The sequence below is a fragment of the Papaver somniferum genome, unplaced genomic scaffold (assembly GCF_003573695.1).
Source record: "Papaver somniferum cultivar HN1 unplaced genomic scaffold, ASM357369v1 unplaced-scaffold_15, whole genome shotgun sequence".
Classification (NCBI taxonomy): domain Eukaryota; kingdom Viridiplantae; phylum Streptophyta; class Magnoliopsida; order Ranunculales; family Papaveraceae; genus Papaver; species Papaver somniferum.
In genome coordinates this window covers 3,457,156-3,529,244 of record NW_020624376.1, presented here as the reverse complement: position 1 = coordinate 3,529,244, position 72,089 = coordinate 3,457,156, and the positions used below count along the sequence as shown (strand labels likewise).

Sequence of the window (72,089 nt, the reverse complement as noted above, 5' to 3'; positions counted from 1 at the left end):
TGTCACATCTAATTTTCTTAGGCAACCTGAAATCTATGCATGTCCCGCATGTGGTAGTTTAGACCACCCTGTCGAGAATTGTCATATTTTGCATAATTTTAGGCAATCTAGAGAAAATCCAAGGTATGAAATGCCCATAAATTGTGAGAATGGTAGTCATTGGGACCATAATCAATCCTTTGAGGGTTGAGATCAATATTTTGTAAACCCTAATGACCATGCACACATGTACCATTCACCACAATTTGAACATGAAGAATTTGTACTCCCATGAATTTAGACTCCACCACAGAAGCTTTAAGACTCTGCAAGCAAGACTATGATAGATCTACATCACGAATTCATGCACATTTAGATCAGATTTTGCTTCACCTACAAAAGGAGGAAATTCATGAGGAAATGTATGTTGTCCCTAATGAAGTGTCTAGTCCCATTCATGTAAATGATGTTGAATACGAACCTAATTTAGAGGAACATGAATCGACTAATGACACCACACTAATGAGGACCAATATGCATGCTACCATGATTATGATGATTATGATGATATGTTAGAACATGAAAATATTGTGGAACCTGTTGGTTCAATAACAATGGCTTCTCGCCCTCGACCTTCATGCATGTTGTTTTTTCTAATACTCATTGTAATTCATATGATTTTGATATTGACATGGGATTCGTACAATTATTCTGTGAAGATGAGCATGACATAGGAATAGTTGAATCTTCTGTAGACACTAATGCTAATATGCATGAAAATATATTTGATGTGTCTGATTCTCTACCTAGGTCACATTGTGATATTTCTCCTGATTTGCCGATGCATGAGAATAAATTTGTTGATGATGTTGATGACTCTGATTGTGATCTTGCCAATTTGTTTGATGATTGTGAGCATGTTGTGACACGTGTAGAAGACTTAGGAGATGTTGATGTGATTAATAATGATGTGCCTATCGTCCTACATAAGTCACAATCTGATGGCCTTCCACCCAACCTAGATTTGGTTTGTATCCATATTATCAAACCGACTTTTCTGAGAGTCCCTAATCTAGGTTTGGAACTGTGTGCTTCCAAAGTCCTCTTGGACTATTTTGCTTCTAAGTATAATACATCTGAGGAACCACAGTTGGAATTAGCATGTTTTCCCGTCCCTAGCAAAGTTCATTTCGAGCTAGACCTTGTGCATGATGAACCCCCAAAACTGCGAGATTTTGTTTCCAAAATTTTATCCGTTGAAAAATCCAGGTTTGGGGGTAGCTCATTTTGTTTCACAGCTTCACTTGCATGCCTATCATATTATTATTGTGTGAAGCTGTTGAAACCTCTACACTTTGTCTTTTGGGTTGATCCTCAACTCTTTAGATTGTTAGTGTATGGTGAACTTTTTTTTTTTTTTGTATATAATCCAGTAGATAAAATTTCTTAAAAACCCTTTTGTTCCTTTTGTATATATTTTGCTAATCCAATATGATCTCGGCTGACATATGTTGGATTCTTGCCTTGAATAACGGAGTTCTAATATTGCTTTCGCCAAAATCGGGTATTCTCTTTCCTTTTTCTCTACTCAACATGATCCTCTTCATATGTTGTATTATAATTTTGTTCATATTTTGAAACATTGAGGACAATGTTTAGTTTAGGTTTGGGGGTGAAAAGTAGATACTTTGATAATTTGCCATAATTGAAAACGAACTCCTTCTTCTTTTGAAAAATTCCAAAAAAAAAAAAATTGAAAAACCAAAATAAAAAATTAAAAATAAAAAAATTAAAAAAATCATAAAAATGGAGCTCATTTACCTTGAAATGTTGACTCTTGTGCAAATATGTAATTATTAGGAGTCTTAGTCTAGATATTTAGGCACCCTGATTCTAGCACAATTCACATAGTGATAAGAAATTTGCACGCGCACGATCTACCAATACATGTATGGCCTCGATCTTCAAGGTGTTTGATAGGAAGTTACGATTGCCAATCACTTTAGAATACTGAACGAAACTTGACTAGCTTGTTCTTTGGTTGGTTGGGATAGAAGGTGGAGGTTACATTAAGAAAGACAACCATCGAATTTAACTGGGTGCATCAAAAAGGGCTACCTCTTGCAAAGTGTCATGTAATCTTTTGTTTCCTTTTGTATATGTATCAAAAGTGTTTCCTTATGTTAAAAAAAAAAAAAAATATCAGAAAAATACAAAAAAAAAAAAAAAAAATCAAGTATTTAATTCATCATCTCTTGTTCCAAAATAAAAAGAGAGTAGTCAATGTAAATAAGAGTCATGTAAATAGTCATTTTGTTGTTTCATTGTAATAAGCAAGGAGGGTGTATGCCGTTGATGTACAACGCGAGTAATTGTGAAATACCTCCAACTCATTCACAATTCTCGTAAAGTCCGACAGCTAGCTAGATTTCGACCTTGGTTCTTAGCCTGAGAAACTATCTCTTGGTGATTAGTAGTCATAACTTCAGATCTTTCTTTACACATGTGTAGATACACTTTACACTCTTATCACATGTCCTATTTTTGTTATCAGTGCTAGGATTGTGCCTTTGATAGCTAGATTGACATCTCCATTTTGCTGTGAGCTTAAACTGACTTGCACATGTCACATTTGATGGAATCTGAGCTTATATTTTGACCTAGAACTTTGTAGGTACGTTCTAAGCAAACCTTCACGAGACTTCAACTCGTCCACTAGGGACACTTAGTGGTTTAAAAGGCTTAGTGCATACGCTAAATGCATTCGAGAGACCAGCGACAGTGGTATAGTTAGGATTTCCTTAGTTTTGTTTTACTTGAGGACAAGTAAAATTCAGGTTTGGGGGTATTTGATGAGTGCCAAATATTGTATATATTTATCCCTTTTTGTTGGCATTTAACTCATCTTTTGTGCAGTAATTCTACATTTTATCCCATATTCTGTATTTTCATTGTTTTCAAGAATAAATATTTTTCTTACTTAATTTTGCATTTTTAGGTAATAAATAAAGTCTGGATAACTTGCGGAGCGGAAAAGAGCTGAAGAGTGGTGAAAAGCCGGAAGAAATTACGCAAGGAAGCCGCAAAGAATGGAGCGCACGTCCAAAAAGCTAGGAATGGGCTCAAGAAGGAAGAATTGTTCTTGAAGAAGATATGGGCTTGGCATACCCAAGGCCCAAAACCCTTACCCAAACCCATTTTCTATATCCATACCCGCCTCCATTCTCAACCGTTAGATCGGATCCATCTCATCATCCAATGGTCGATCCTTCGTAGAGCATCAAAATCTGAAGTCTCTGCAAAACACCATAGTACCTAAATTCCAAGCCTTCAGATTAGATCACATTTAGATCCTACGGTCGCTTCTTTGCATGCGCATCAAATAGCGATACTTCCGCTAAACACTACAACACCTAACCTCGATCTTCGCCGTTAACTTCGTTGTATCAAGACATCCGACGGTCGCTACCAGACTCTTCAGGGGTAGACATCCGATTCACCTACCAGCTTCGCATCCAGTGACTCAGATTCTCCAACATCGAATCTTGATATCCCGCCTAACACCCAAGTATCGAACACCTATACCCTTCAGCCAAACGCACCTTACCCAAATTCTCATCTTCCTCCTTCGAGCAGTCGAGCTCTGCTCCTGCCAACTCCACCACCATCACCTGCCACAACCACCACTTCCACCAACTGCCAACAAACATCATCATCATCACTCACAAATCCCTCTAACGTGCCCATCATTTCCTATTCACTGATTTCCCCTAGTCTAGGGTTTTGAAAATTAGGGAAAAAGAATTGTTGGACATGGAAGAGAAATTAGGTGAAGCTAGAGACAAACTGACACATGGGAATGGAGTAGGAGAACAAGAGGAAGGATGGGTCAGTGTGTATTGAAGAGAAATCGCATCAAAGAAGTTAAAATCCGAAACCCTAATTTCTCTGCCAAATTAGGTATTTGGGAAATTGTCCCCAATTTTCAATTGAAAAAAGCATGGAGAAGAACAGAGATGATAGGGGTATGGTTGAATTAAATGAATTAGGTGAGAAACCCTAATTATGTACTGTTTGATTTTGGGGATTTTTGGGAAAGAACCCTAATTTTGTAATTTGGGGGAAAACCCAAATTGGGTCTGTGGGTATAAATAGAAGGGACTGGTGTGATGTAAAGGCTTATCTTTGGACTAGCCAGTGTATCCCCATGAGGGCTGGACTAGCCAGTTCCTCTTGGGTAGATTTTTCTTCCCTGTTTTGTATTTGTAGATTTAATTTTAATTTTCAATTTTAATTCCAAATTCAGTTTTAGTTTATCTTGTTTCAATTCATGTTTTGCTATCCATGTTTTGCTATCCATGTTTTTCCATGTTCTGTGTATTGTTCAGTTTCTCCATTTGATGTAATATTCTGTACTGTTTCTGTTATGTATGTTCTGAATCCCAAATGCTAGGACTAGATGAAATCATGAACCAGCTGAGATAGTCTTCATCGTGTGCAGCTCATGTTCAGTGTTGCTAAGCCCTTAGACTAGTTGTGCTTTAATCAGACAATTAGCACTTTGGTAATTTTCTTAGCTGTGAGTAGAATATCCCCTAGGTTAATGGTGGATTCAACATCCTAGTGTTCTTTCATCACTCTTGTTTACTGTCTCCCTTCATTGCTGTTTTCTCAATAGTTCACTGATAGTTTAATGTTTAGTTTTGTGTTTAATGTTAGTTCACTTTTAGTGTCAACTGTTAGTTCACTGTAGTGTTTAAGGTTTAGTTCCTCAAATGTTAAGTTTGTTCATTGTGAAGTGATGGAATGTTAGGCTAGAAGCCTTAGAGCATTGTGTTGATTGAGCAATGGGGAGAAACTAGTGCTCACTAGTGACTGTGAGCAAACTAGTTCTCTTCCCACTCTAGTTGAATGCCTAGGCTCCCAACTTTGCCTTTCATTTTTTGTTCTTGCTCACCTTCACCATCTCCACTGCCCTTGGCTAAAAACAGTCTTGGTTTGTTCCATTTCCTCCATTGTTTCCTTGTTACTTTTGTTTTTCTCCACTGCCATCTCTCCTTCCCTGGCCTTGCTGCCAGTTCTGCTCAGCTTCCTTGGCCACTGCCCTGCAACCCTGCCAGCAATCCTGTTGCTGCTCCCAGCTCCTGTTGCCTTCACTTCTCCAGCCTTGCTGTGCTCCTGCCAGGCCCAGCCTTGTTTGCTGCTACTGCTCCAAACCCAGTTCATCACAAGCCCAGTTCAATACAGCCCAGGTTCAAACCATATCCAAAGCCTAGTGCACTTCAAGACCAACTGAGCCCAAGCTCAGTTCACTTCATTATCAAACAAGCCTATAATCCAAAGGTACCCTAAGCCCAAAGCCCAAAAGGCTTCATAGTTAACCAACAACAATTTAGGAGCCCAAAACAGCTACACACTCCAAAACACACCCAGTCTCTGTGGATCGACCCGTACTTGCACGAGCTACAACCGACGACCGTGCACTTGCGGTATTACTGTAGGCCCTTTTTCATTTCGCTTAATTTTCACACTCCTCCGGGCCCACCAAGTTTTTGGCGCCGTTGCCGGGGACTCGGGTTGTGTTTTTCTTGTTGTTTTATTAGCTATTTTTGCATTTCACTGCATAGCATTTGCATCTGCATCTGCTTCACTTCATTTGCTGTTGGACCTGCTGTTCTGAACCTGTTTTTCCTCTGCTGGGACGCCACCAAGGAAAAGAACCAAAGCCCAACTGGGTTTTTGCAACAATATCAGAGCAGCTGGGCTGTGCTTAAAAGGTAACCCATTTAAGAGAACCCGAATTGTGGGCTTCCATTTTTAATTGTGGGCTTGTAATATTAAAGCCAATTTTTGGGCTTTTTATTTTCTGTTGGGTTTGTAATTAATTTTTGTGGGCTTGTTTGTTTAATTTGTGGGCCTGTATTTAATTTTTGTGAGCTTGTTTAATTTGGACTTGTATTTTGTATTCTGGGTTTTTAAACCCAGCTGAGCTTGTAACCGATCACGCTAGGTTAACTTGTTAGTGGGCCGAGTACCCAAATTCTAGGCCGAGATTTTGGACTCAGTTTCACCAAACGTTTTCAAACCAGCTGAGCCAAAGCAAACACAAAACCAACAGTGGGCTTGCTCCCATTCAAAAACCAAATTTTATTTTCTTTTAAAATAAATAAATAAATAAATAAATATTTTCTCTCCCATTCAAAAACCAAAATTTTTACTTGCTCCCAAATTTTAAAACCAAATTTTATTTTGCTCCCACATTAACAACCAAATTTTTTTTTTCTTTTATCCCACCAAAACCAAATTTTTCCCAAAAATCCAAACCCTTTAAAAACCAAATTCTGAGCTTTGTACATTCTTTACTTAGCTTTTGAGCCAATCATGAATAGATCTTTTTCTACAGTTGGGGAGTACAACAAATCCCTTAGAGAACTTGCGTGTGGACATACTTCACGTTATGAACCTCCCATAGACCATGATGTCAATAGTCATAGGAATTATTATGGACATTTTCAAAGTCCCGAGCCTCAATACTTGAACCCTAATGACTATTCACACATGCATCATTCGCCACAACGTGAAAATGAACATTTTGCTAGTGCCTCACTCACACAATCATCTCTTGTGGATCAATTAGACGCTCGAATCGCAGCTTTAGAAATGCAATCACATGAGGAATCTGTCACATCTAATTTTCTTAGGCAACCTGAAATCTATGCATGTCCCGCATGTGGTAGTTTAGACCACCCTGTTGAGAATTGTCATAGTTTGCATGATTTTAGGCAATCTAGAGAAAATCCAAGGTATAAAATGCCCATAAATTGTGAGGATGGTAGTCATTGGGACCATAATCAATCCTTTGAGGGTTGCGATCAATATTTTGTAAACCCTAATGACCATGCACACATGTACCATTCACCACAATTTGAACATGAAGAATTTTGTACTCCCATGAATTTAGACTCCACCACAGAAGCTTTCAGACTCAGTGAACAAAACTTCGATAGATCTACATCACGAATTCAGGCATATTTAGATCAGATTTTGCTTCACCTACAAAAGGAGGAAATTCATGATGAAATGTATGTTGTCCCTAATGAAGTGTCTAGTCCCATTCATGTAAATGATGTTGAATACGAACCTAATTTAGAGGAACATGAATCGACTAATGACACCACCACTGTTAATGAGGACCAATATGCATGCTACCATGATGATGATTATGATGATTATGATGATATGTTAGAAGAACATGAAAATATTGTGGAACCTGTTGGTTCAATAACATATGGCTTCTCGCCCTCGACCTTCATGCATGTTGTTTTTTCTAATACTCATTGTAATTCATATGATTTTGATATTGACATGGGATTCGTACAATTATTCTGTGAAGATGAGCATGACATAGGAATAGTTGAATCTTCTGTAGACACTAATGCTAATATGCATGAAAATATATTTGATGTGTCTGATTCTCTACCTAGGTCACATTGTGATATTTCTCCTGATTTGCCGATGCATGAGAATAAATTTGTTGATGATGTTGATGACTCTGATTGTGATCTTGCCAATTTGTTTGATGATTGTGAGCATGTTGTGACACGTGTAGAAGACTTAGGAGATGTTGATGTGATTAATAATGATGTGCCTATCGTCCTACATAAGTCACAATCTGATGGCCTTCCACCCAACCTAGATTTGGTTTGTACCCATATTGTCAAACCGACTTTTCTGAGAGTCCCTAATCTAGGTTTGGAACTGTGTGCTTCCCAAGTCCTCTTGGACTATTTTGCTTCTAAGTATAATATCTGAGGAACCACAGTTGGAATTAGCATGTTTGCCCGTCCCTAGCAAAGTTCATTTCGAGCTAGACCTTGTGCATGATGAACCCCCAAAACTGCGAGATTTTGTTTCCAAAATTTTATCCGTTGAAAAATCCAGGTTTGGGGGTAGCTCATTTTGTTTCACAGCTTCACTTGCATGCCTATCATATTATTATTGTGTGAAGCTGTTGAAACCTCTACACTTTGTCTTTTGGGTTGATCCTCAACTCTTTAGATTGTTAGTGTATGGTGAACTTTTTTTTTTTTTTTGTATATAATCCAGTAGATAAAATTTCTTAAAAACCCTTTTGTTCCTTTTGTATATATTTTGCTAATCCAATATGATCTCGGCTGACATATGTTGGATTCTTGCCTTGAATAACGGAGTTCTAATATTGCTTTCGCCAAATCGGGTATTCTCTTTCCTTTTTCTCTACTCAACATGATCCTCTTCATATGTTGTATTATAATTTTGTTCATATTTTGAAACATTGAGGACAATGTTTAGTTTAGGTTTGGGGGTGAAAAGTAGATACTTTGATAATTGCCATAATTGAAAACGAACTCCTTCTTCTTTTGAAAAATTCCAAAAAAAAAAATTGAAAAATCAAAATAAAAAATTAAAAAATTAAAAATTAAAAAATCATAAAAATGGAGCTCATTTACCTTGAAATGTTGACTCTTGTGCAAATATGTAATTACTAGGAGTCTTAGTCTAGATATTTAGGCACCCTGATTCTAGCACAATTCACATAGTGATAAGAAATTTGCACGCGCACGATCTACCAATACATGTATGGCCTCGATCTTCAAGGTGTTTGATAGGAAGTTACGATTGCCAATCACTTTAGAATACTGAACGAAACTTGACTAGCTTGTTCTTTGGTTGGTTGGGATAGAAGGTGGAGGTTACATTAAGAAAGACAACCATCGAATTTAACTGGGTGCATCAAAAAGGGCTACCTCTTGCAAAGTGTCATGTAATCTTTTGTTTCCTTTTGTATATGTATCAAAAGTGTTTCCTTATGTTAAAAAAAAAAAAAAATCAGAAAAAAAAACAAAAAAAAAAAAAAAAATCAAGTATTTATCAATTCCATCTCTCTTGTTCCAAAAATAAAAGAGAGTAGTCAATGTAAATAAGAGTCATGTAAATAGTCATTTTGTTGTTTCATTGTAATAAGCAAGGAGGGTGTATGCCGTTGATGTACAACGCGAGTAATTGTGAAATACCTCCAACTCATTCACAATTCTCGTAAAGTCCGGACAGCTAGCTAGATTTCGACCTTGGTTCTTAGCCTGAGAAACTATCTCTTGGTGATTAGTAGTCATAACTTCAGATCTTTCTTTACACATGTGTAGATACACTTTACACTCTTATCACATGTCCTATTTTTGTTATCAGTGCTAGGATTGTGCCTTTGATAGCTAGATTGACATCTCCATTTTGCTGTGAGCTTAAACTGACTTGCACATGTCACATTTGATGGAATCTGAGCTTATATTTTGACCTAGAACTTTGTAGGTACGTTCTAAGCAAACCTTCACGAGACTTCAACTCGTCCACTAGGGACACTTAGTGGTTTAAAAGGCTTAGTGCATACGCTAAATGCATTCGAGAGACCAGCGACAGTGGTATAGTTAGGATTTCCTTAGTTTTTTTTACTTGAGGACAAGTAAAATTCAGGTTTGGGGGTATTTGATGAGTGCCAAATATTGTATATATTTATCCCTTTTTGTTGGCATTTAACTCATCTTTTGTGCAGTAATTCTACATTTTATCCCATATTCTGTATTTTCATTGTTTTCAAGAATAAATATTTTTCTTACTTAATTTTGCATTTTTAGGTAATAAATAAAGTCTGGATAACTTGCGGAGCGGAAAAGAGCTGAAGAGTGGTGAAAAGCCGGAAGAAATTACGCAAGGAAGCCGCAAAGAATGGAGCGCACGTCCAAAAAGCTAGGAATGGGCTCAAGAAGGAAGAATTGTTCTTGAAGAAGATATGGGCTTGGCATACCCAAGGCCCAAAACCCTTACCCAAACCCATTTTCTATATCCATACCCGCCTCCATTCTCAACCGTTAGATCGGATCCATCTCATCATCCAATGGTCGATCCTTCGTAGAGCATCAAAATCTGAAGTCTCTGCAAAACACCATAGTACCTAAATTCCAAGCCTTCAGATTAGATCACATTTAGATCCTACGGTCGCTTCTTTGCCTGCGCATCAAATAGCGATACTTCCGCTAAACACTACAACCCTAACCTCGATCTTCGCCGTTAACTTCGTTGTATCAAGACATCCGACGGTCGCTACCAGACTCTTCAGGGGTAGCCATCCGATTCACCTACCAGCTTCGCATCCAGTGACTCAGATTCGCCAACATCGAATCTTGATATCCCGCCTAACACCCAAGTATCGAACACCTATACCCTTCAGCCAAACGCACCTTACCCAAATTCTCATCTTCCTCCTTCGAGCAGTCGAGCTCTGCTCCTGCCAACTCCACCACCATCACCTGCCACAACCACCACTTCCACCAACTGCCAACAAACATCATCATCATCACTCACAAATCCCTCTAACGTGCCCATCATTTCCTATTCACTGATTTCCCCTAGTCTAGGGTTTTGAAAATTAGGGAAAAAGAATTGATGGACATGGAAGAGAAATTAGAGTGAAGCTAGAGACAAACTGACACATGGGAATGGAGTAGGAGAACAAGAGGAAGGATGGGTCAGTGTGTATTGAAGAGAAATCGCATCAAAGAAGGTAAAATCCGAAACCCTAATTTCTCTGCCAAATTAGGTATTTGGGAAATTGTCCCCAATTTTCAATTGAAAAAAGCATGGAGAAGAACAGAGATGATAGGGGTATGGTTGAATTAAATGAATTAGGTGAGAAACCCTAATTATGTACTGTTTGATTTTGGGGATTTTTGGGAAAGAACCCTAATTTTGTAATTTGGGGGAAAACCCAAATTGGGTCTGTGGGTATAAATAGAAGGGACTGGTGTGATGTAAAGGCTTATCTTTGGACTAGCCAGTGTATCCCCATGAGGGCTGGACTAGCCAGTTCCTCTTGGGTAGATTTTTCTTCCCTGTTTTGTATTTGTAGATTTAATTTTAATTTTCAATTTTAATTCCAAATTCAGTTTTAGTTTATCTTGTTTCAATTCATGTTTTGCTATCCATGTTTTGCTATCCATGTTTTTCCATGTTCTGTGTATTGTTCAGTTTCTCCATTTGATGTAATGTTCTGTACTGTTTCTGTTATGTATGTTCTGAATCCCAAATGCTAGGACTAGATGAAATCATGAACCAGCTGAGATAGTCTTCATCGTGTGCAGCTCATGTTCAGTGTTGCTAAGCCCTTAGACTAGTTGTGCTTTAATCAGACAATTAGCACTTTGGTAATTTTCTTAGCTGTGAGTAGAATATCCCCTAGGTTAATGGTGGATTCAACATCCTAGTGTTCTTTCATCACTCTTGTTTACTGTCTCCCTTCATTGTTGTTTCTCAATAGTTCACTGATAGTTTAATGTTTAGTTTTGTGTTTAATGTTAGTTCACTTTTAGTGTCAACTGTTAGTTCACTGTAGTGTTTAAGGTTTAGTTCCTCAAATGTTAAGTTTGTTCATTGTGAAGTGATGGAATGTTAGGCTAGAAGCCTTAGAGCATTGTGTTGATTGAGCAATGGGGAGAAACTAGTGCTCACTAGTGACTGTGAGCAAACTAGTTCTCTTCCCACTCTAGTTGTATGCCTAGGCTCCCAACTTTGCCTTTCATTTTTTGTTCTTGCTCACCTTCACCATCTCCACTGCCCTTGGCTAAAAACAGTCTTGGTTTGTTCCATTTCCTCCATTGTTTCCTTGTTACTTTTGTTTTTCTCCACTGCCATCTCTCCTTCCCTGGCCTTGCTGCCAGTTCTGCTCAGCTGCCTTGGCCACTGCCCTGCAACCCTGCCAGCAATCCTGTTGCTGCTCCCAGCTCCTGTTTCCTTCACTTCTCCAGCCTTGCTGTGCTCCTGCCAGGCCCAGCCTTGTTTGCTGCTACTGCTCCAAACCCAGTTCATCACAAGCCCAGTTCAATACAGCCCAGGTTCAAACCATATCCAAAGCCTAGTGCACTTCAAGACCAACTGAGCCCAAGCTCAGTTCACTTCATTATCAAACAAGCCTATAATCCAAAGGTACCCTAAGCCCAAAGCCCAAAAGGCTTCATAGTTAACCAACAACAATTTAGGAGCCCAAAACAGCTACACACTCCAAAACACACCCAGTCTCTGTGGATCGACCCGTACTTGCACGAGCTACAACCGACGACCGTGCACTTGCGGTATTACTGTAGGCCCGTTTTCATTTCGCTTAATTTTCACATCCTCCGGGCCCACCAAGTTTTTGGCGCCGTTGCCGGGGACGGGTTGTGTTTTTCTTGTGTTTTATTAGCTATTTTTGCATTTCACTGCATAGCATTTGCATCTGCATCTGCTTCACTTCATTTGTTGTTGGACCTGCTGTTCTGAACCTGTTTTTCCTCTGCTGGGACGCCACCAAGGAAAAGAACCAAAGCCCAACTGGGTTTTTGCAACAATATCAGAGCAGCTGGGCTGTGCTTAAAAGGTAACCCATTTAAGAGAACCCGAATTGTGGGCTTCCATTTTTAATTGTGGGCTTGTAATATTAAAGCCAATTTTTGGGCTTTTTATTTTCTGTTGGGTTTGTAATTAATTTTTGTGGGCTTGTTTGTTTAATTTGTGGGCTGTATTTAATTTTTGTGAGCTTGTTTAATTTGGACTTGTATTTTGTATTCTGGGTTTTTAAACCCAGCTGAGCTTGTAACCGATCACGCTAGGTTAACTCGTTAGTGGGCCGAGTACCCAAATTCTAGGCCGAGATTTTGGACTCAGTTTCACCAAACGTTTTCAAACCAGCTGAGCCAAAGCAAACACAAAACCAACAGTGGGCTTGCTCCCATTCAAAAACCAAATTTTTTTCTTTTTTAAAAAAAAAAAAAAAAAAAAAAACAAAATTTTGCTCCTAATTTCAAAAACCAAAACTTTTCTCCCATTCAAAAACCAAACTTTACTTGCTCCCATTTTAACAACCAAATTTTTTCTTCTTTAACCCATTAAAACCAAACTTGCTCCCAAAATTTTAAAAAAAACCAAAAAAATGTCTCCCACCAAAACCAAATTTTTCCCAAAAATCCAAACCCTTTAAAAACCAAATTCTGAGCTTTGTACATTCTTTACTTAGCTTTTGAGCCAATCATGAATAGATCTTTTTCTACAGTTGGGGGGTACAACAAATCCCTTAGAGAACTTGCATATGGACAAACTTCACGTTATGAACCTTCCACGGACCATGATGTCAATAGTCATAGGAATTATTATGGACATTTTCAAAGTCCCGAGCCGCAATACATGAACCCTAATGACTATTCATACATGCATCATTCATCGCAACGTGAAAATGAACATTCTGCTAGAGCCTCACTCACACAATCATCACTTATGGATCAAATAGAAGCTCGAATCACAGCTTTAGAAATGCAATCACATGAGGAATCTGTCACATCTAATTTTCTTAGGCAACCTGAAATCTATGCATGTCCCGCATGTGGTAGTTTAGACCACCCTGTCGAGAATTGTCATATTTTGCATAATTTTAGGCAATCTAGAGAAAATCCAAGGTATGAAATGCCCATAAATTGTGAGAATGGTAGTCATTGGGACCATAATCAATCCTTTGAGGGTTGAGATCAATATTTTGTAAACCCTAATGACCATGCACACATGTACCATTCACCACAATTTGAACATGAAGAATTTTGTACTCCCATGAATTTAGACTCCACCACAGAAGCTTTAAGACTCTGCAAGCAAGACTATGATAGATCTACATCACGAATTCATGCACATTTAGATCAGATTTTGCTTCACCTACAAAAGGAGGAAATTCATGAGGAAATGTATGTTGTCCCTAATGAAGTGTCTAGTCCCATTCATGTAAATGATGTTGAATACGAACCTAATTTAGAGGAACATGAATCGACTAATGACACCACCACTGTTAATGAGGACCAATATGCATGCTACCATGATGATGATTATGATGATATGTTAGAAGAACATGAAAATATTGTGGAACCTGTTGGTTCAATAACATATGGCTTCTCGCCCTCGACCTTCATGCATGTTGTTTTTTCTAATACTCATTGTAATTCATATGATTTTGATATTGACATGGGATTCGTACAATTATTCTGTGAAGATGAGCATGACATAGGAATAGTTGAATCTTCTGTAGACACTAATGCTAATATGCATGAAAATATATTTGATGTGTCTGATTCTCTACCTAGGTCACATTGTGATATTTCTCCTGATTTGCCGATGCATGAGAATAAATTTGTTGATGATGTTGATGACTCTGATTGTGATCTTGCCAATTTGTTTGATGATTGTGAGCATGTTGTGACACGTGTAGAAGACTTAGGAGATGTTGATGTGATTAATAATGATGTGCCTATCGTCCTACATAAGTCACAATCTGATGGCCTTCCACCCAACCTAGATTTGGTTTGTACCCATATTGTCAAACCGACTTTTCTGAGAGTCCCTAATCTAGGTTTGGAACTGTGTGCTTCCCAAGTCCTCTTGGACTATTTTGCTTCTAAGTATAATACATCTGAGGAACCACAGTTGGAATTAGCATGTTTGCCCGTCCCTAGCAAAGTTCATTTCGAGCTAGACCTTGTGCATGATGAACCCCCAAAACTGCGAGATTTTGTTTCCAAAATTTTATCCGTTGAAAAATCCAGGTTTGGGGGTAGCTCATTTTGTTTCACAGCTTCACTTGCATGCCTATCATATTATTATTGTGTGAAGCTGTTGAAACCTCTACACTTTGTCTTTTGGGTTGATCCTCAACTCTTTAGATTGTTAGTGTATGGTGAACTTTTTTTTTTTTTTTTGTATATAATCCAGTAGATAAAATTTCTTAAAAACCCTTTTGTTCCTTTTGTATATATTTTGCTAATCCAATATGATCTCGGCTGACATATGTTGGATTCTTGCCTTGAATAACGGAGTTCTAATATTGCTTTCGCCAAAATCGGGTATTCTCTTTCCTTTTTCTCTACTCAACATGATCCTCTTCATATGTTGTATTATAATTTTGTTCATATTTTGAAACATTGAGGACAATGTTTAGTTTAGGTTTGGGGGTGAAAAGTAGATACTTTGATAATTTACCATAATTGAAAACGAACTCCTTCTTCTTTTGAAAAATTCCAAAAAAAAAATAAATTGAAAAATCAAAATAAAAAATTAAAAAATTAAAAAATTAAAAAATCATAAAAATGGAGCTCATTTACCTTGAAATGTTGACTCTTGTGAAAATATGTAATTATTAGGAGTCTTAGTCTAGATATTTAGGCACCCTGATTCTAGCACAATTCACATAGTGATAAGAAATTTGCACGCACACGATCTACCAATACATGTATGGCCTCGATCTTCAAGGTGTTTGATAGGAAGTTACGATTGCCAATCACTTTAGAATACTGAACGAAACTTGACTAGCTTGTTCTTTGGTTGGTTGGGATAGAAGGTGGAGGTTACATTAAGAAAGACAACCATCGAATTTAACTGGGTGCATCAAAAAGGGCTACCTCTTGCAAAGTGTCATGTAATCTTTTGTTTCCTTTTGTATATGTATCAAAAGTGTTTCCTTATGTTAAAAAAAAAAAAAAAAATATCAGAAAAATACAAAAAAAAATAAAAAAAATCAAGTATTTTTCAATTCCATCATCTCTTGTTCCAAAAATAAAAAGAGAGTAGTCAATGTAAATAAGAGTCATGTAAATAGTCATTTTGTTGTTTCATTGTAATAAGTAAGGAGGGTGTATGCCGTTGATGTACAACGCGAGTAATTGTGAAATACCTCCAACTCATTCACAATTCTCGTAAAGTCCGGACAGCTAGCTAGATTTCGACCTTGGTTCTTAGCCTGAGAAACTATCTCTTGGTGATTAGTAGTCATAACTTCAGATCTTTCTTTACACATGTGTAGATACACTTTACACTCTTATCACATGTCCTATTTTTGTTATCAGTGCTAGGATTGTGCCTTTGATAGCTAGATTGACATCTCCATTTTGCTGTGAGCTTAAACTGACTTGCACATGTCACATTTGATGGAATCTGAGCTTATATTTTGACCTAGAACTTTGTAGGTACGTTCTAAGCAAACCTTCACGAGACTTCAACTCGTCCACTAGGGACACTTAGTGGTTTAAAAGGCTTAGTGCATACGCTAAATGCATTCGAGAGACCAGCGACAGTGGTATAGTTAGGATTTCCTTAGTTTTGTTTTACTTGAGGACAAGTAAAATTCAGGTTTGGGGGTATTTGATGAATGCCAAATATTGTATATATTTATCCCTTTTTGTTGGCATTTAACTCATCTTTTGTGCAGTAATTCTACATTTTATCCCATATTCTGTATTTTCATTGTTTTCAAGAATAAATATTTTTCTTACTTAATTTTGCATTTTTAGGTAATAAATAAAGTCTGGATAACTTGCGGAGCAGAAAAGAGCTGAAGAGTGGTGAAAAGCCGGAAGAAATTACGCAAGGAAGCCGCAAAGAATGGAGCGCACGTCCAAAAAGCTAGGAATGGGCTCAAGAAGGAAGAATTGTTCTTGAAGAAGATATGGGCTTGGCATACCCAAGGCCCAAAACCCTTACCCAAACCCATTTTCTATATCCATACCCGCCTCCATTCTCAACATCCAATGGTCGATCCTTCGTAGAGCATCAAAATCTGAAGTCTCTGCAAAACACCATAGTACCTAAATTCCAAGCCTTCAGATTAGATCACATTTAGATCCTACGGTCGCTTCTTTGCCTGCGCATCAAATAGCGATACTTCCGCTAAACACTACAACACCTAACCTCGATCTTCGCCGTTAACTTCGTTGTATCAAGACATCCGACGGTCGCTACCAGACTCTTCAGGGGTAGCCATCCGATTCACCTACCAGCTTCGCATCCAGTGACTCAGATTCGCCAACATCGAATCTTGATATACCGCCTAACACCCAAGTATCGAACACCTATACCCTTCAGCCAAACGCACCTTACCCAAATTCTCATCTTCCTCCTTCGAGCAGTCGAGCTCTGCTCCTGCCAACTCCACCACCATCACCTGCCACAACCACCACTTCCACCAACTGCCAACAAACATCATCATCATCACTCACAAATCCCTCTAACGTGCCCATCATTTCCTATTCACTGATTTCCCCTAGTCTAGGGTTTTGAAAATTAGGGAAAAAGAATTGATGGACATGGAAGAGAAATTAGGTGAAGCTAGAGACAAACTGACACATGGGAATGGAGTAGGAGAACAAGAGGAAGGATGGGTCAGTGTGTATTGAAGAGAAATCGCATCAAAGAAGGTAAAATCCGAAACCCTAATTTCTCTGCCAAATTAGGTATTTGGGAAATTGTCCCCAGTTTTCAATTGAAAAAAGCATGGAGAAGAACAGAGATGATAGGGGTATGGTTGAATTAAATGAATTAGGTGAGAAACCCTAATTATGTACTGTTTGATTTTGGGGATTTTTGGGAAAGAACCCTAATTTTGTAATTTGGGGGAAAACCCAAATTGGGTCTGTGGGTATAAATAGAAGGGACTGGTGTGATGTAAAGGCTTATCTTTGGACTAGCCAGTGTATCCCCATGAGGGCTGGACTAGCCAGTTCTTCTTGGGTAGATTTTTCTTCCCTGTTTTGTATTTGTAGATTTAATTTTAATTTTCAATTTTAATTCCAAATTCAGTTTTAGTTTATCTTGTTTCAATTCATGTTTTGCTATCCATGTTTTGCTATCCATGTTTTTCCATGTTCTGTGTATTGTTCAGTTTCTCCATTTGATGTAATGTTTTGTACTGTTTCTGTTATGTATGTTCTGAATCCCAAATGCTAGGACTAGATGAAATCATGAACCAGCTGAGATAGTCTTCATCGTGTGCAGCTCATGTTCAGTGTTGCTAAGCCCTTAGACTAGTTGTGCTTTAATCAGACAATTAGCACTTTGGTAATTTTCTTAGCTGTGAGTAGAATATCCCCTAGGTTAATGGTGGATTCAACATCCTAGTGTTCTTTCATCACTCTTGTTTACTGTCTCCCTTCATTGATGTTTTCTCAATAGTTCACTGATAGTTTAATGTTTAGTTTTGTGTTTAATGTTAGTTCACTTTTAGTGTCAACTGTTAGTTCACTGTAGTGTTTAAGGTTTAGTTCCTCAAATGTTAAGTTTGTTCATTGTGAAGTGATGGAATGTTAGGCTAGAAGCCTTAGAGCATTGTGTTGATTGAGCAATGGGGAGAAACTAGTGCTCACTAGTGACTGCGAGCAAACTAGTTCTCTTCCCACTCTAGTTGTATGCCTAGGCTCCCAACTTTGCCTTTCATTTTTTGTTCTTGCTCACCTTCACCATCTCCACTGCCCTTGGCTAAAAACAGCCTTGGTTTGTTCCATTTCCTCTATTGTTTCCTTGTTACTTTTGTTTTTCTCCACTGCCATCTCTCCTTCCCTGGCCTTGCTGCCAGTTCTGCTCAGCTTCCTTGGCCACTGCCCTGCAACCCTGCCAGCAATCCTGTTGCTGCTCCCAGCTCCTGTTGCCTTCACTTCTCCAACCTTGCTGTGCTCCTGCCAGGCCCAGCCTTGTTTGCTGCTACTGCTCCAAACCCAGTTCATCACAAGCCCAGTTCAATACAGCCCAGGTTCAAACCATATCCAAAGCCTAGTGCACTTCAAGACCAATTGCACCCAAGCTCAGTTCACTTCATTATCAAACAAGCCTATAATCCAAAGGTACCCTAAGCCCAAAGCCCAAAAGGCTTCATAGTTAACCAACAACAATTTAGGAGCCCAAAACAGCTACACACTCCAAAACACACCCAGTCTCTGTGGATCGACCCGTACTTGCACGAGCTACAACCGACGACCGTGCACTTGCGGTATTACTGTAGGCCCGTTTTCATTTCGCTTAATTTTCACACTCCTCCGGGCCCACCAAAAAGGCCCCACGTGGAAATGTTGGCAATACACCTTAAAGGTATGCAGAGAATTGTATATGAATCTGAATCATCGACCGAAGGTGTGACACAAACAGCTGAGAATTATAAATCTAAACTGATGGCATACTTTGAGTACTATGATGAGAATTGAAAAAGCGGGGGTCTAACAACACCACCCAATATTTAGATTAGAAATATGTATGGACTAACTCCGAAACACTTTGCTAGAGAATCAACTAGACAGTCAGACTCAATCTAGATAGAAAGTATCTCAAGGAGTTATTATCTCAATCTCTCGATTTGATCTTTACTCAAGCAAATAGAAATCTGCGAGTCTTTATTAAAGAGAGACAACTTGGACGGTACCAAAGACAAATGTCCCTGGATCAATCAACTATAATCAACAACCAAGGGTTGTATTAGATAAGTTGATGATCACGAACACACAACCTGTATTATTTCAATTATATAAAATATAATGTGGAACACACACCGGAAGTTTTGTTAACGAGGAAACCGCAAATGCTGAAAACCCCCGGGACCTAGTCCATATTGAATACACACTACATTAATCCCCTACAAACACTAGCCTGCTGCAAACTAACTTCGTACTGGACTATAGTTGAACCCCTATCAATCTCCCACTGATACAAGGTACAGTTGTACTCCTACGCCTCTGATCCCAGCAGGATACTGCGCACTTGATTCCCTTAGATGATCTCACCCACAACCAAGAGTTGTTGTAACCCAAAATCATAGACTTGATAATAAACAGATCTGTCTCACACAGAAAAGTCTATAAAAGGATAAATCTGTCTCCCACAGATAAGCCCTAGGTTTTGTTCCGTCTTTAGATATAAAATCAAGGTAACATGAACCAATTGATAATACGGTCTTATATTCCCGAAGAACAGCCTAGATTAATCAATCACCTCTCTACAATCCTTCATGACTACACAAGCGGATTGTCGAGGAATCACAAGCAGTGAGACGAAGATGTTTGTGACTTCTTTATATTTCCTATCGGAGAACTCTCACGATGTCAAGCCAATCAATCGATTGTACTCGTACTATAGAAGATGCAAGATCAGATCACACAATTACGATAAAGTAGTATCGGTCTGGCTTCACAATCCCAATGAAGTCTTTAAGTCGTTAACCTGATTTTAGAGAAGAAAATCAAAGGCTAATGGAGATCGACTCTAGCGGGAGCACTAGTAGCACACAAACGTGTGGGGATTATTTTTGCACAATGCTATATGTCTCCTTTATATATCCTTCAAATCAGGGTTTTTCCTTAGTTACAAAGAAATCCATATTCACCGTTAGATGAAAACATGATTTAGATTCAAGCTAAATTTCTCAACCGTTAGATCGAAAACTTATCTTGTTACACACACTTGGGTAGACGTTTACTAGGTTCGTGAAAACCATGCCCAAACGTGCACGTGTATGTTGGTTCAACATAGTAACCCAAAAGGTTAACCATATGAGCATTTCATATTAACCTTTTTCTTCTTCACCATAACTAGTTCAATTGACTCAAATGAACTAGTTACAGAGTTTTTCAATTGCTACGAGATCTTATGTAACTACACAAGACACAATTGAATCAAAGATGATTCGATTCGATTGAATCGTATCATGAACATTATAGCCACGGTTTCCATAAAGCATTCCTTAGTAATTTAATGTTTCATGTCCTGAGCACATATTTAGATCATAACCTCTTAAGTTCACAAACAAGTTCGCAGACTTAAGTTAATCGGTTGAGTTTTCCAAACTCAGCAGAAATTCTCGGAAAGAATACTTCCGCCAGTTCGCGGAATAAACACACAAACAAGTATTTGGAAAATACCAGCAGAAATTCTCGGTCGAGAACTTCCGACAGTTCGCGGACCGAGTCTGCGAACTAGGTTCGCGGATTTGGCAAGACAATTCCACAATCCTCCCGGTTTCTCTTGATCAAAAAAGTTCGAAAACTTCGGTTCAAGGAATACATGGTTGTGTAATCTAAACTCTCATTTCAATCATTGAGACATTCTCATAGGACGCTATGTAGCCGTTATTCACAGACCGATTCACGTCAGAGCAATTCTCAAAGTGATTGAAACTTTTCATGACTTTCGTCACTAGGTGAAGATAAACTTGATCAAATAGAAACGCTTTACCAACACACGATTTCGAGATAAAAGATAAGCAATGAATGCTCAGCTCGAAATGTCAAATATGTATGATCTACTCTATATAGCATACGACTTTTGTCTCATAAGAAGTAAAAGATAGAAGATATAGACTTTTGAGTGATATATAAGTTCAAGTCTCCACATACATTTTTGTTGATGAAGTTCCACGGTTCCTTGTATAGATCTTCGTCCTTGTATGATGAATCACCATGAAGTCCTTGAGCTCAACTACACTTTTCTATCCTAGTCCGAGACTTAGCTATGTAGGCTAGAAATCAAGACTTATAGTTTTGATCACTAACATTGACAAACATGCTTGAGATAGCAACGCATGTGAGGTTGACCGAGCTATGCTCTAACAAGAATCCCGGTGCCCCTGCATACACGTATCAAGAATTTCCGCAGCATATGGTGTGGAAAGTAGATAAATCTAGATGGGAAGTAAGGAAACAACAGTTTGTGATAGCTCGGATGTATTTTGTCTCTCCGAACGCTGGTGAATTATTCTACTTGAGATTGCTATTGATTGTTGTGGCGGGAGCCAGGTCGTTCGAAAATCTGAGGACTGTTAATGGCGTGCTACATCCAACCTACAAAAAAGCATGCGTTGAGCTTGGGTTATTAGAGAGCGACGGTGAATTTTTAAATTGTTTGAGTCAGACGTCAACTGTTCAGGTAGGAAGCCCGATGAGAAACCTCTTTAAGATAATTCTGTCAGATGGAAATCCAGTTGAACCAGAATTGTTATGGAAAGAATTCAAGATGCATATCTGCGATGATTTACATCACATTATTAAAAGAAAGTATAGCATCCTATAACCAACAGATGAGCAGATTGAAGACTACGGACTTTACCTGGTTGATAAATTGCTGCGCGAGGGAGGGAAGGATATGACGCATTTCTGCTCGATGCCTAAGTCTGAGATTGACTGGGATAATCTTTATGGAAACCGTTACCTACGCGAGCATATGCAAATGATGACAGAAATAGATGAGGATCAGCTTAAGCAGAATATTGCTAAATTGAATGAGGAGAAGCTTGCGGATTTCAAGGAGGTGACATATTTCGTGGAGCGAAAAGACGGGTCTAAATTCTTTCTGAATGGTAGTGCAGGGACAGGAAAGACATTCGTCTACAACGCCATTGCTGTGAGCTGCCGTTTGAAGGGAGACATTGTTTTGACTGTTGCATCGTCCGGTAAATATATCCCATTTCTTAATATTCTATGTTTACAAATAATTTCTTATATTGATCTAATCTTGATTATTAAATTACATTTATTTACATATACCAGGAATAACTTCCTTGCTTTTGGAGGGAGGTCGCACTGCACATTCAACATTCAGAATTCCTATAGATATAACAAGTACCAGCGTTTGTTCAATAGCTAAACAAAAGGAAGAAGCTGAATTTATAAAACAGGCGACTTTGATTATATGGGTGAGGTGATGATGCAACATAGGCATGTATTGAGGCGGTAAACAGGTTGCTCCAGGATATTCATGAAAATAAGAAAGATGACTTCGGAGGTGTGACTGTCTTCATGGGAGGAGACTTCATGCAAACTTTGCCAGTGATACCGAATGCAGGCCGGGAAGAAATAGTGGGGGCGTGCATCCGAAGATCTTATTTATGGGATAACATAAAGGTTTTGACACTCACCAAGAATATGCGGCTGGATATGAAAGAACCGGAAAATCGAGAGTACACGGATTTCCTACTCAAGGTAATTATCTTTGTTGTCTCTCCATACATCTTAGATTCGGTTAATTGGTGATAGTACCTCAGGTAACCATGATCGATTATAGTTTGAAATTAGCTTATATTAACACAATTAATTAAACTTCTTATCTTATTTTACGTTTTGCAGGTAGGTTCTGAACCAGTCGACAAAGTTGATCTGCCATCGGCTGTGAACGTATGTAAAAACAGATGAGAGCTAATAACAAAGCTCTATCCCTGCCTCACAAAAACACAAATCTGGAGAGGGGATGAGGCGTGTTACGAACAAGTTTCGGAGGAGAAACTAACTAACGGAATGATTCTCACGGCACGCAATGATGATGTTAATGAGATTAATGTCGAGGCACTTAATTTTTTGGACGGAGATACACACACATATCTAGCAACTGATAGGTTGGATCCCGACGAAAGTGGTAGGATACCACCTATAAGCAATGAATTTATGCAAAATATAAACCCTCCAGGAATGCCTTTATTCAAACTACAACTGAAAGTTTGGTGTCCGATAATTCTGATGAGAAATCTCGCTCCCTCGGAGGGACTTTACAATGGAACAAGGTTGTTGGTGACGCACTGCAGGAAGTATCTTATACAAGCAAAAATTCTGACGGGAAAGAAGAGAAAGATCGTAGAAAAAGTGATGTTGCCTAGGATATTATTCCAGCCCAATATTTCAGAGTTGAACATAAATATGCTGAGACGCCAGTTTCCGATTCGGTTGGCGTATGCAATGACGATCAACAAATCTCAAGGACAGTCGGTGCAACACGTTGGCATTGACTTGAAGACACCCGTGTTTTGTCACGGCCAACTCTACGTTGCTTTGTCAAGGTGCACCGCTGCAAGACGAATAACTGTGCTACCCGAAGATGAATCAGACGGTTTAAAAACAACTAATGTCGTCTTCCAGGATGTTTTGTTGTGATTTATCAAGCAAATGAAAAATAAACAAAACTCTAAAAAAGTTGAGGGGTTTGTCTTAGTATTTTCGGTTAATGTTCAATTCTATTATTATTTAGGTATTAAATCTTTAATTAATATAAATTTTAGATATTGAATAATTAAGTAAATCTCCATATTAATATATCTTTTTCGTTGGATTTCTTTTACCTCGGATTATATTATATTTTTAGCTATATAAGCCTGGAGCAATTTTTCGAAAATCGACGAGAGACTGAGCGCCGGCTAGTCAATAGTATATAGAAACAAGGACGGTCTAGATCGTCCGAATTGACTATCAAGAAGAACGGTCAGGATCCTTCGCGGCCCTGGGAACTCGAGCCCGATTACTATGTCTAGGACTCTCGGACTGGGTCCATTCTGAAGTCATGATTTGGTTCTCTTCCCCTCATCTTCTGTTTTATTCTCCATAAACCCTAACTTTTGAGACCTATTCACCAACTAAAATTGAGGAGATCGAAGAAGATAGTTGAGGTTAAGGTACAGCTTCAATACTTTTGTTGAATATTTTTATTGTTTATTTTAAATTCAGATGTTGTATTACATCAGACAAGTGATTGCAACAAGGGTGAATTTTTTTGGACTTCTTAAGAGAAAATTTTGTAGATAGAGTAAATGGGGTGATTCAGTATTATTGTTCTTCTTTGTTAGTTCAGTATTATTCTGTTTGGTATTGTTCTTTCATCCGATTAATGCGGGCTCTGTTTACTTTTTCACACGTGGGTTGGTTAAATAAACACTAGCGTTATTTTCAGTTTGAAGTACTGCAGGTTAGCTGATTCGATTAATTTGGGAGAAATTTAATAAGTATAAGCATTGAATGTATGGAATAGCTTAGTTTAGAGTTTAGCTTCAAATTGATTGGCTTCGATTTTCATTTTTGAGTTATCAGCAATTTTTCAGATTGATTGGCTCTTATGTTTCAATTTTGTGTAAAAGCCTGATGCTGTAAGTAAACACGATTTAACATCTGCCCAATTTGTAGAGCTCTGGGTTAGTCCATATGTGAAAAGGACTTTGAAGATGACTCTGTATGTGACAGATCAAGCTTTGGCTGTGATGAAAGATGTTAGTGGTAGTTCAGATTTTCAATTGCAACAACCCAAGATGTTGAACAGTACAATGGCAATGGAGCAATGGTGCCAGCGAAAAGAAGGTTTCCATAAGTCTGCAGGTGCAAGAGGCTCTGGGGATGTTGATCAATCTCATGGGCCTGGTTCAAAATCTGAACTTAGAGAGTAAAGTAGCTATGATGTTGAACGTGTTAATCGGGAGCATGTAAACTCAGAACCATTCAACATAAAGCTAGCATTGACTTCTTCGACAAATGATAAACAAAAAGTGGCACAACATAAGTAAGGGTATGGAGGAAGCTAATAGCGATTGTGATGTTCATAATTCAAGGTAACCAAATCAACTAATTGAGTCCGTGTATTCTATTTACTTTGAAATACTTAAGTGACTGTTTTATCCTCACCCGGCCAATACTGGAACATTTCCCAATTGGTGAAAATAACAAATGAGGTGAATACAACCATCCTCACTTGCCAAAGTCATGAAAAAATTAAAGTAAATTCCAGTGCATTATATATGCGCATAGATTAAGAGGGCTTTATTGAGCATAATCATAATTCACAAGTTTATGTTCGTGATATTTGAAATTTCACCCGTAACTATGAAAAAGGTTTGTACTTCGACAATCCCTTTATAGTACAGTTATACGATTGCAATATTTAAATAGAAATAATGTATGTTGCCTGCTTAATGTTGAAACTTTGTTGTCCAGGTAGTATACCACACACCATCAAGTACCTGCATTCACTAAATGACTTTGGGATAAACACTAACATGAGTCAGTTGTCTTTTGTGTATCGTGTTGTGCAGGTTATGGTGGTCTTGGTGTCCTGCATCTTGGAGTAGCTCCTGCATATTCGCAGTTGGACCCATAGTAGCGAGTTTTCTGAATGTTCACTGTAATCAAGACATCGATAGGTGAGTAATACCCAACACAATCTTAAGAGGAACACATGTTTGATTACCTTCCTGCGATGATTGAGAATCTGACCCATTGACGTTGATTGAATAGTGATATCTTTTGGATTACAAACACAGCCACTTCTAATCTTTGCGCACATAATATGAGAGGTTCAAAAAATGTAGTCAGAGATCATTGGCTGTGTTAAATGCTCAATTGCGTGTTGGTTCTGAATTGTTAGCTCAGACTCTGTTCTTGAATCCAGGCTTAGCTCTGATACACTTATTCATTTGACTGTCTAATATATTGTTTTTTCTGTAGGCAGGTTTTAGAGAATTGGAGATGGCATAGCTTGCTTTGGTCTTCATCCTGTGGTGGAGTATGACATTCAACTTCTTCTTGCAGGTTCGATTACTTTCCTGATGATTTTTTTTGATGTCAAGGTCCAGTTTCATTAAATTCATATGATGTTTGGGTTTACCACATCATCAAGTCTACTGGATTTAAACTGAGTTCTTGGTTATGTTCCTGGCAATTTATTAAATTGTAATTTATTAGAGATTCTTTTTTTTTTTTTTGATTAATTAGAGTTAGGATGATTAGTCGAGTAAGTAAGTGGTTCAACTTCAAGCAATGAATGCAAAGTACTACTTGAGAAAATGAGAAAATGATGAGGTCAGTGTCTGATTCTTTTCTACGACATTGTTACTTGATTCTCAAACTGTGAACAACATTTCACAATGCTATATCTTTAATTTATTTGTTATGCCACTTAAGGTTTCTCAGTTTTCTTTCTTCATTTACGCTCCGTTAGGTCACGTATAGGCCAAGACTGAAATGATTTTTCTGGGATGCAAACTAAGAGCTTATTATTTTGTTTTTAACAATAGACAGTGTTTCTGATTTTTATGAAAAATGTTCGACATATGTTCTACTGGACATCTTGAAACTTTGCTAAATCTTATGTCTTTAATGTTTAGATTTTAAGTGATCGTATCTGGAAATAGAGAGATATAGAAGAGATCTATACCTCCCTTGGCCTTAATGGCGTCTTTGATTCCAGAAGTTTGTCGTGATCTCTAATTGGAATAGGTCATTTTCAGTTTTACCTGCACCCAGTTATGTACATTACCCTTGATCTGTGAAATTTGGTTTTACCTGCACCCAGTTATGTACATTACCCTTGATCTGTGAAATTCAGTTTTACCTGCACCCAGTTTGGGACTGTGAAATCTGTTCCATAGAGATTTATTTGGACAAATACTTACTCTGGATAGGTTTGTTGTTACAGGTTATTCTTTTCTAGCTAAAAAAATGCCTTTGTGCGGCTAGCGAGTTTTAAAGTATGACTGAAGCAGTATTACTCAGAAATTGATAGTGGCAGAATGTGAAGCTGCATGCCTGCATCATTCAAAAGGAGATGGAATTCACTAATGCAAGAATCGTAGCGTCTTTGCAATATTGCGGCATCTTCAAAGTCTGACGGAAGAAATATTACTCAGAAATTTATAATGGTAGAATGTGAAGCTGCATCATCATAAGGAGATGGGGATTCACCAATGCTGGAAACATAGCATGTGCAATAGTGAAAGGCAACTTCAAAAATTGAGGACATGCACTACCTACACCGTAAGAGGGAAACGAAGGGTACAAGTCATCTTTAGAGGATGGCAGACTTGCACCGAAAGATAAACAGATTTGTTTGTGACGTTTCCCCATTCAATTAGAGCTTTTCACCATCTGAAACAGCATGCCTAGAGATGCAGCAAGTTAATCAGTTAGGAGGATTGGTATATATGTTGGAAACTTGCATCATGAATGTGGTATTACACTGATTAGATACCTTGCATCGTCACTGGATTAGTTGTACCCAGATATTATATGATAGAGCAAACCAAATCTCATGTTCATGCTTAGCCCAATTTTACATGATGATTCTGGATTAAATTTGTCTAAGTTGCTTTTATAACTAAAAAATGATTTTTCAGAAAATTCAAAAATGATTTGTAAAAGTCGCTGCATTATTATCTCTACCACAAGCAATTTGCTGTAGAATTTGAAGTTCAACTGAGCTCATATGACCAAAGGAGACTCTTAAAAATTGAGCATTTCGAATCCTGGCCTAGGCGTTTAGTAACAACCAAGTTGGTCACAAAAGGGTTGAGCCCCGGCCGTAGGCCGGGGTGATACCTAAGATAATTTCCGAAGATGTGATAGATATCTCCTCTATATCTTCCGGCAACTCGTGTAACATAACAAAACCCACGCCCAACAGCCTTCATGGGCTTTTCGGAACAGTAAAACCCAGCCCAAAATACTCTTGGTACTGTCATTGGCCTGTCAGTTTCTCGGAACTGACAGGCATACTCTTCAGCTTCTCTTGATTTTCCACGGACGGACGAACCTCCGTGAAAATTATTTTTCCCTGAATTTTGCTTCTTGACCCAGCCATTCCACGGATATACGAGTGAGTTTTCAAATTCCCTGGATTTTGATTTTGGGAAAAAAACGGTTTAGTCCAAAAACGCGTCAAAAAAAATATGAATTAGTCCATTCCGAGTTAACTAGGTACAACTTAGTCCAAAAGTTATTTAAAATATGAAAAATGCACATATAACCTTCTTGATTTACAATTTAGTCCAAATATTTACAATTTAGTCCATAATGACTCATGATGATGTCAACAATTTTAAATAATTAAGAACCGTTTATCCAAAATTCACAAACTTTTTATATTCGGCAAGCTCTTTCAGAAATCTACAAAAAGAGTACCCATATGACTATATAATTTTCAATTTTTAAAAATCTTAGTTTACACATGTACACATCCACAAAATCCAAAGACAAGAAAAGGTACACCAGTTTGTACACCACATACATCTTGAATCGTCCACCTAAGCACTAACAAGCATGCGATTAAAATCTAACATATAGCAAGTGCCTAAACACATAGCAAGCATGCTATTAAAATCAGAAATTCCAGAAAAGCGTCCATCTACAAGACTTGTCCATTTGTCTTCTCCACTTTCTTAAGCTCTCTTGAAAAGTACCTAAACACAAAGCAAGCATGTTATTAAAATCATCTAACGATATCATGGGATTTGCAGCAAAGATGCATATGTATAGAAATGTCCTTAATCAACAGGGGTACAACTATGTGCACATTGAAAATCAACAGGTGTGATGCATATGTATAGCAATGTCCTTCATCAACAGGGATACAACTATGTACACATTGAAAATAAACAGGTGTACAATTATGTACAAATTGAAAATCCAACCCATCATATGCTAAATTAGAGAACTTATTTGCCATTGGAGCTCCTATTCAATACAATGCTATGGAAAGAAATGGGAACTCCACTTCCCATATTTAAAAAAATTAAATTCGGGTTAAAGTTAGGCATCAGGTCATTTTAAGCAATGGCATCGTACACAGCGAGTCTCACCTAAAATGAATCTTTGGAAAGAAATGGTAGAATAGGACAAAAGTTTTCGTGTGCAAACATGCATTAAGAGATTTTGTGTTATACACCGTGTCTTTCAAGACACCACCAAGTATCTAACTTAATAAAATGCCTAAGTCACCTCATCTGGATTAACGAATCAACTGTTCAAGCTGTGGCAACAGAAAATGAAACAAATCTAGAGGGTTCGCATTGCTTTGCATCAGGGAAAACATGTCTACTAAAAATTCTTTCCTATGCTCACATTCGATTCATGGCATCCCCTTCAAATTAAAACTACAGCAACCATAAGAAGTAGCAAAACAGAAAACAAAGACTTACTCCCACGAGATATCTCCCACTTGCATCCAATCACCATCCTTATCCTCATATACAGAGCATATTTTGATCCATGAAGAAGATCCCTATAGTTTTTTTGTCTCCCAGGATACCCATGTGTCCCATATTGACCTGAGGCATACAAAAAAAAAGATAATCACTAATCCATGCTAAAAAAAGGCGTTTTGAAGTTCAGTCAAAAATTATATACTAGGTTAAGGTTCTTGGAGTCGGGAACACAAAATAATTTACCAATAATAAAGCAGCTGAACATCTTTTCAAGGGAAAAAAAATGGCTCCTGATATTCTTAGTAATTAAGTTCTCAAGTCCACCTTTAGCAGATAAGGGGAACCATCCATGCCGACCTTGACATACAAAGCACTGGGACCAGGTTTTTCTTCTACTTCCTCGCTGGTCTTTGTAGTAGTCGCTAATGTATTTTGTATACACATTATCAATCAATATGTGTACAACTATGTACACATTATCAATCAACATGTATATAAAATATGTACACATTATCAATCATCAAGTATGTGTACAAGTGTGCACTAAGAATCAATATATATGTGTACAAGTATGTGAACATTAATAATCAGCACGTGTACAATTATGTACACATTATCAATTATCAAGTATACAACTATGTACACCCAAACACATGTATAGAAAAAGGCTTCAAATTGGATGACTTGGACCATCACTGTCTAATATTACTCGGATACATCAATCTAAATACGTTTGCTTCCATCAAGCAAAACTAATGATGAAAATAGATGGGATTTCGATAAAAAAAAGATGGGATTCTAAAAAGCGATGTTGAGTAGCACTAAAGGAATCCAAAGAAGCATCAAACTTGGAGTAGCACAAAAGGATGGGGTAACACTTATCTTACAGAATGTGTAACATCTACTTGTCTAAATAAAGACGGGGGACAAAGACAGTTCACATGGATGGCTATCTAATACGAACAAATTACAAATTCAGAAAACAGAACCTAATAATATTGACAAACAACAAAGATTTTCTTAAGTATTGGACAAATGCATCAATCAAACTATTAACCTATCTATATTCTGATCAATTGAAGTCATCAAATATGCTTTAGTCTGATGTGTAAATAAAGAGCTAAGTAACTAAATAAGAAACAATCGGATATAAATGAAGTAAGTTCTGCGGTAAAAGTAATATAACATCAGGTCCCATCATCCAAAACACAAAGTAGACATACATGAATTCGATCAGGAGAATGATAAGTGATATCGCATAAGTAAATCAAAGATTAATTCTGAAGTTCTATCTTTCTCCCTAACTGGGTTTGGTAATGATCCCATCAAATTTAATTCAAAACAATCAAATTAAGAAATAATAATGAGAAACTATCTATCTAATGATAACTTGACTAGCGGTAAGAACAACAATAACAACAACAAAATTATTCTCAGATCTTCATCATTTTAATCATCTAAAAATGGTGAGGAGATCTGTAAGATGATGATGATGATGAACCATACCATCCACCCGAATCAGGTCGATTCCCCTATAATTAGGTCGACTGCCGCTAGAGTTAGGTCGATTTAGATTTCCACTGAAAGAAGACGAAGAGGTAGGTGGAATCATAAGCTCCTGATCTGAATAACCACCTCTATAGTATCCTCCTGATTTAGGACGCCAATTAGATTTATCGATTTTCTCTTCGCTCCCTGATTCCATGAAATGAAAATGAAGAATGTAAATTAAACTACGAACAAAGTCAGAGTGCGTCTAGAGCTGATACATCTCACACTCAATTTATTCTACAGTCAACATATTGTTGACACCTAACCAGATGCATTTTTAAGTCAATTAATTGGTATTCCTAGAAGTCTTTTCGCGAACTAAACGTCTATTTTGCGATATAGTTATGTACCATTAATAATCAATATGTGTATAATTATGTACACATTAATAATCCACAGGTGTACAACTATGTACACATCAACAATCCATAGGTGTACAACTACGTACACATTAACAATCAATATGTGTATTATTTTGTACACATTAATAATCAAATATGTAAAACTATGTGTACATTAACAAAGAAAAAAACATGGATGTTTCAAAAATGATCTTTAGCACGGGAGGTTAGATTACTAAAATGTTTCACCTGTTCATTTCATTATAATCAACCAGCCAGACGAAAAGTTGTGTGCAAAAATAACATTGGAAAAAAACCAGATCTAGGCTAACCATATATCACCTTGTTTAAGAATCCTAACACGTTTAACGATTGCATCCGATGTGCTATCACCAATTCTTCAAAAATTAGAACATTTTCCAAAAACTAAAACAATTATTTTAAAACGATTGGTGTACCTAATCCTTCAAAATGTTTGATTTAGGATTCCTAGCAGTTTCATGTACCCATTGATCAGTTTCATGTACCCATTGATCAGTTTTCTGCATTGCAAAATCAAGTCACATTTGCTAGCCTAATACAATTATTCAAACAAGTGCGTATAATTAACCATCATTATATAAAAACAGACTAATAATCTATTCTACGTCCATGGTAATATGTAGTGAGAAAGGAGGCGTTAGTGCATGTACCGGCTAAGAACTCCTACCACAGACAGGAACCATTCGTGGCAGAGAAACATAAGCATTCGTGATGATATTTCTGATATATATTCCAACCTTACTTTATCACCTCACTGGCTAGTTGATCTTTGGCCGTTAGTGGTATCATCCACTTTCTCATATTACGTTGACGCTAGCATGGATTCTCATATTAAATTGATGCTAGCATGAATTGAAGTTGCTTCCAGAATGTCAGAGTACCAATTTTTTCTGCATTTCCTAAAAACTACCAAAATGTTTGAAAAATCATGTGCACACCATAAAGCATAGTCTTCTTCCAGTGTGTCATCTGACGAACATAAAAGCCAAGGTTTTAACCTATAACATCATTTTAATCTAACGCTTCAAAATGAAAAATCAGGGTCTTCCCCCAAATCAGCTATTCATCCGACGGACATTAATGAAGAAATAATAAAATCCCAATCTCTTCTTCTATGATAAAATCAAAATCACTTAACAGTAGAAAGAAAAAAAATAGAGAAAGAGGAATAGGGAAAGGAGGGAAGGGATTAATAACTATATTGCCATCATTTTTTAATTACCGGATCACGAATTTTCAAATAAACTGTGAACGTAGGTTGGAATTATTAATATATGCTGACTAGTAGAGATTTTACGGATGGTGATTATGTGTAGCCAACATAATCCGTCATTCAACATACAAACAATGCAGATCTAAACTCGGATTATTGATCGAATATGAAATTCCAACTGAAAATGAAGTAATTAGTTTGTTTTTTGTTTTTTTTTTCCTTTCTAAAATCGATAAATTAACAATCGCAAACAAATTAAATAATAAGAATAGATTAACCTTACCTTTCAAATCGATTTTAACGATGAATCCACAAATTAATCTGAAATTCAATCTCACCAACTTTTCTCCTCAATTTCAAGTGAATGTTCATGATAAAGAACTGATGATAACGTTTTAGGCTTATTACTCAATTGAATCGAGTGTTTGTTTGATTCTCTGATTTACGTTTGGAAGCTGAAGATGTCGATGTTAGGTTTTGGGATTAGTTCTTTGTTGGGAGAGGTAGTTGTGATGAAGGAAACGAAGAAATAAAAGCTGAACTTCTGAACTTCTACGCTGATTGGTGTTTTGCCATGTAAATAATCAGTTTTGGACTAAATCGTTAGACAAAGAATTAACTTTCTAAATTGGGTAAATTTGGATCTTATAATACTAGGTTTCAGATGAATGGACTAAAGCGTCCAAAGCCCACTAATTTTGGGACTAAACGTCATTTCACGGACTGTCTGGTAATCATGAGTTTCTAAAACATCTGAGTTTTCAATATTTGTTCACGGATACCAGGCCCTTCGTGACTTTTAAAACTCCCTGAGTTTTCTTTTCTTTTACTCGACCACCAACAGCTAACAAATCTCCTCCATCAGCCATTTAATCACCGTCAACCATCTTTTCTGCCAAACTCTATCTTACTTGAGCTCCTTTGCTCAACTCGAGCATCAGCATATATTCCATCACCGATCACCACAGCAATAGCACCACCATCTCGGACTTGAGTACTTTTCATTAACAACACCACACTCGAACTCTAGTATTTCTCGAGCTCCAACACTCGCCCTTTCCTTCTTCGTACCAAACTCCATTGACCACTACAGCCTATCATCTCACACTGCATTGAATGGCAGAGACCATCCCATGCAACTCTTTTCATCGAAAGCATCAACTCCACTGGTTCATCGGCTCTGTCAATCCCCTTCTTAGCTTCTTCTCCATGTTCTGAGAACAGCGACACAACTCTCACTGCTTCCTCCATCGAGCAGCAGCAAACCACAACATCATCTTCGTATCTCTGTATCACCAGTTCGTCATCAACTCTGTCCGCAACACTGCACCCATCTCCTTTTCTAATGGCATCAAGATTTCGAAACCAAACACCACAGACTCGAGAAACCTTTATTACAGAACCATCCTTCTACCTTTGATAATGGCAGAATGAGACAAAAGGCATCACAACCTCCACATTTCCCATTATCTCCTTTGCTGACTTCGTTCCCTGCCTTCTTGACTCAATGATAGCAGCAAATCAAACTATCATCAACGGTGATCACCACTGATGAAAACAACCAACATCATTCTCGGTTTTAATCTCCACCATCGCAGTCACTGCCAACATTCTTCTTAACTGGTTACAGTGACAGAAGAACCCTCGGTCCATATATTTTCTCCCATTCATAGCACAATGGACTCTGACATAAGCCTCCATCGAGTTCAGCCAAGCCAGCACACCCATATTATCCTTCTTTACCCGAGTTTTCTAAACTCAAGTTCTTCTCAGGTACTTTCCTTGTCTTCTAACAACACAACAACCTTGTCCCATTCAATGTCGACCATCGAGACATGATCACGGCAGCTACAACATCCTCATCACCGAGTAACCGTTATCAGTCTTCTTAACTCGAGCAACAACAACCTTTCTGTACTACAAATACAGTCCGTACTCCTTCCATCGATCAAGCTGATATCACTCCATCATCGGGACCAATAACTCCCAGCACCATCGACCATTAACATCATCAACCACAGAAACACCCATTAATCTTCCCTTTCGAACTCGAGTTCTCCATCAACAATGGAAGCAAGCCATTTTCATTCTCTGCCAACATTAAACTGCAACTCCAACTCTTCACCGGCAACACTCCATCGTTACCAATCTTCTTTAACGTTACAATTACAACCAGTATTAAAAACAACACAAATGTCCTCCTTCTCGAGCTGATTCTCCCAGCCAATCGATGGTACCAGCCATCGTCTTCTTACTCTCCATTCCATTACTGCCAGCAACACCTTTATAATTACTATTCATCTGTCAGTTTCCCAAGACTGACAGTTCAGTCTTCTTTTGAAGAACGTCAGCCCCTTAACATACGATGGGGTGTCAATAGCAATTCTGTGTTGTCTCTCTTTGTCGCAACTTCGACTCTCTTCAAAATCTCATAACTTTTTCATTCGATGTCGGAATTGCTCCGTTCTTTTGCCATTCTCTTCGTCTTTTCGTTCTCTTCAAGATGGTGCGAAGAAATCCCGGATTTGAACAAATTCCACTTCTTTTTGGTCAAGATAGCCTCAAACACCTAAGAAACTCAAAGCAAACAAAATCAAAGCATAATGATATAAAAACTGCAAAGAAAGCAAACATTTGAGTACCTAACTAGTGCAAATATTGCACTTATCAGTTGCTATACTTAGGACACTAGTAATTGGTTTCCCAAACCAACTATATTTCCTAATCTAGTCCTTGACCATCCTACCAACAATTCTCCACCTCGGATCATGCATGAGACGATCAATAGACAAAATCACCTCCATCTTCCAACGTCGATTGAACCATCACTGGCTGCCTACGTATCCTCAATAGGAATCAAACCCGACCGTAGTTCTCTCAAATGGCCTTGCTAGAAGACCCCCACCAGGTTCTTAAGAACCTTTACCCCAAAAGGGCCTTTCACCAAAACGGAAGGATGTGGATTAATTTCAAACAATGTCGAAACTTGTTCCCAGTAACTACGTACTTTAGTCAACATATCAGCTGGATTGTCTTTGGTATCGATCTTCACAAGTAGAATGTCTTCTTCTTCAAGAATTTCTCTCACAAAGTGAAATCGTACGTCTATATGTTTGGTTCTAGCATGATGCACTTGATTCTTAGCCAAATAAATTGCAGTTAGACTATCACAATGCACGGGCAGTTGGTATTGCACAACTCCTAAGTCATCTAGCAAACCTTGTAGCCATATAACCTCCTTAAATGCCTCTGTCACTGCCATATACTCCGCCTCTGTAGTTGAAAGCGCCACAATAGAATGCAAGATTGATCTCCAACTTACCGGTGCCCCTGCTATGGTAAATACATACCCTGTAGTTGAACGTCTCTTGTCCAAATCACCAGCATAGTCAGAATCCACATACCCAACACACAACTGATTGTTACTTCTATCCTTCACAAACTCCAAGCCAACATCAACCGTACTGTAAAGATACCTCAAAATCCATTTCACAGCTTGCCAATGTTCATTACCAGGACAACGCATATAATGGCTGACCATACTAACAACATGTGAAATGTCCGGCCTTGTACATACCATCGTATACATCAGGCTACCAATAGCCTCAACACATGGGACTTGAGACATATACTTTCTCTCTTCTTCAGTAGTGGGAGACATACGAGCATTCAACTTAAAATGAGCAGCAAGGGGAGTACTTACATATTTAGTTCCATCGTAGACACCAAACTTCTATAACACTTTCTTCAAATATGCCTTTTGAGACAAACAAACCTTACCCTTCTCTATGTTACGTTGAATCTCCATACCAAGAATCTTCTTAGCTTCTCCCAGATCTTTCATTTCAAACTCAAATGACAACTTGTGCTTCAAATTATCAATCTCTTTCTTGTTATTCGATGCTATCAGCACATCATCGACATACAAGAGAAAATATATGAAAGACCCATCATGTAGCTTCTTAAAGTATACACAATGGTCATAGTGACTTCTTGTGTATGTTTGGCCTATCATAAACTGGCCAAATCGTTTGTACCATTGTCTTGGAGACTGCTTCATCCCGTACAACGATCTCTTCAGTTTACATACACAATCTTCGTTTCCAGCGACCTTGAAACCACTCGGCTGAGTCATATAGATCTCCTCTTCTAGATCCCCATGTAAGAATGCTGTCTTAACATCTAGCTGAACTAGGTCTAAATCATATTGTGCTACCAAGGCCAACAAAATACGGATTGATGAGTGTTTTACCACCAGAGAGAACACCTCATTATAGTCAATCCCTTCTCTTTGGGAATAACCTTTTGCAACTAACCTTGCCTTGTAGCGTACTTGATTCACCGAAGATCCTTCTTTCTTAGCGTATACCCACTTGCACCCTATGGCCTTCTTACCGTTCAGAAGCTTCATAAGAATCCATGTGTCATTCTTGTAAAGAGACTCCATCTCGTCCTGCATTGCACCTTCCCATTCTTTACACTTTGCGCTACGTACAAATTTTAAATAGGAAGTAGGAGTACCATCTTCAACAACTGGTAATATATAAGCAATGTAATCACTCATCCAACCAGGATTCCTGGTTGATCTTCTTGGTTTGCTAGTTGCTATGGTCTCCGTGACCGTAGCTTATGTATCTTCTACTGACTCTTGTTCCTCTTCCTCAACAACGTCACTATCATTTGGAACTTCAGTAGCTACTTCTCTTGCAGAACCACTGTCTTCAGATGTATTCTGAACAGATACAAACTTAACTGGAAGTGGTGGAGTTGCATCAATCTCCACCTGCTGCAAAGGCTCACTAGTACTGGTACTTCTGTTCTCCACCTGTCGAGAACGCCAAGACTTTACATAGATATATCATCAAATGTGACATCTCTACTCATGACTATCTTCTTATCAACTGGATTCCAAAGCTTGAACCCTTTTACTCCACTCTTCATACCCAGAAAGATTCCTTTCATAGCACGGCTATCAAACTTGTTTTCACTAACATGATACCACACATGGCAACCAAAGATATGAATTGAGTCATAATCATAAGGTGGTTTACCAAACCACTTATACATAAGAGTTTTACCTTCTAATGCAGCTGATGGCAACCTATTAATGAGGAAGCACACATATGTAACTTCCTCAGCCCAAAAAGCCTTAACTAATCCAGCATTAGATAACATACATCGTACCTTCTCCAGCAAAGTACTATTCATGCGCTCAGCTACCCCATTTTGTTGCGGTATCTTCTTAACTATGAAGTGTCTTTTTATTCCCTCATCTTGACATACTTGCAAGAATGGATCACTCTTGTACAATCCACCATTGTCCGGATGTAGTACTTTGATATTTCTTCCAGTTTGAGTCTCAGTTGCCTTTTTCACCTCACAAAGACTTCTAGGACTTCATCTTTATGCCTCATGCATGTACACCCATATACGCCTAGAATAGTCATCAATGAACGACACAAACCAATGTTTCCCTCCCACTGATGCATTCTTGGAAAGATCCCAAACATCCGAGTGAACATAGTCAACAACTCCACTAGTATTGTGGATAGCTGATAGACGCATTTATGTGTCTAATATAGCCCAATTGTATATTGTGTTAGTACCCATTTTTGTACTTATTATGGCTTTTTATGTCCCTGTAGGTATTTCCGGAGAAATAAGCTTTTGCGGCGAAATTGGCTAAAAAAAGTGGTTTTTGCGCTTGTGGGAGAAAATTACTATACGGACTCTCACTTTGGATAAGGGGTAACCTAATTACCAAGGGGTGACCCATTTCCAGGCAGCTGCTAAAGGGACACCAGAACTGGATAGGGGGAGGTCTTCTTCAAATTTCAAATACTGGTTTTTGGCGGGAAAGGCCATGCATATCGCTGTTGAATTTTGATCCGATTGTTGGAGCTGTTTTAGGGAGATTAAACACCGGAAATTGATTGGGCTGGACGTGATATGGATATAGAATTCTAGTATGGATGATTTCATGGGCTTAATTGGGCTAGAATATCCGGGAGAAGCAATCGAAGTTAAAACAGAGAGACGTGTCCTGTTGTGCACTTTCAAATATTTTGAGAGATTTCTGGAGGACTTTGACGATGGATTAACATGTACACGGTCTTATTCAAGTCTAGGGAAGAGTTTGGTAGCTATTTTATAGCTAACATCACGTGAAAAAGCTCAACAGAAGGGATTATTCTCTCAACAGCGCAGAGAAGAAAAAGAAAAGAAAAAGTCGGAATTTATACGAGATATTTGGGGTCTGTGGGATATATAAGAGTGGTTTCAAGTCATAAAAAGGGTTAGAAAAGTTTAGAGAGAAAGAGGAGAGAGTTCAGAGCCGAAACAAGGAAGATACCGTTGATTGTTGCTGTTGCTGCTGCTGCTGCGAGGAGGAAGAACGTGAAGAACAGACTCTCCAAGGCCGTCGTTTATCAACAGTGACATCGACTGTCATCTGTGGGTCGTAGTTCTTCAACGACAACAACACTTCAGCTTTGTCGTTGATTCTGGACGCCTTCTGTGGGTCGCAAAATTCTGTTTTACATCATTTGCTTGTCTTTCTCTTCATTGTAAAACACTTTTGAGCATCAATGAAATATTTTGAGAGGTTTTCCAACATGATGAGCAGCTAAATTCTTGGTGATTGAGGCAATGGAGGATCTATTCACTCATGTTTGATTGGTAAATTCTTTTTATAAATTCTTAATTATTTATTTTATTTAATTCACTTGGATCAATAAAAAAAGAGATAAAAATGGTTTTCTTAATTAGTTGTGAATCAGTTTGATGTTTTACGCTTAGAATTAATTCTTTGATAAATCATGCTTAAGGATTACAATTTAATATTTGGACACCTTATAGATTAAGAAGTGATTTAATGGAAAAAGAGCAAGATAATAATTATGAAATATTTTTGTAACCAATCAACTTGAAGTAATAGTGAATCCGGAGCCTTAGTCCATTTTAAATCTTGACATCACTCTTTGAAAATTAATTTGCTTTATTTTTATTAAAAAAAAAAGTTACCTTCACAAGTTCGAAAAGAACCCCTTTTACCACTACAACTACAATCACTTTTGATAAACCATCAATAGCTGTGCCAAAGCTTGTTCTTGTTTTCTTTACCTTAACACAATGTTCACAAAATGCTAACTTGCAGGCGATAACACCTTTCAACAAGTCTTGTTGAATCAACCTATGCTACGACTTTTCACCTGGACGTGCAAGTCTCATGTGCCATAACTTCGTGTTCTCGGTAGATGCACTCTCAATGTGACATAAATAGACACATCCCATGTTTTTGTACTCCCATTCAAGTAATACAAGTTATGATGACGTGTGCCCTTCATGATTACCATAGATCCAGAGATTACCTTTAGAACACCATTTTCAGCGACTAACTTGTATCCCTTAGCTTTCAAAGTTCCGAGCGAAATCAGATTCTTCTTTATGGTAGGAACAAATCTTACCTCCTTAAGCTCTCTAACCATACCATCATGCATCTTGATACGAACACTACCAATCCCAATCACCCTGCATGTATGATTGTTTCCCATACGTACTTCTCCATCAAGCTCTTCAAAGCTTGAGAACCAGTCCCGATATGGGCATATATGATACGTTTCTCCAGTATTTAATACCCATGTACCATCTGTAATAGCACAAGCTGATGGTGTCATAGTCAGTGGGAAATCAGAAGCATCATCTGATTCTTCATTACCTTTAGCAATGTTCACCTCGGTATTACTATTATCTCCTTCTCGCCTTAGGCTTGGTACGATCCTTATCCCAATGACCGAAGTCATGACACCAAGCACACTCATCTTTCTGCAGTCGCGTTCTACTCTTAGAACGTCCTCTACCTTTACCATAACCACCATTCTTCTTTCGCCTGTCTGTCGAACGACCTCTTGCAAGAAGAAAGTCATTATTAGCTTCACTTGCAAGGTCTACACGATCCATCTTCCTAAACTCCTCACTAGGAAATGTTGTAGTGACCTCGGTGTATGTCATCTTATCCTTGCCTTCATTAATGCTTTAATCACGGGTTCATACTTTTCAGGAAGAGAGTTTATCAGACACAAAGCTTGTTCCTCGTCGTTGATCTCATCGTAGTTAACTAACTCAGCAAGAAGTTTATTATATAAATCTAGGTGCTCGGTTAGGGTTGCACCTTTCTTCATGTTATAGCGATACAAATTCCTTTTAAGATGTATCCTATTGGCCACGTTCTTCACAAGGTAGTCTTTCTCTAGCTTTTCCAAGAGATCCTTAGCTGAAGTCTTGTGCTGATAATTAAATCTTACTGCAGTTGCTAAACACCCTCGTATCGAATCAAGACAAAATATATTCATCTTGTTCCACTGCTTATCAGACATCTCAACTGGCTGATCTTCTAGAGCTTCTTCTAGGTCAAGATGAACAAGAGCATCCATTACGTCCGTTCTCCATAAACCAAAGTTATTGGTTCATGTAAACTTTTCTACCTTGAGTTGTGATCTATGTGAATGAAGTATTTCTTCTTTTGTTTCTTTATCTTTACTTGTGGACTCCGAATGTTCTCCTAAAGGATCTTTCGGATCAACTGGTTTATCCCCGTCAACCATTGTTCTTAAACAACCAAATATAGATAAAAAAAGAACCTTTGAGATTAGTATTACCTCAAGCAATCTTCAGAAAAATACCTTCACTTTAAATTCAATCTGAGTACCCCTATCCAAAAGCGTCTCCTTGCTCTGATACCAGGAAGCGTTAGGTTTGCACCACTACGAGATATCTCAATATCGCCAAGAACACAATCATACACACAATAAGAACAAGTATTTAACGAGGTTGAATCCTCGGGAAGGAATAAGAAATTTTATATATCACCGTATATGTTGGAATATACAAAGCCTTAGACGAGAAGAAGAAAACTCTTACTTAGTTCTGGTGTGTTTTCTCTAGTTCTCTCTATGGCTGTTTATACATATCAATAGGGATGGACACATTCCATAGTAAGGATTACTTTCCTACAAGTATAGGGTTTCCTACTTTAACTCTAAGATACAAATATCTTAAGTTGCTATACTTAGGATACTAGTAATTGGTTTCCCAAACCAACTAGATTTCCTAATCTAGTCTTTGACCATCCTATCAACACCTACATAGCCAACCCCATAATGAAGAAAGTAACTGCTTGTGCATACAAGTACATGAAAAAAAGGTTCTTTCCATAAACCACATCATAACAAGCACTACTGAAAAGGTATGTGCCGACTGCAAGCTCCAACAGAAAAACTCTTTCCCAGATTCTAGCGAATCGAGATTTTTTGTCAACTGCTGGTTTAGTAGCATTATTGGCTAGTGTTTTAGTTTTCGTAATATCTCCAAGTTTCTCAGTGACAACTCATTCGTTTAATCTACCTCCCATTTCAAATAAACCATAAATGTCGGTTTGGTACGATTCATTGACATGGCATTCTCGAATAGGATCCAGAAAGCCAGTAGGTGCACATACCTTGGTGTGCCAAATGCATTTAGAATGGTAATGACGCAGGGAATGTAAATAACTTCCCACTTTCGAATTTCGACTTCAGGAATGAAAACGGTGGTATGAGCATGTGGGCCGGAAAATGAAGTTGTGGGCTCTGCTTGAAGCTTAATCCTTGTCGGTTAAACAAATCTCTTATTGTCTTTAAATTCAGATAGTTTGGTTTTTTAGGAAACTCTTGTTTTAATTAGTAGATTAGGGTAACACAGATCCAACGGCTCAGTACGCCTGTTGTGGATTGGGTGTTGAGAACTATTAATAACCAATCATTCTGTAAGAAGGAACTTAAGAAATAAATTAAGGAAATTGAGGCTCATCCTTGTGGAAGAGTAGGTTACTGTATGATTATTCTTCAGTATTTGATATCAACCTTCGATCCTGTGTACCTGAATCATGACGGGGCTGAGAAAGCACCAACAATAAAGGATATTGCTATCCAGCAGAAGCTTGATCGTGATAGAATTTCATTCTTAGAGAAAGAAGTGAAGGAGCTTAACAACAAAATGGGTTCAGTTCAATCTTCGCTGGAACAAATACTGGCTCGTCTTCCTGTTATACCTACTCTAAATCCATCTTTTGAAGCCGAATTGGAACCACAGTCATCTCATCATCATAATCCTTTTGCAAAAGGATTTCATCTAGCTTCAGGTAATTTTATGCGTCAAACCTAAATCGATATCCCTAGATTCGATGGTACCAATCCAAGAGGATGGGTTCGAAAGTGTGAACGTTATTTTCTTCTTAATTCTATTGATCCATCGAAACGGGTTGATTTAGCCTCTATACATACGGATGGTAAAACAAACGCTTGGTTTTTAGATTATGTTGAGGGAAAACTTTTTGTTGATTGGGAGACTTTTGTTAGGGATATATATTGTCGTTTTGAAGATGTTGCTTATGATAATTATGTTGGTAGTTTCAATAAGCTTGCTCAGACCACCACTGTGGAAGAATATTATGAACGGTATGAGTCACTTAAAGCTATAATGGATATAGAAATAAGAACCTCTCTGACTATTACTTTACTATGAGCTTATCAGTGGATTGAAAGACGAAATTCGAAATCCTATTCAGATGTTTAAGCCAACCAGTGACACTGAGGTATTCTACTTATCTAGTATCCAACAAGCCTCTGTGTATAATTATGCCAAAAAGTATAAGCAATTTCCCAGGCAATTTCATCCATCGACTAGCTCTTTTTCACCCTCTAACACTTTTAAACCAGCTCTTCCACCTCTCACTAATCTGTCCAAACCCTCTTTTTCTTCTGATAAACCCATTAGCACCCATCCTCCAACTCCGACTAAACCTGAACCACAAATACCTCCAATAAAAAAGCTTACTCCCTCACAAATGCAAGCTATACGAGACAAGGGCTTATGTTACAACTGTGATGCTTTTTACTGACCAGGTCACCATTGCAAGACCCAACAATTATTCATGCATGCCGCCTCTGATGAGGAGGTTTCATCTCCACCTTTGGAGGAATCTGAAGAAGAATAGGCTTCACTTACAACCTCAGGGGACACCACAATGGAAATCTCTCTTCATGCCTTAACAGGATTAGTCACTCAGACTACTATTAAAGTTCCAGGTAAACTCCATAATCAAGAAATTTTGGTCCTCATCGACACTGGTAGTACACACAGCTTTGTGGATTCTTCATTGGCTAGGAATTTAAATATCCACATTGCTTCTACTGGTCACATGCTGGTTATAGTTTCCAATGGAGATACAACTATTAGTAAGGGTATGTGTGCAGAGCTCCAATGGTCTATGCAAGGTTATTCCTTCTCTGGGGACTTAAGAGTTCTTCCCTTGGGTGGCTGTGATATGGTTCTAGGAGTAGATTAGCTGAGGCAATTGGGTGATGTACTTTTTAATTTGGTTGAGCTCAAGATATCTTTTATGCATCAAGGAAGACAAATTACACTTCAAGGTAGTTTTACTTCTCCTTCCTGCAACATGATCAATGGTAAGTCATTCTTAAAGTTTCTCAAGAACAATACACCAACTATTATTGGTCAATTTTTTTCATTATGAGCTGCTCCCATCTCCCCTGTACCCCCTGATATTTCTCCCTTACTAGACACATTTCAAGGTGTTTTTGATGCTCCTTCCACTCTACCACCTCCTAGGGATCTAGACCATAAGATACCCTTGAAACCCAATTCCATTCCAACATCTCAAAGACCCTACAGGTGCCCCTATGTTCAAAAAGCTGTAGTGTAAAAACTTGTTCAAGAAATGTTAGATGCTGGAATTATTCAAGATAGACATAGCCCATTTGCTTCACCCATATTGTTAGTTAAGAAGAAAGATGACTCTTGGAGTTTTTGTGTGGATTATAGGAAGTTGAATGAGATGACTATTAAGGACAAGTTTCCCATACCACTTATTGAGGAATTACTTGATGAGCTCAATGGAGCTCTTTTCTTCACTAAACTTGACTTAAGAGCAGGGTATCATCAAATCAGGATGCACTTAGAAGACATTTACAAAACAGCCTTCAAGACCCATCATGGCCATTATGAGTTTAAAGTCATGCCATTTGGGATTACTAATTCCCTGCCACATTCCAAGCTGTTATGAACAAAGTTTTCAAACCATTTCTGAGGAAGTTTGTATTGGTTTTTTTTTGATGACATCTTGATTTATAGTCATTCCTTGGAGGAGCACAAGATATATCTTTCCAAGGTGCTTACACTATTAAGACAGAACTCTCTCTCAGCAAACCTTAAGAATTACTGCTTTGCTCAGACTCAGCTATCTTACCTGGGCCACATTATCACTTCTGCTGGAGTTGCTGCTGATCCAGAAAAGATCTCTGCTATGCAAAATTGGCCATAACACACCAACCTCAAGCAACTCAGAGGGTTCTTAGGCCTCACTGGCTACTACAGAAGGTTTATTAAAGACAATGGCACCATCAGCAAACCACTCACAGATATGCTCAAGCAGGATGCATTTCAGCGGTCCACAACTGCCTTACAAGCCTTTTTAGAGCTCAAAAATGCCATGACTACAACACCAATTTGGCCCTGGCCAACTTCTCCATTCCATTTGTATTGGAGACATATGCTTTCTCTAGAGGAGTTGGTGTCATTTTGATACAACTAGGTAAACCTATTGCTTTCTTTATTAAGTCACTAGGCCCTAAAGCTCTAGCTCTGTCCACCTATGAGAAGGAACTTCTAGCCATAGTGATGGTTATGCAAAAGTGGAAGCATTATCTTTCTCATGCTCAATTTATTATTAATACTGACCACCATAGCTTGAAATTCTTCATGGAACAAATAATGACTTATGTTTTACAACAAAAGTGGTTGATGAAACTTATGGGTCTGGATTATGTAATAACCTACAAGAAGGGTAAGGATAATACAGTTGGTGATGCCTTATCCAGATTACCAGCCCACCCTGCATGCTCCTTCATCTCAGTTTCCCAACCTCTTTGGGCTCAAGACATACTTAGCAGTTATGAGAATGACTCCACTGTCCAACAACTTCTACTTCAATTGTTGATTAACCCTGAGCATAAGTATTTTTCTCTCCATGGTGGCATACTGAGGTATTATGGAAAACAGATGAGGGCTTCAATCATGCAATCAGTTCATGCATCATCTGTGTGTGCCAATGCAACAAACCTGAGCATACTGCCCCTGCTGGTCTTCTGCAACCTCTTCCTATACCTGACACTGCTTGGCAGCACATTTCCATGGACTTCACTGAAGGGATGCCTCTCTCCAACAAGAAGTCTGTCATACTGGTGGTGGTGGACAGACTGACACAATATAGTCACTTTCTTGCTCTTAGTCACCCATTCACTGCTTTGTCAGTTGCCAAGGAATTTCTCCATCACATATTCAAACTACATGGGTTACCAACATTTATTGTGTCTGACAGGTATAAGATTTTTATCAGTCACTTTTGGCAGGAATTATTCAGATCATTGGGTACCACAGTGAGTCTGAGTACTGCATACCATCCCCAATCTGATGGACAGACAGAAAGGACAAATGCATGCTTGGAAAAATATCCCAGATGTATGACACGTAATAACCCTAAACTATGGGCTAACTGGTTGGCCTTGGCTGAGTGGTGATTTAACACCAACTATCACACTAGCTTGAAGATGTCACCCTTTCAAGCACTGTATGGCTACACACCACCTCATATGGTCTTTCCTACCCACACAACTACTTCTGTAGCTTCTGTTCAAGAGTATTTACAAGAGAGGGACCATATGTTGCAACTTCTCAAGGAGGACTTAGCTACAACACAAGATAGAATGAAATACTTTGCTAATAAACACATAAGTGACAAATCCTTTGAGGTAGGTGACTTGGTTTTGTTAAAGATTCAACCTTATAGACAGTCATCTGTTGCCTTGAGAAAAAAACTTCAAACTGTCTCCCAAGTATTATGGACCTTTTGAGGTACTACAGAAAATTGGGACTGTGGCTTACAAATTGAAGCTTCCAATGGGATCACGCATCCACCCAGCGTTTCATGTGTTACAGTTGAAGAAGAAGATTGAGCTGCATCTACTTGTTACTCCTTCCCTACCCTTGGTGGATACTTCTGGCACTTTTATTGTCTCACCAGTTGTTGTGTTAGATTCCGAATGACTGTCAGAGTTGGTGCCAACATACCTCAAATACTTATACATTGGTCTAACTCCTCACCAGAAGAGGCAACATGGGAAGATACTTCGCATATTCAAGCCGAGTTCCAAAATTTCATCCTTGAGGACAAGGATGCTTAAATGCGGAAGGTATTGTTGTGAGCCTGTGGGCCGGAAAATGAAGTTGTGGGATCTGCTTGAAGCTTAAGCCTTGTCAGTTAAACAAATCTCTTGTTGTCTTTAAATTCAGATAGTTTAGATTTTTAGGAAACTCTTGTTTTAATTAGCAGATTAGGGTAACACAAATCCAACGGCTCAGTACGCCTGTTGTGGATTGGGTGTTGAGAAGTATTAATAACCAACCATTCTGTAAGAAGGAACTTAAGAAATGAATCAAGAAAATTGAGGCTCATCCTAGTGAAAGAGTAGGTTACTGTACGATTCTTCTTCGGTAATTGTTGTTGATTCACAACAAACGGTTGCAGGAATTACGAGACAGTAGAGTATAAATGTGACGATATGAGCAACGACCTTTCGGACAAGGAAGAACCTATATATATAGTGTATAAACTTTCTTCCACAATGTAACTTTCTTATTCCTGACTATCTCCGTTGTCATTTTTCTAAGAAGATTAGCTGGTCCACATGACCCATCTATCTATGTTGTTGAAACCTGAACTCCTTGGATACTAGGTAATTCACTTTTTACCTGGCACACATTTCCAAGGTAATAAAGGAATTTCCAACCCACAAGACTAGCACGATAACCGGATTTTTTATTTTCTTTTAATATAACCTTTTCATTGTCAAATTTTTCTTTCTTTTATTGAAGGAATGCTAACACGCAGTTTTCAAGAAAATGCCATCTGTTTTATGGTAAACATTCCAAGTAGGAGCATTTAACTGTTGAGCTTGGAATAAATGGAAAATTGGAAAAATGTCCCACTATGAGGTGTTGGAAATATACCCCAATATTAAAAATAGTTGGAAAAATACCCCATTCCGTCAACATTACCGTCCAACCCAGTTAAGTCACATATATAAGGCCACCATCACCACCAAAACCACCACTAAAATCGTCGTTGACAAAACCTGAACCTTAAACCTTGAACCCTAAACCCCGAATCATGAATTTTGAATCCCAAAACCTGAATTCTGAAGGATGTATTTGTCTTTATTTGCATGTGTGATCTCACACATGTGACTTAACTGGATTTTTAACGGTATTTTTCCAAACTTTTAAACGTCGGGGAAGATTTCCAACAACATTGCACCCAATATTGGGGCATTTTCAGGACGGTATTAAGGGGTGGCTTACCTAGGCCGAAGCCCACCCCAAAATCCCTGAAAAGCTGATTTGTCCATGTAACTCTAAATATGAACCCTGATTTTGGGCATACCAAAATCTTATTAAGCATACAAAGCACTAGTCCTAACTTGGGTGACCTTATAAGGGGTACCCTATGGGGTGGTTCTATTACCTATATGCCCTTAAATCCTTTAAATTACTACTAATCTATCCCTAACCCTACTACAAAACCTATAATCAACTACACCTAAAATCAGTTTCATTCATCTTCTTCTTCTTCCTCTCCACAGCCGAACTCATTCACCCTTCCCTTTCTTTTTTTTTCATCGCAGAAATTTAATCGTCGATTCATGAAAATTTAGTCGACGATTAAACTCATCTATATAATGGGTCGTCGTAAGCCAGTATCTCGTTCAAATCGATCGACTCAACAACCCATTGAAGAAGAAGAAGATTTAGAGAGTGAAGAACAAACTCAAAATCAACCACAAAATCAACCGGAAGAAGAGATTAAAGAAGAACCAACTCCGGAAATGAGAATAAGAAGGTTAGTTCTACAAACCCATCTCGTATTTGATGTTTTAGATTGGTTTGGTCGATTTGATTCGTCAAAATCATGTTTCTGCGGCGGTTACAGGGTATGGTTCGGTGCAAAACAAATCTTAGATGTGCGCCGAGCTGTTCTTGAAACTGAACCCTGAAAGTGCATATGAACGTCTCGGCGTATATCTGAAATCCGTTTTGAGCGGAACTTAGTGACACAGAGACTTATATTTAGGATCGGCTTATTCGATGGTGTTAGTTTTGTGCCGAATATGTTTTGTGAATTTCATAAATTTTGCATGTGCGTAGGATCGGCTTGTATGGTAGTATTAGTTTTGTGCCGAATAAATGTTGTTTGAATTTCAGAATTTTTGCATGTGCTTAGGATCGGCTTGTATGGTTGTATTAGTTTTGTGCCGAATAAATGTTGTTTGAATTTCAGAATTTTTGCATGTGCTTAGGATCGGCTTGTATGGTTGTATTAGTTTTGCGCCGAATAAATGTTTCAATTCATAAGTCTAGATTCGGCTTATTCGATAGTATTAGGGTTGCGCCGAATATCATTGTTAAAATTTCATAAATTTTACAAGTGTATAGGATCAGCTTATTTATATGATATCAGGTTGCGCCGAATACATGTTTGAGTTCATAATCATAGATTCGGCTTATTCGACGGTATCGGTTGTGAGACGAATATATAGAATCGGCTTATAATTGTTTTGTAATATGAGCCGATCCACTCTCTGTGTAAGATAATAAAAATTTCAAGACATGATTCATACTTGCGCTGAATTAGTCTTATAACTTTCATACTTGTGTCAGGACCAATGCCGCGGGTAGGGAGATGTTGAAAAAAATGAAGGCCAAACTTGGTTGCAAAACACCAATGACCGTGGAAGAAAAAAAATACCTCATCAACAAGTGGGATGCAATCATCAACAAAGGACAAGGACCCGAGGAACCCGAACAAAGGCCTACCACTAAGAAGAGGGGTCGTGGTTAAATGCCCTTTTATGTTTCCAACTTCCTTTTAATCATTTGTCCTTCAGGTTCGGCTTTTTCTATAATTTGAGTTATAAGCCGAGCCTTAAAAATCATTATTGGTGTAATCCAGTATATAGTTCGGCTTAAATCTCACCAATATGGTGAGCCGAATCTGTAAAAATCTTCAAAATTAGATAAAAAATAGCTGTTACTTATATAGGTTCGGCTTATATTCTAAAATTTATATAAGCCGAACCTTTACTTTTTTTTCACGAAAATCTAGGAACGACTCTTTTTTGAAAGATATAGCCGTTGTAAAACTATATTATATATATACCTACATGTTTTTTCATATTCTTAACTCCATATGCTCAACAAAAGGCACCCCCAACTCCTAAGTTTACTCTAGAAGAAGATTTATCTCTTTGCACTAATTATGTAGCATCTATCCAAAGAAGGGTGAAGAACGACGAGTAAATGGTCTGATGAGTATGTACTACTTGGTTAGAATTCATGAAGCCTTCAGCACGGAAACAGGTAATCCACAACCGGGATAGTGCGTCCTTGTTTTGCCGAATTATAAGTATTAAGAAAAAAGTCACAGACTTTATAGCTTTAGTTCGGATTTTGAGTCGATATCGACTCAAAGGTGAAACAAACTCTGAGATTGAAGTTCGAGCTCTAGAGGAATGGCGACGAAGGAAGGGAAAGAATTTCAAATACAAAGATCACTACCACATTCTTAGAAGGTTTCTCATTACCCATTTAGGATATTAGAAATTAATTGCAAGCCTACTATGTAGCAGGGATGTAATCCACAATTTCTATGAATTTGAAAAGTCTATTTGGAATGATATAATAATTCTTGTGTTCATGAATCATGAAAGGTTCGGCTTTCTTCAGAAATATACTACAAGCCGAACCTAGCAAAGTAATTCTGGTTTTTTAAAGTTTCAAGGTTCGGCTTGCAGTGAAATAATATTATAAGCCGAACCTGACAAAAAAACTCTGGTATTTTTTTGTTGTCAGGTTCGGCTTTCAGTGAATTGTTCTTATAAGCCGAACCTGACACAAAATAAACGGATAAATCCATGAAACATTTTTATGGAGATCCTAAACGAATCTCATCCTCTTCACTGATCTCTTTCTCATCATCTTCACTGACCTCATTCTCATCATCTTCACTGACCTCTTGCTTAACATCTTCATCCTCATCACTTGAAAACGTAATTACTTGTCCACTTGGAGGCTGCACATCCAAAGATTTCCAAAGATCCATTTCTGTCGCATAATTTTCACACCAATCCATCGCAAAATTATTTTCAAATCTAGGCCAAAAGGCTGCACTCATCAAGGGTGGTAATGGGCAACCGGGTCTAAGTTTGAGGCCGATAAAATGACAATTTTGAACAAATCCAAGAACAAGTCTTCGTCTTATTCTTTCTCCCGGTCTTCCCAACGTATATAGTACCCTTTTTAACCTTGCTAGCGCCGGTTCCACTACGCTCACAAATCATTTTAAACCGATCCCATCGGCTTTGTTGTCCTTTAATTAGTACATAATTTATCTTCATCGCGTGTTCCTCAAGCCAATCCAGAAATCTGGTTTAGTTTTCCGTATCTACGTTCATTCCAAAACAAGTAATTTATAAGAAAAACTTTGGAATATTCCGACAACATTAAGGTAAACAAAAGGTTCTTACATACCAAATCATTTTGGAAGTGATCCTTGGTATCCTCGTGAATTATGTCTACCGGATCAGGTTGATTTTCCATGGGTCCAAGCACGATCTACAAAGAATATCACAAGGTTAAACACTAGAAAGGGAATATAATAACAAGGTTCGGCGCATTCGATAATCACATTATGTGCCGAACTATAAACATTTACAGGTTTCGGCTTATACGATATCCTCAATATGTGCCGAACCACGAACAATATTTTAACCCAAAAATTAATAAATTCATGTTCGGCTCAGACGATAATCATATTATGTGCCGAACCTTGAACATAAGAGGTTTCGGCTGATACGATATTCTCCATATGTGCCGAACCAGTAACAATATTTCAACCCAGAAATTTAAAAATTATGTTCGGCACATACGATTTGGATATGTAAGCCGAATTAGTAATGATTCTATTCCGGGCTATTCAGGATGTTGTTCGGCTTACTATGAAACTTTCATATAAGCCGAACTAGTGTCTAGCAAAAGGGTTGGAATTGGAAATTATAGGTTCGGCGCATGCAGTAAACAGATTCAGTAAGCCGAACCGTTCATCAATTGGTAGATTCGGCTCATAGATGTGAGCCGAACCTCAACCTGTTTCGCCGAACCATAATTCAAAAAACCTAACTTTTGATAATTGAGAGCTATAGAAGTGAGATTAAGTATAGGATATAAGTGTACCTGTGTATTAGAAGCATTGGGTTCCTCATAAATGTCTTCATCATCATGATTTGGCTCATAAAAATCATCATCTTGAGTTTGTGTTTGAGTTTGAGCTTGAGTTTGAGTGGGTGTAAAATCATTCTCATAATCTAAGAAATCAGCCATTTCTGGATCATTGTTGTAGTTGATATGTATTTTCCTAGGGTTTTTAGATGAATGATGACCCTCCTCATCCTCCATTGAATCAAGAATTAAAATTTTCTCACTTTCTCCTTCTCTTTCTCTCCTTCTTAACCAAACCAAAACTTTGATTTTTTTTCCTCAAATTTTTCAATTAAACAACTCTTATAATTCTGAAAAATTATTTTAATCACTAAACAAAATATTTAATCACTAATCAAAATTATTAACACTAATACGGAAAGGGCGGATTTGCCATTAAAAAAAATTTGGGTTAAGGGGTTATCTGATTTTGCTATTTCACAAGCTTTTTTGTCTTCATTCAGTATTCCTTGGAAGATTTTGGTATGCCCAAAATTATAGTTCCTAAATATTTATGAAATTTAGGGTGGGTAAAAATTTTGAATTAGCCCACTGAGAAGATAAGATTCTGGGTCGAGGTATTTCAAATAGATTGAAACACGTTCCCACGTGGATTAATCTCAGATAAAAAACCTATTTTGAGGCATAATCATTTTTTTGAGGCATACTCATCCATTATATTATCTAGGATGGGTTTATAAGGGGTGTCTAAAGGTAGTGTAATTACCTATATATCCCTAAATAATTTCAATTTGTCATAGTTCCCTTATCCTCAAAAACCTAAAATTAAAAATCAAAATAAACTTTAAACTTAAACATCTAGGACTCCAATTCAATAAAGAAATTAATCAAACAAAAGAAACACGAATCGAAGTGAGCGATGTTGGAATGCGAAATCCAAATCTCAATTGCTCTTAGATGTATTTTAGAATGTATGCGTAACAACCCCATCTTGTTTTTGATTGATTTATTTTGTTTGATCGGTAGAATATGATTTCAAAGATGAAATTAGGGTTTTCGGAAGATCAGTTCGGCTGATCTTGCAGTATCAATTTTGAGCCGAACTTAGTGTATGATTTAGAGAAACACTATGTTCGGCTAATGCGACCTTACAATATTTTCAGCCAAACCTCAATTTTCCAGCTGAACCTCAATTTTTCAAGTCGAACCTAGTGGATGATTTAGTTTCTGACTGAAGTTCGGCTGATAATTTTTGAGCCGAACTGTTCATCTGGTCAGCAGATCTGGGTTTTAAAAATTCAATTTTTTGGCAGATTCAACTTATAAAAGGAATTAAACCTCGATAGAAGTTTACCTCTGATTTGAATCACACATTTTGGTCACTTCTAATCACTAAAATCTCAAAAGTCAAAACCCAAGATTTTTTTCCTCACTTCTTCTTCTTCCTCTCAAAAATCCCAACTCTCTCACATAAGTTTGATTTTTCTACTAATTCACCACTAATAATTTAATGTTTAATCAATCCTTAAAATTCATAATTAATCAATTATAATCATAATCATTTACACTAATTATATAAGGGTAGTTATGCCATTATCAAAAATGGTGGATGAGAGATGATGTTGTTTTTTATTTAGTGACCCTATTTTGACATTATCTAGTATGCCTCAAAAAAATCTAGTATGCCTTAAAATAGGTTTCTCACATAATATCATACAGACGTTGAGTGAAAAACACTTTATCAAATGGGCTAACCTGCTATGCCTCAGTCAGATGAGTCGTGTGTCAATCCTTGTTTAGTTCTCTTAGTTCTGTTATCAGTACCACTCATGTAAATTAATTAACTTCCTCAAGTCTACTTAATTAGTCGTCCTTGGTTCAAAATTGCCAACAATAGTTCACTACGTATACCACTTACCAGTACCCTTATCACTTCTTAGTTGGTTAGTTTTTCATTTTTCTCCATCCGCAAACATATAAATATATTGGAAAGGGAACGAGTGCGAAACAATATTCCAGAAGGACAATAACGGTTGTGTAACAATTAAACCGCAGCCACCTCAGAGAATGGCGCTTACGAAAGAATTCACGAGTTGAAGCCTGATATGCAGAAAAGAAAGGCAACATGTCACGTCATATGCTACAATGCATTTATGATTAATGCAATTGAAAAGAACCAAACGGAGTATTGGTGGGAATTTTTTTTTTTAGCCCACCCTGACGTAGAATTCTGGTTCCGTTGCTGGGCATTTTTCCAATTTTCCCTAGAATAGAATATATCGAAAGGAAACAAAGTTGAGCTGAGAATAATCCATTGTGAGAAAAAGAGAGTTCATCTCAGATTTGATTATTGTGGTTGAAACATAAATAGGCACCATGGACATTCATGCTCACACGTACGGTTCGGTTGTTCATATTAATGGCAACTGCAAGATGAAACTTAGCTTATATAAAGAAAACTCTCTTTATTGATGTTTAGAAAATCTCTCAAAACTAAACACAAGCTCTAATCTTGCTCATATGATCAACCACAACTTTGGTGATCATATATATATAGAACTATGAATTCCTTTTCCTAGTCATATTACCTTATTACATGTCTTTCCTTTTCTTAGAACTAGATGACTTCTAATTCCCTTAGGATTACATCAATTTCCTAATCTTGTCCTAACCAGCTTGTTAGTGACTTCTATGTTGAAGTTAATCCAACATTCTCCCCGTTAAATTTCAACCTTACCCGTGACATATCTTGTTCTCCAATCAGTTGTCTCATTTCTTCAAACTTGATCCGAGCTAATGCCTTTGTCAATATATCTGCTTTCTGCTCAGTTCCAGGTATGTGTTCTACGTTGATGACCTCCTTCTCGATGCATTCTCGTATGAAATGATACCTTTTGTGAATGTGTTTCGTCTTCCCATGAAACACTGGATTTTTAGTGAGTGCAATTGCAGACTTATTATCAATCTTGATGAGAACTTTTTAAGGTTCTCTTCCTTTGATTTCACCTAACAGTTCTTGAAGCCATATTGATTGTTTAGCTGCTTCTGTTGCAGCCATAAATTCAGCTTCACAGGATGAGAGGGCTACAATGTCTTGCTTCTGTGAACACCATGTAATAGGTGCTTCTCCTAGATAAAATATATGACCAGTTGTACATTTTCCATCATCTTGGTCAATATTATGACTGTTGTCACTATACCCAACAATTCCTTTTGATCCTCCTCGACCATACTTCAATCCACAGCTGATTGTTCCTCTTAGATATCTTAATATCTGCTTTATTACATCACCATGAGACTTGCGTGGACTCTGCATATAACGGCTTGCTACTCCCACAGAGAAAGCCAAGTCTGGTCTTGTGTGTAACAAGTATCTAAGACATCCAACATTTCTTTTATAACTCGTTGGATCAATCTCAGCTTCTTCTTGTGCCTTTGAAACTTTAAGTCCAAACTCCATTGGTATCTTCGTTGGATTACAAGTTTCATGTCCTGCTTCTTTCAGAATTCTCCTTGGATAAGCTTCTTGTTTAATCTGAATCCCATCTACTCCTTGATGGACTTCCATGCCAAGGTAATAAGTGAGTTTTCTGAGGTCTGACATCTCAAACTTTGATGACATTTCTTTCTTGAACTCATTGATCACCTTAAGGGAGTTTCCAGTCAAAAATAGATCATCTACATAGACTGCAATCACAAGAAGCGTTCCCTTTTTTCTCTTATGTATACTGATGTTTCTTTAGAGCACTTAACAAATCTGATTTCTCTTAAGATTTGATCTAACTTTGTATTCCAGGCTCGAGGAGCTTGTCTTAGACCATATAGAGCTTTTGATAACTTATAAACCTTATGCTCTTGTCCTTTTACTTCAAAACCTTCTGGTTGTTCAACATACACATCTTCTCGCAATTCACCATGTAAGAATGCTGTCTTAACGTTTAAGTGGTGAATTTCCCATGAGTTTGATGCTGCTTCTGCTATTAAGAGACGAATTGTCTCTAGTCTAGAAACTGGTGCCAAAACTTCATCAAAGTCTATGCCTGATTCTTGAACGTATCCCTTAGATACAAGTCTTGCCTTATATTTGTTGACAGTAACATCAGCATTCCGTTTTATTTTGAAGATCCACTTAAGACCAATCACTTTTACCCCACCTGGATTATCAACTAGAAACCAAGTCTTGTTTCTGTTGATTGAAATAATTTTTTCTCTACATGCTTGTGTCCATTTAGTCGAGACCTTTGCTTCCTGAAAATTCCTTGGTTCATCATTAAAAGAAAGTAACATAATCTCACATTCTTCTGCAGCTTGAAGAACATAATCCTCCAAGTACTGTGGCTTTTGTATCTGTCTTGTTGATTTTCGCAGTGGAATGAGCTGAGTTATTTTATCGATCTCTTCTTCTTCTTCTTCTTCTTCTTCTTCTTCCACTTCTTCGTTATTCTCAGTGTTTTCATTATTCTCTTCTTCTTCTTGATTAGCATCATTGTTTCCATTGGTATTGATGATTATGGGTCCTTCGCCTTCATCAATTACTTGACCCCATCTCATGTGAAACATTCCTGGATCCCTACTTGGTCCATCATTAGTTTCTTTCCAGTTCCAGTTTGCTTTTTCATCGAATACCACATCTCGACTCACTATTACTCTTTTCGTTGTTGGATTGAATAATCTGTAAGCTTTGGATCCAGGCTCAATTCCTAGATGCACAAGAGTCTGAGATCGATCATCCAGTTTCTTAAGAGTTGCAGAATCAACTTTTGCGTATGCTTTGCAAACAAACACTCTTAAATGATCTATGTTTGCTTTTCTCTTTCGCAAACTTTCATATGGAGTCATGTCTTTAAGAGCTTTTGTAGGTATCCTGTTTATCAGGTATGTGGAGTGTCGTACAGCTTCTCCCCATAGATGATTAGGTACTTGCATAGCCTTTAAAGAACTTCTTGTCATCTCCATTAGAGTTCAGTTTCTCCTCTCCACCACTCCGTTTTGTTGTGGTAGCCCTCGAACCATCTTGTTCTGAGACATAGTTTTTAAGGTTCTGAAACTTATGTATCCTAACCTTGCATGCCACTTCCATGTCTGATCTTCCAGTCTCATATTCAGACACAATGAACTTCCAATCATGAGACTTATCTTGTAGAGTCTATCCTGTGAGCGTGAGACTCTAACTAAAAGTCTTCCACTTGGGTCATGAACTGTTAGATAATCTTGTCGCATTCTAACATCACATCCAACTTCTGTAGCTTGTCCAAAACTTAGAATGTTGTTTTGTAAGTTTGGGATGAAGTAGATGTTTGTGACAAGCTTCTGTTCTCCGGTCTTGCTCTGAAATAGAATTGATCCTTTCCCTTCAATTTTTACAGAAGATCCATCCCCAAACTTCACTTGTCCTTTGATTTGCTAATTGAGTTCATAAAAGTAGTGTCTCTTACCAGTCATGTGATTGCTGGCTCCATTATCTAAATACCAGATTCCTTCTTCTCCATCCTTTGATTCATAGTTCTTTGGTATTAGTTTCCCTTCGTTTAAGAATACAACTTCGTGCATGAAAAGAGTTGTATCTGCTTCCCTTGTTTCATTCTTGTTTGCTTCTTCCATCTTTTGTATTCTTTCAGGGCATACAGAGGAGAAGTGTCCTGGTTTATCACATCTGTAACAAATAATGTTTGATCTATCCTTCTTTTCTTTCCACTAGTGGAAAACAGAAGTTCCGCGACCGTCAGGAAAAGTCATATATACGAGTTATACGACCATTTTCAACAGTCTATGTTGGGGTCTCTGATAAAGCGTCTCTGTTTAGTACAACGCCTAACCGTGGGTCTCACAATAACGACTGATTTTAAGGGTAACAAGGTGCAGACCCACAGCCGTGAGTCTCATATTTAAATTATAATAAAAAAAATATATAGATTCAGATTTGCTGAATCTGAATGGCTGAATCTGAAATAATATGAATGGCTGAATCTGAAATAAACTGACTGCATCAAAGTCAAGTCAAGTCAAATGGAACTCAAGGAAAAGTCAAGTTAAATGGAACTCAAATTAAACCCAAACTAAAATTCAAATTTAAACTCAAAAACTTGAGAATTCCACATTCATTCATTTTATCCATTGAGTTTAAAATTACACAAAAAAGATGAAATTCTGGTTCAAGACAATACATGTCCAAGCTAGCTAGCTAGTAAGTAAGTTCAAACTAATAGACAATAAGCTAAAAGCAACATGTTAAACAACAAAACGATAAGCTCCTCCGATGACGATAAACTTATCCAATACTTCGTAAATGATATCAAGTAGAGCATCCATGTGATGTGTCCCTGGTTCACATACGACAAAAAACGTCGTTCCTGCAAAGCAAATCAACAACAACACCATGACTTCGTTCAGTTCAAAATACACGGTCAAATAGTGGTATATAGATGAATAATCCTAGACAGCAAGCTTAAGGCAAGAAAACCAGCATTGCTGAAAGAAAAGTGCTCAAAGGGATGCTGCAAACTCATCTACAAGCTTTATCAGTGCATAAGATACTCATGCGACCTAAATTTAACAAGACCAGTTTTTAGTTCATTTGATTTTTGACGATTTAATATTCACTGAAGTACCAATGAGTTTTAAACTCGAGTAATGGGTATCATCAGTGCTAGACACTTTTCCAACCGTATTAAGAGGCATCTACATTCAAGTAACACACCAAGTTAAAGAATCGCACGGTAATGGGGGACACATCTCTAAGTAGTAAAACGTTACATGGTAGTACCTATGACTTGAATTTAAAACGCGTCTAGCATCTCAATTGACACCAACCAATTAAAAAGAATCTTAACCTGGTACAGGTTTAACAAAAACAAAAATCCTAACCTAGTCCAAATTCAACAAAAAACCTTGCAATGACGAAGCTCCTTAAATCAACAATCTCTGTATTCTTTCTTTTAATGTTGGAAGCACGTGTGAGGTAATTTGAGAGATTAAACCTAGATCTAGGTCATGTAAACAACAGTTGGCTCATCAGTAGCAGGTATACAATCATGCAACAAGAGTGAAAACATAAATGAAGAAAGCAGGGAATTCAGGAAAAAAAATCACTATAAGGGAATTACTTTTGTGGAATGCTTTTGGTATGCAAATACTAATTCACAGTGGAATAATGTTCAAGCTCGTATCAACAGCCAACAGGTATATATATATATAGTGGAATATAACAGGTGCAGAATATAACCCAAGATTCGGCATGCTATCTGACCCAAATAAGTACCAAAATCAAATCACAAAGGAGGTTCAGGGTATGTTGTCAACTCACATGTGCGCAAGGGGATCTACATGATTTCCACCAATGGAATTATAAGGTCTCGTGCAAGTTCATTCACGTGTATCCCTGTTTCTCACCCCCTGGAAAGATAACCAATTATACAAAATGAAATTAAAAAGAAAATAAAAGAGCTAACATAACAAATATGGAATCTACTAGGAAGAGACATATGAAACCTTACCTGAGCTTCTTCATTCCAAACTCATCTTCTCCAACAACTGTAAAAATTGGAGCTTCATTTGCATTTGCAGTGAAGACAAATGGATCTTCCAAAGCATTCTTATTGGGGTCTGATCTTATTGGAGATTCCAAAACCAAATTCCAGTGCTCCCTTGTCACATCTGCAGTAAAAAACTTGTCTAGCTTGAGAAGCATGGATGAATGGCTCGTCGACTTCTTTTGAGCTTCTCATAAACTTTCTGAAGTTGACAAACCTCAACTTTGTATCCGGATCCACATAGGATCCATGTACTTTGTCTTCGACTCGCACCCAATCACAGTAAAAAACAATTTCTGAGAAAAATCCATAATCCAGTTCAAGTATGTGTTGTAGAATGCCATAGTACGTAGTATCGTCATCGACCAAGTTAGTATCTCTGGAACTTGCTCTGAAGCTGGTGCAAGCATCCATGGTGACTCCACTATTTTGTGTAGTTAAATTTTTTTCGGCATCGGCTGTGTAAAAAAGATAGCCATTAACAAAATATGAGTTATACGAAATTGTAGCGAAGGTAGGACCAATTGCCAGCCTACGAAAATCTGTCATAGGAGTGCCTTCAAGTTGTTTCTGTAGCCATTCAATGTAGTCTGTAGGTTTTATCCTTCCCGTACGAGTTTGGTTCAAATTACGAACATATATCTCGTACTTCCTGTCAAACAACACAGAAAGTGACAAGTGATATAAGCATTAACTTACAAATCAGGAAACATAATCAAGTAGTACTACTCCCTTAACCTCGTTTCGAGTGAGCACACACAGATTTTAGAAGATGTCATATTGTAACAAAAATCAACTTAGATTTCAGCTTAAACTCATGTCATGATAACTAAAATGTTTCAACTGCACAGTTAAAAATAAAACAGTATGCTAAAGCTTGACGAGTGAACCTCATTAGAGTATAAACTGATTTTACAGCTATAAACAAAATGGAACTGCTAGTTTAAGACACTTTCAGTTGTAGCATGTGGGTAGTTAACTGCTGGTATAAGTTCATTAGATGTGATAAAGTAATAAACTAAGATCTATCACTGATCGTACATTCATGTCTTTGAACTTAAAATCCAATGCATAGTGTGATGAAATGATCTAAAAAGAAATCAACGTAGGCTTTACTTACTCTTCCCATTCAGTATTTTCATCTGAATGTCTCAATATCCACAAACGAACTTGTTCATGCTCTACGTTGGTCAATGAATGTGGCTTTCCTTGTGAATTAGGTGGGTATGGACCTTCATAAACATCACTGGGCATTGATATCTTTCCACGACACTTAAGAGACTTTCGCCTCTTTTCAGGAAGTATCTCGACGCAATGGCGCGCTCCTTCATTAATCTCATACTGTTTTGTAATAGAGCCTTCTACATAATTTTTGTTGCGACCAAGTACTTTGTAGTACCTCATCATCCTGCACATGTAGTTAGTAAACAAAGATATTAAGTTTCGCTAAGTTCAAAAAAGAATAAACTAAAGGGATCATAAGTAACTAAAGAATTGTTTATACCTCTCGTAAGGGTACATCCACCTAAACTGAACAGGCCCCAATTGATGTGCCTCTTCTGCCAAGTGTACGACAACATGAGTCATACTAACAAAAAAAGCAGGCGGGAAATACATTTCAAACACACATAGTGACTCCACCACACGTTCGTGCATTATACGAAGCTCAGCACGATCAATAACCTTGGAAGTTAGTACTTTGAAAAACAACGATAAGTGTCGAACTGCCTCACGCAAAGGCTTATGTTCTTTGAAACAATGCATCATAAAAATAGGCATTAACCCCTGCATCAGAATATGATAATCGTGAGACTTCAAACCCTTCAATTGGAAGTCTTTCAAGCATACTTTCCGTTTCCAATTCGCACTGTAACCAATTGGAACTTTAAGTGTGCTAAGAGTTTTACAGATGACTTCCCTTTCTTCCTTAGACAAAGAATAAGGTGCATGAGGCATCTCTACTTTTCCATTCTCTTCCGTCAACCACAAGCAAGGCTTTAAGTTTAGCAGTTTTAAATCTTTACGCGCCAGTTTCCCATCCTTGTTCTTATCCTTATGGCTCATAAAAGTTCCAAACAAATTCTCCGTAAAATTCTTTTCTACATGCATGACATCCACATTGTGCCGGATTTGCATAAACTAATGAGATGATATTAGTTAGAAAGGAATTTCAAACAACACATATTGAATTGAATTTAAGTAACTGTTTCAGCACAAACAGAACAAACATAACTATAACTATGATGAGGCCTGTTTCTGAGAAATGGATTCATGGATGCATGCTGGTAGATATAAAGCTTCTAACAAGTAAAATTATGCCGAGCAAAACAAATATAACAAGTAAAGCTATGGAGATCAAATATATATATATATATAACAAGTAACTGATGAGATGAGATGACATAAAGTTAGAAAGGAGGTTACCTTCCAATATGGTAGAAAAAAAGATCGATCTCTTCGACCACGGAGACTCACGTACGACCGCCGCTTGACCAGCTTCCCAAACTCTTTATCTGCGGTTGCTGTCTTGTCGAATAATTCGGCACCACTCAAACGTCTTGGTGCACCCCTTGTCTCCTCAAATCCGTTGAACTCAGATGTTTTCAGTCTATAAGGGTGAAACCTATCTCTTAGAAACCTTCTATGACCCATATAAGCATACTTAGAACCCCATTTTAGCCTGAACGCCTCTGTATTTTCTCCACACACAGGACAACCAAATCTTCCAGAAGTTCGCAAACCAGAAACATGAGCATATGCGGGAAAGTCGTGTATGCACCACAATAACATTGCTTTCATTGTAAAGGAAGTCTTTGTATGCGCATCGTACGTTACTTTACCGACTGTCCATAAATCAATTAACTCGTCGATCAAGGGCTGCAAATAAACATCTATGTTGTGGTTAGGACCAAGTGGACCAGGAATCAGCAGTGTTAACATCGTAAAATCCTTTGACGTGCATTCAGATGGCGGAAGGTTATAACAAGTAAGCATAACAGGCCAAGTACTATGCGAGGTCATCATTCCAAAAGGGTTAAAACCATCAGTTGCTAGTCCCAGACGTACGTTTCGTTTCTCTTCAGCAAACTCAGGCCACTTCATGTCTATTGACTTCCATTGTGACGAATCCACCGGATGTCTCATATGTGTAGCACTTTCTTCAACCTTAGCATACCATGTCATCAGCTCAGCTATCCATGTTGTACCATACATACGCTGCAACCTTTCTGTAACTGGAAAATACCTCAGTCTCTTCACTGGAACCTTTTTAGTTGATGGATTACTCCCTTCGGGTGGTTTCTTCCATCTACTTTCACCACATTTAGGACACTTCTCTTCATTAGCATAGTCCTTGCGATAGAGAATACAATCATTAATGCAAGCATGGATGATATGGACCGGCAACTGAAATGGCTTAATCATGTCCTTTGCTTTACGACAATTAGATGGCAATGTGTTCCCATCTGGTAAAATAATTTTCAAATATCCAAATAATTCAGTCATGAAAACATCAGAACATTGATACCTTGCTTGCATACTAAGCAACTCAACTGTTGCTGATAGTTTTGTATGATCAGCATCACAACCTGGAAATAAGGGTTGGACTGCATCCTCCAACCTCTTCCTGCAATTCACATTAGCCTTATCTTGAGCAGCAGTACCAGCTTCAACAACAGTACCATCTTCAACAGCAGTACCGTCTTCAACAGCAGTACCCGGATGGTCTTCAGGATTATCAATACCACCTACACGTCCTAGTGTCTCATTGAACAAGTCAAATATCCTCGGAAAAGATGCAGCAGCTCCATGATTCATAGCATTATTGGCAGGTAAAGAACGAGCTTGAACATTATTCACACGAGGTTGCTCTCCGTGATGGATCCATGTTCGGTATTGCCTGTCGAACCCATAATCAAGAATATCCCCATGTACATCATCTAGAGATTTTGGTAAACTGTTGTAATTCTTACACTTCATGCAAGGACAACGAAATTCTTTGATACCTTCACCAAGACTCTCTGTTGCAAATTGGATGAAATATTGAACACCTTGAATCCATGGAGGTGAACCCTTGCGTGCAAACATCCAGTCTTTATTTGGAGTAGTTAGATGTTGAGACATCTGAAAAACAAAGGATATACATATATAAATCAGAACCAACTCATTGAGGAAATTCAACAAACATATTCTGTAAACATTCAAATCTTATTCAAAATCCAAATCATAACTGGAAAGAACTCATCAAATCAAGCAATTAACAAAAAACAAAAGAACCAATATAAATGAAACCAGTATTACTCACATAAATCAATGGTACCCAAAGTCAGATGCAATTACAAAAATCCACATACAAAAGTATGAAAAAAAGAACATCACTCATTGATTACAAGTACACTACTTACTTTGACCTAATTTAAAAAAGAAAAAAAATTCAATATCCAACTGAAACTGAAATCAATTAGGCTAAACCCTAACAAATTTGAACATAGAAAACAGTACTTACCCTAATAAATTGGTGAGCTGGAGATCTGAGTTCTGAAATCAAATCATGGTGTAGAAAGAGTTGGTTCTGCTGAATAAGTTTCTGGTCAACTCATCTGAATTAGATTACGAGAGAGAATATATTTCCTTTCTTTCTTTTTTATTCTCGGATGGATAAGGAAATTATGGTGTAGAAAGAGTCAGATTGATAACTGACTCATCTGAATGGGCTGAATCGCCTCTAAACGAGTCAGATTTCATTTGGGGTTAAGATATAAGCTCAGAAATTGAAGTGAGAATGATTTAATCTTTTCCACTCATGGATTCTGTCTTTTTAAGAACTTTGATCTGGGTTTTTCTTTGTTTTTCTCATTTTTTGTTTATATATTTTTGAAGATTTTAATTCATTATAATTCAAGTGATCTAGTATTTTGGTATTAATTCATTATATTGGTTAAGTATGCAGTATCAACAAGTATTTTCATTATGGAAAAGAAAAATAGGTATTGCAGGATTGAAATTTGAGGATAGACAACAAGTTAAAAGTTATTAACAATATTGAAACTGAAATGATGTAAAAAAATATGAAAGTTAATAATAATATATATCATTAGATAAGGCATGGCTCCAAAACATGCTGAAGCTACATATTCATATAGAAGTTGCAAGACACTTCTTTACATGTTTTGAGTATCTTATTCTTTACAACAACAAAAAAAAGAGATGAGACTCAAAACCATACAAACTTGCAAGAAATCCCAAAATAGTTACATCTGAAAGTTAAGCTTGCCCAAAATAGTTACATATATAAAACCAGTACCTAAATATATATCCAAAAAACTAACCCAATACGTAAATACATATCCGAAAAACTTACATGTATACCAGCCATGTATATATACCCAAAAACAAATCCCAAAAAGTCAGTACCTCCACAAAAAACCAGAACTCCAACTTTATTAAAACCCAACACCATCAGTGGCAATTAGACTAACAGAGTGTTGCGGCCACAAAATCATTTGGCCTATGATAACATCCTTAAAAGTTCCATCACCATCACAGAGAGCCTCAGATTCTAGACAAACTTCATCAATTTGGACCAAATGAAATTCATCATTTACTAGAGGCCTACTCCTATCTATATGGCCAAAGGCAACACATCTCTTTCTCATATTTCTCAAAATTACCCCCTGACTTCTAGTTTGATAACCACCACCATTCATTCCCTGCAGATCATAAACACATCCATTATGGCAATAACAATTACAGGTGCACATAATAAAATCAGTGCAAACAGAGGAATTATGAAACACAGAGAAACACAGACTAATTATAAGAGAAAAAAATCATAAGAGAAACACAGACTAATTATGAAAACCTAGTATAAGATTCTAGTTCACTATTAATTGGTTAATCAAACATGAAATAACAAAACAGTATTGAACAAATGTTCTTGAAAACAACAATCAATCAAAAAGCAACTTATGCAATTGATCATTAACTAGTTATAGAATTCTACCTGAGCATTAGCATTGCTGGTGCTAGGATTGGAGCTTAAACCAGCCATTAGTCTCTCAAGAGAACGAACACGATCTTCGACAGATCTAGTCTTCAGCTCCTGTTGACGTGATTTCTCCCTAGGAACTGCGGAAGCAATCAGTTCATTCTTTGATATCCCACATCCCATTCCTCGAACAAAGCCTCTATTATCAATTCCAAGCACCTACGAGGAATTAAAAAAAAATAATTTATCTAGCAACTGACAAGTTGTTTTTTTTTTTCGCAAACTGCAATACAAAATCATATGCACCCACCGTGGCGACTACATCTTTGTCCAAATCGGTTTCCTCTCTATACTGCTCAATTTCGTTGAACTCCCTTATCTTTGCCTGGAAAGTTAATCAGATGATATGTAAGTGGAAAACAAATTTCAAATAAAACCAAAAGACAAATATATTTAAGTCAATCAAAAACCATCAAAGAAAAATCACAGGACTTACAACATATTCTCTGCATTTTATTTCATAACAATTTGGGTCCATTAAATCAAGGTCTTCTTGGGGGATTTCTTGGTAAACATGGGTTGCCAAGTATACAACATATCTTGATACACTGCCGGTTAGACTTTGTTGCTCCATCACATGCCGCCGACGAGCAATGCCATCCCTTCCAGTAGTATGCATAACTTTCAGTTGCTTTCTTGATTCCTTCCCTATTTACCTTAGTTTCTTATCCTTGGGAGAAGCATACATATCAACAAAGGCTTCCCAATGCTATCTCCTCACACCTACTGGTCGATTGTGCTTTTTCGCAGCAATAGTATCAAACTTATCACACCAATTTCTTAGTTTAGTCTTTCTATTTTTCCATGACTTATTTGCCATCCTTAAAGCCTTTGCCTTGATGATTTCAGGTACATTTTACTCATTCTTAAGGGTCCTCCAAATTTCTTCCTTATATTCCAGAGGGACTATCCTCCAATCCTCATAATGTGGTGAGACGACACTCCTGGCTATCACCCCAAGTCTAGAAGCATATGGCTTAGAAATATCTTCTATTAGTTGGCCCAAGGAGTTGAATGGGATTTCTGGAAGTTGATCATCTACTGAAAACACAACAAATTAAATGTCAATTTATAACATAACATATATATCACATAAAGGAAACTGAAAAAACAGAGTTGCATATTATACCGTTCATGCTTTCCTCGGTTTCGCCAGGATCATCATCTGCCTGATGAAAAGCCTCATGCCATTCATGTCCTTCAGGTTGATTCCCATTACCTTGGATTGGAGAATGGTCACCATGTGACAAAGAAAAACATCGACTCCCTACACTTGGACTTGCAGCTGTGTTTGCACCATCAGTTGATGGAGAGCCTTGTGAACCGAGCAAACCCCTCGGCCAGTTAACTTCATTTGAGGTAGGAGTAGTAATTGGCGACCTAGTACTAGCAGACCTAGTACTTGCAGAATGGAATCGACTGGTACCTCCAACATGAATTCTCATATCTGTATACAGGAAAACATAACACAAAATCTTAGTCAACTTGGATTAAATAAACAAATCCGACTAACATGAGCTATTACAGGAAAACATATCTGTATACAGGACAACATAACACAAAATCTTAGTCAACTTGGATTGAAGGGTTTATATATGTAGGTACAGGTTGGTGGTTGTTCCCCATACAACACCATTTTAGGCAGGCTTTGGAAAGATGGGGTGATTCATAGTTTATCCTTGCAAAAATATAATAGATGAGAGACCAAATTCATTATACATGTGAAGATCTTCCTGCAACTTCAGCTGTTCAAGATCAAACTGAAATCAACAGAAAAAATGATAAATAATTAAAACCCACTGAAAAAATTATATGATCAAAATCAAAAAGCTACTCCAATTAAAAGAAATTAAAAAAAATCAAAATCGAGTTGAAGCCTACCTGTAGCCGATGAACAAACTCAAACCCTAACTCAGAGACAACGATAAATAATTAGAACCCACTGAAGATAATCAACCAAAAATCTACTCCAATTAAAAGAAGATAAAAAAATTAAAACTCAAATCGAAACCTACATGTACCTTATGAACAAATTCCAAGCCTAACTAAGAGATCAAACTGAAATCAACAAAAAAACGATAAATAATTAGAACCCAATGAAGATAATCAAACAAATAGCAAAACAAGTTAAAAGAAAATCAAAAATTTCAAAACTCAATTTCAAACCCTAATTACTGTACCTGATTTTGTTTAGAAAATCAAACTATAAAAGCACTAAATTCACAGACGTGGAAGGTTAATCGAGTTTCTATTAGCTAATTAGATAAACTTAATGGTGGAGTAGATTTTGGATAATCTTGGACTTGCAGCTGTTTTTTTCTGCTGCGGCTAGGTTAGGGAAGGAGAAGTGAAGAGAGAGAAAAATGAGAGGGGATTTATATAGGATCGATAAAAACAAAGTTGAGATCTAGTCGTTCATAGTTAGAAAGATCTTGACCGTGGGAAATGGCGCCAAATTCCGCGCCCAACAAAACTATCAGAACTGCAGCTCACGGCGGGGGGTCTCTCAATCGGAGCTCCCGGAAGGGTAAAATGGTACATAAATATTGTTATTCAGAGACCGCTAATTAAGCTCCCAGAATTTTTCCGTTTTTTATCATAGACCGCTTTTACGGGTCAGCGGCCCAACTACCGTTAGTGGGGGTCTCTGATGTGGGTCGGTAAACACCCATTTTCCACTAGTGTTCCCTTGGTTTTGATCATTCTGACTTGTTGTTCTATCTTGTGAGTTAAACCTTCCTCCCCTTCCTCGGCCTCTGTTTCCTCTACCACCTCTTCCACGACCTCTTCCTCTTGTCGCAGAGTTTTGTTGGTAAGAGTTTGTGTACAAGAGTTTTCCTTGAGTTTCTCCATTGTTTTCTTCATCAAGCATTCTCTCTTCATATGCTTTCAATCTTCCAATTATATCTTCATAGCTAGTCTTCTTTAAATCTAAGACTTGTTTGAGAGAAGCTATGATATGAATATACTTGGATCTTGGTAAACTATTGAGAAACTTCTTTACCAGTTTATCTTCATCAATGGATTGTCCAAGTGACGCAGCTTTTGAGGCTATCTCTGATAGCTTTCCTGCAAAGCTATCAATAGTATCAGTGTCTTTCATCTTCATTCTTTCAAATTCAGACATTAAGGTTCGCAGACGGGCTTCTTTAACTCGATCAGCTCCGAGATTACGTGCCTTTATTGCATCCAAAATTTTCTTTGAAGTTTCCTGTTCACCAACTTGTAGAACAAGACATTCTGGTATTGCTTGAAAGAGTAATCCAATGGCAACATTGTTTTTGTCTGGGTCCAATGTATTAGGATCAATTGTTTCCCAAACTTTGTAGATTTTCATCAGTACCTTCATTCTCATGGCCCATACTGTGTATTTTGTGGCGTTGAGGATTGGAACTTTTATTGATGGTGGCGTGAACTGTTTTGCACCCACAATGGTGGTTTCGTTTTCCATGGCTCAGAAACAAGCTCTGATACCAATTAATGGCAACTGCAAGATCAAACTTAGCTTATATAAAGACAACTCTCTTTATTGATGTTTAGAAAATCTCTCAAAACTAAACACAAGCTCTAATCTTGCTCATATGATCAACCACAACTTTGGTGATCATATATATATAGAACTATGAATTCCTTTTCCTAGTCCTATTACCTTGTTACATGTCTTTCCTTTTCTTAGAACTAGATGATTTCTAATTCCCTTACATCAATTTTCTAATCTTGTCCTAACCAGCTTGTTAGTGACTTCTATGTTGAAATTAATCCAACACATATGACTCATCTTACTTAGTATCTGAATCTTTGGGTGCAAAATACAATCACAGCACTTGAGTGTTTTCGCTTAGCAATTAGCATCTAAATGTGCGTACAAAATGGATATGTTAATTTACTGATAGTAGCAATTTAGTTTAGTTGTGCGCAAGGATATAGTTTTCATATATGCAAAGTGCTGACACGCAGTTTTCCATTAATGTATCTGGCTTTCCACTCTTATGCTCCTGGTGCTAAACATTACAAGTGGGAGTATTTAATTACTAAGTAGGAAACTAGATGGATGAGGACACAAATCTATGCCCCGCGGAGTCGGGGTATAATATGGGTATGCAAATCTATCACTACAACAAACTTAATATATTGCAGCACCCAATGTTTATGCATAAACCCCTACTAGTGTCGCGATAACCTATGTATCAAGAAGTCTATTGCTGCACCCAATTTTTATTGCTGCAGTAAGAGATTATATTTTTTTGCCACACTCTTTTAATATTGTTGTTACAGTTGTGTGGTAAAAATTTCATTTTGCAGCAGTAAATTAAAGCTTTTAGCTGCAGCTGAAAAGTACTGTGACTAAAAATTTACTTTTGCAACACCAATATTCAAGGTGTGACAATATATGGTGTAGCAATAGTTAGATTTTCTTGTAGTATGTATAAATGAGGACTCAAATCTATACTCCCTCCGTACATATTATATAGGCAAAATATTGTTTTTCCCTTATACCATTATATAGGCGGAATGACAATTTCAAGATGGCTTTTAACTATTTTACCCTTATTCATGTTGCTTGGTTATCATCCCAATGGGTTTATGTCTCTAACATCGAGAATCTAACAAAGGACAAAACAGGAAAAAAGTTTCTTAATCTAACAGATTTGTAATCTAAGAAATCAAAAAAAAAAATTCTTAATCTAAAAGATTTTATCTCTCCGCCTATATATGTGTTAAGGAGGGAGTATAAATGAGGACACATATCTATGCGCCGCGGAGTCGGTGTATAATATGGGTGTGCAACTCCAACTCCAACTGTGTCCTAAGCCTAATTCTTTCTTGAAATTGGGTTTTCAATCTATTTTACATAGTTGCGCCCCTGACGAGACACCTCATAGAATGATTTTGCAACCATAAAGAGGTGGCTGTCAATTAACCTCTAATATTTAAATGGGCAACTAGATAAGTGCTATAAATGAGGCCACAAATATATGCCCACACACAGCTAAGATAGGGAAGCACTAGCAAGTACTTCTTGATATTGAAAATGGCAATAGCAGAAAGAAGGTCTCCGGGTTTCTCTGTCGCTAGTTTTTACCTAGTTGCGTTGTTCATTTTCTTACCAGTTTTCTCAGGTAATAAGTCCAGCAGACATGTCTCACTCCTTTTTTATTTTCTTTTTCTTTATTTATTCCGGCTTTGTTTTAGTTAATTCAGTATATATGACTGTTTGTACCGATCCTTGAAAAACTTCAGTGATTTAAAGAAGTTTGTTCTTCAATGTTATGAATAAGATGTTAGATAAATGGCTGATTTTGTTTTCTTGTTCTGTGGTACTCAAACTTTTTGTTATTAATCTGTTTTTTTTTTTTGCTGTACATGTAGAGATGCCATCAGTGGTAGCCATTGCATGCGGCGTTGGGAAAACTTATGTGGTAACAAATACGACGACTGATTATACCGGACAGTGCAAGTATTGTCCAAAGGAAATCGAAAATAAATGCAAGATGCAGGGAAGACCAGTGTCTACCATAGAGTGTAACTGGTGGGATTCAGCCGGAGCATCCAGGGTATCAGTATGCGAGGGATGTTGTGGACGGATGGTTTTAAATCCATCGCCACCTATAACGCGTGAATGTCAAGCAGGAGATATAGATCAGTCTTTTCCAGCAACAGCTACCCCTCCATATAATTGTGGCCGTTGTCAAGACGGTTGTAAAAGTAAATGTGAGTTCTTAGGTACTGCAGTTGCAAGGGAGATGTGCTCTTTCATGCGTTATGATGGTGAAGAGATTTATGTGTGTACTTGTTGTTGCAGAAATATATAGTAAAAACATTCGTATAAGAATAAATCCATTTCAGATGAGTATACAATCCATGTCAGTGCATATAATTGAGACCCTAACACAATATCATTTTGAATTTGGTTTAATGGAGCAAAGTTGCTAACACTTGCTCATTTGCTTTCAAAGTTAAGAAAGAAAAACACACACACTTAAGGTTAATAAAATCAATGATACAATAATAATACCCATCTGATCAGATACATTTTTTTTTTCTTTTCGAATTCTAAGATAAAATAAATCGGCGCACTAGACAACCATGAGAGTCTGACAACATGACACACCATCTTTAAACCATCATGCTTGCACTATGGAACATTTATGCTATTTTCTTAATCAATTACGCTTTTTTTCGCAAGCTCTCTCCTGCTCCATCTGCTCAAAAAGGTCACCAGTGTAACAAGCTCGAATGGTTTCTTTCTGCAATAATCCATTCTTGTCCTTGCAAACGTAAAAGAAGATTTTCCATTCAACCCAGCTTCCTATCCATCCATGGTAGTCTTTATGAATTCGGTTGGCTTTCAGCATACCTGATAACTCATCGGTTGTTAAAGGATTTGCATTAGCATGTGAATGCTTGTGAAACATCTCTTCAAACTTTG

The 72,089-nt window shown here is 37.6% G+C and overlaps 4 protein-coding genes and 2 long non-coding RNA genes across 9 annotated transcripts in view; 4 read left to right on the top strand and 2 right to left on the bottom strand.

The window, feature by feature from the left end:
- The first annotated feature begins 21,969 nt into the window (after nucleotides 1-21,969).
- On the top strand, nucleotides 21,970-23,015 carry LOC113335705. The gene is made up of 3 exons (XM_026581722.1): nucleotides 21,970-22,276; nucleotides 22,374-22,519; nucleotides 22,950-23,015. The coding sequence occupies exons 1-3, from the start codon at nucleotides 21,970-21,972 to the stop codon at nucleotides 23,013-23,015; spliced, it is 519 nt and encodes a 172-aa protein (XP_026437507.1).
- Nucleotides 23,016-23,117: 102 nt separating this feature from the next.
- On the top strand, nucleotides 23,118-23,747 carry LOC113335704 (ATP-dependent DNA helicase PIF1-like). The gene has a single exon (XM_026581721.1). It carries the CDS (start codon nucleotides 23,118-23,120, stop codon nucleotides 23,745-23,747), a length of 630 nt encoding a protein of 209 aa, XP_026437506.1.
- Nucleotides 23,748-24,153: 406 nt separating this feature from the next.
- On the top strand, nucleotides 24,154-27,673 carry LOC113335785. Of its 3 annotated transcripts, XR_003353488.1 has the most exons (6): nucleotides 24,154-24,262; nucleotides 24,768-25,186; nucleotides 25,667-25,774; nucleotides 26,079-26,162; nucleotides 26,346-26,432; nucleotides 27,049-27,673. It is a non-coding gene; the product is annotated as an uncharacterized LOC113335785 (long non-coding RNA). The 3 variants fall into 3 exon arrangements; XR_003353487.1 differs by lacking the exon at nucleotides 26,346-26,432 and having other exon boundaries at nucleotides 26,083-26,162; XR_003353486.1 differs by lacking the exon at nucleotides 26,346-26,432.
- Nucleotides 27,674-28,534: 861 nt separating this feature from the next.
- Nucleotides 28,535-33,295, bottom strand: LOC113335542. The gene is made up of 4 exons (XR_003353402.1): nucleotides 32,982-33,295; nucleotides 31,058-31,246; nucleotides 29,546-29,674; nucleotides 28,535-28,807 (listed from the first exon to the last, which is right to left on the bottom strand). It is a non-coding gene; the product is annotated as an uncharacterized LOC113335542 (long non-coding RNA).
- Nucleotides 33,296-70,451: 37,156 nt separating this feature from the next.
- On the top strand, nucleotides 70,452-71,519 carry LOC113335668. Its single transcript, XM_026581689.1, has 2 exons — nucleotides 70,452-70,779; nucleotides 71,030-71,519. Exons 1-2 carry the CDS (start codon nucleotides 70,692-70,694, stop codon nucleotides 71,470-71,472), a joined length of 531 nt encoding a protein of 176 aa, XP_026437474.1. The 5' UTR covers nucleotides 70,452-70,691; the 3' UTR covers nucleotides 71,473-71,519.
- Nucleotides 71,520-71,616: 97 nt separating this feature from the next.
- Nucleotides 71,617-72,089, bottom strand: part of LOC113335667 (probable peroxygenase 4) — a 1,046-nt gene continuing 573 nt past the window's right edge. Inside the window, exon 1 of one of the 2 annotated variants that reach the window (XM_026581687.1) lies at nucleotides 71,617-72,089. This exon is cut by the window's right edge and continues 573 nt beyond it. In XM_026581687.1, the coding sequence (XP_026437472.1) occupies nucleotides 71,824-72,089 (266 nt within the window). In that variant the 3' untranslated portion in view covers nucleotides 71,617-71,823. The other variant, XM_026581688.1, reaches the window with a different exon arrangement.

Bases quoted from the DNA above. Each gene is read 5' to 3' on its own strand.
- LOC113335705 (XM_026581722.1), top strand. From the start codon at position 21,970: ATGACGCATTTCTGCTCGATGCCTAAGTCTGAGATTGACTGGGATAAT. The intron at 22,277-22,373 runs GTAAATATATCC...TACATATACCAG, and splicing joins TTTGACTGTTGCATCGTCCG to GAATAACTTCCTTGCTTTTG. The intron at 22,520-22,949 runs GTGAGGTGATGA...TACGTTTTGCAG, and splicing joins AGGCGACTTTGATTATATGG to GTAGGTTCTGAACCAGTCGA.
- LOC113335704 (XM_026581721.1), top strand. From the start codon at position 23,118: ATGATTCTCACGGCACGCAATGATGATGTTAATGAGATTAATGTCGAG.
- LOC113335668 (XM_026581689.1), top strand. From the start codon at position 70,692: ATGGCAATAGCAGAAAGAAGGTCTCCGGGTTTCTCTGTCGCTAGTTTT. The intron at 70,780-71,029 runs GTAATAAGTCCA...CTGTACATGTAG, and splicing joins TTTCTTACCAGTTTTCTCAG to AGATGCCATCAGTGGTAGCC.